Below are 55,874 nucleotides of genomic sequence, written 5' to 3' on the forward strand. Positions count from 1 at the left end.
GGTGTTTGCATGAGTCAATATCAAGGTGGACAAAGAGAGTGTTTATAGTAAGTGGATGAAGGGTGTGTGTCAACACGTTCTACGGTCTCTGTCATTGGTTCACACCGTGAGATCATTATGTACTCCCTCGTGGCGCCTTAGGTGTGTCCCCCTTCGGATGGGTTTTGTGCAGTTGGTCAAGATCAAGGTGAACTCCAGAAATGGATAAGGTTTCTTTAGGTTTTCCCCCAATCGGATTTTTTTCCCTTTCGGATTAGCTGCTTGGGGCGGATCTCTAGGGCCTAAAATGGCGGGTCACATTTACGAGAGATTGTTAAGTTAATGATCTCTTGACCAAATCAATGATGGCTAGTCGTTATAGGAGCAAGAGTTGTTCTGGTATTAATGGCTGATTGAGAATTTCTCATTTCATAGGAGGGATAATTGACCTCCCTTCAGTGGCTTTTATCCTAAACCTTTGAAGCGTCATTACAAAACTAGATGTCACACGGGGTTCATGTTAGTTTTGCTAAACCTTATTGGATGTTGTATGTCTTTTCAACAGGTATTTGCTTAAAACCTAACGTAGGTCAATGTGTTTTTGTTTTCAGCAACTCATTAGTATTTTCGTTTAGTGCCTTTAATATGACCGATTACATACAGTGGAAAGAGTCGCATCAAACGTTTTTCATGGTAAACGACCTCGAATTTGTCATGTTTAAGGAATGTCCTCAACTCCCAACCCTTGATGCATTGAGAAGTGTTCGTAGTGCATATGAGGTGTGGATGAAGGCTAATTCTTTGGCCCGACTTCACATTTTGGCTAGCATACCTGATGTTTTGGCCAAAAGGGTTGAGAACATGGTCATTGCACGTGAGATCATGGACTCGTTGCAAGATTTTTTTGAACGTCGGTTCTTACTTTTCAAGCACAAAGGGATGGATGACAAAACAAGTAGTATCAGTTCCCAAGTTAAACTCCAGGAAAAGGAAGCAATTGTTGTTGACTCTGTTGAGGTTCATGGAAGAGAAGTGTTCTCTAAAATGCAACTTGGAGCTTATTTAGGTTCTGATACAGATCCCACTACTTTCCAAAAGAGGAGGATGTCTAAAGACAGTAAATCTGATTTATTGATCTTGGAGACGTGTTTGGTAGAGAATGATGATTATGCCTGGATCCTAGATTCGGGTGCTACCAACCATGTCAGTTTCTCTTATCAAGGATTTAGTTCTTGGCAAACATTGCCACAGGGAGAGATGACTCTTCGAGTCGGTACTGGTGAGATTGTTTCAGTTGTTGTTGTAGGCAGGCTAAAGTTATTTCTGGACAAGAAACGTTATCTGTTACTGGATAATATTTTCGTAGTTCCTCATATCATGAGGAACTTAATCTCGATTTCCTATCTCATTGAACAAGGGTATATTATCTTCTTCTCTAAGAATAAAGTGTTTATTTTCAAGAATGGAATGGAGATTGATTTTGGTTCGATAGAAAGTAACTTATATGTGCTAAGGCCGTTAGTCATAAAATCCTTGTTTAACACTGAAATGTTCAGTACAGCAACTACAGCTAAAAGACCAAAGGTTTCTCCTAAGGAAAATGCCCATCTTTGGCATCTAAGGTTAGGTCACATCAACCTCAATAGGATTGAGCAATTGGTGAAAAGTGGACTTCTAAAGAGTTTAGAAGAAAACTCCTTTTCGGTGTGTGAATCATGCCTCGAAGGCAAGATGACCAAACAACCTTTTACTGGAAAAGGTTACAGAGCCAAGGAAGCCTTGAACTTGTACATTCTGATCTCTGTGGTCCAATGAGTGTTAGAGCTCGAGGTGGGTATGAATATTTCATCTCTTTTATAGATGATTATTCAAGGTACGAGTATCTCTACCCAATGCAACGTAAGTCTGAAGCCCTTGACAAGTTCAAAGAGTATAAGGCTGAAGTTGAAAACTTGTTAGGTAAGACGATAAAAACACTACGATCTGATCATGGTGGAGAGTATATGGACCTCCAATTCCCAACTATATGATAGAACATAGTATATGAACTCTCATCCCTAGGTACACCTCAGCAAAATGGTGTATCAGAAAGGATAAACAGAACCTTGTTGGACATGGTTCGGTCTATGATGAGTTATGCTCATCTTCCAGACTCGTTTTGGTGTTTTGTAGTGGAGACTGCATGCTATTTCCTAAACAACATTCCTTCGAAAAGTGTTTCTGAAACACCTTTTAAGTTGTCGAGAGGCCGTTAAGGTAGTTTATGCCACTTCAGGATTTGGGGGTGTCCGACACATGTGCTAATGACTAACTCGAAGAAGTTGGAACCGCGTTCGAAAGTTTGCCTCTTTGTAGGCTACCCCAAGGAAACGAGAGGTGGATACTTCTATAATCTGAGTGAAAAGAAAGTGTTTGTTTCTACAAATGATATCTTCTTGGGAAAAGACCACATGAGGGATCATAAGCCACGAAGTAATCTCGTTTTACATGAGATTTCTAGTGAGATTGAGACTACTAAGGATTCAACAAGAGTTTTTGAACAGACTGACAGATCAATAAGAGTTGTTGAGGTCGGTACATCTAGTCAACTAGCTCAAGAGTTGAGACTGCCTCGACATAGTGGGAGGGTTATGAACCCACTAAATCGCTACATGGGTTTCACTAAAGCCCAAAACGTCATTTCTAATGATGAGGTCGAGGATTCGTTGTCTTTTAAGAAAGCAATAGAAGATGTTGACAAAGATGAATGGATTAAAGTCATGAACCAGGAGATGGAGTCTATGTACTTCAATAACGTCTGGGAGCTTGTGGATCCGCCTAATGGGGTAAGACCTATTGAGTGTAAGTGGATCTATAAGTGAAAGAGAGGTGTAGATGGAAAGGTGCAAACCTTTAAGGCTCGACTCGTGGCAAAGGGTTATACCCAGGTTGAGGGAGTTGATTATGAGAAAACTTTCTCACCTGTTGTCATGCTCAAGTCTATCACGATACTTCTGTCCATAGCCACTTTTTATGATTATGAGATATGGAAAATGGACGTCAAGATTGCCTTTCTTAATGGTAATCTTGAGGAGACCATCTATATGACTCAACCAGATGGGTTCATAGTTCCAGATCAAGAGCAAAGAGTTTGCAAGCTTAATAGGTCCATTTATGGGCTGAAACAAGCATATAGATCATGGAACATTAGATTTGACACTGCGGTCAAGCCGTTTGGCTTTGATTAGAACGTTGATGAGCCTTTGTGTTTACAAGAAGATCATCAACAGCTTAGTAGCTTTCCTGGTACTGTATGAAATGAAAGATTTGGGTGAGGCACAGTATGTTCTAGGGATCCAGATTATTCGGGATCGTAAGAACAAGAGGTTAGCCTTGTCTCAGGCATCATACATCGATCAAATGTTGATCAGGTACAGGATGCAGAATTCCAAGAGGGGTTTGTTACCCTTCAGGCATGGAATCGTTTTGTGATAATGGGCAGAAATGCACGTTATTACAACGCAAAGACATAAAATCATGTAGGATTGCGACAGTAAAAATATGTAAAATCGTGTCCAAAAGTATTAAGTTAAGAACATTGCGATCACATGCATCCATCGCATTAAAGCAGCTAATTTACATATTTTGTGTAGGAAAATGCGTTGGCACAAGGCAGAATTGTGATCCAAGGAATTTAGCGTCCGGGCGCATTAAAAAATTGTGACCGCAAGGCTATGTGATCATATCCAAGGAATTCATAGAGACGGCGCATCAAGGTGAAAGCTTAATAAATCACGATGGGACAGAAAGCTGATGACGGTAGAATCCGGATTTAGTTGACAAGCCGTTAACAACAACACTGTAGCAAGTACACTCAACTTTTCGGTGACAATTAATCGGTGCATCGGATAGAGATTTAATGACATCCCATCAGTGCAATCATTTTAGAGAAAAGCCCTTCAACTTGAAGCTCTATAAACACCGAAGGTCACCTTTGTTGAAGGAGTTCCATTTTTCTATTCAGCAATTAGAATTTTGGAGTTCTTTCCCACCATATACATAGATAGCCATAGTCTATAATTTTATATACTTAGGGGTGGAGGCGAGTGAAAAGAAAAGATGTCGGAAGATCATTCTTGGTCAGCTCGAGAGAGTGTCAAGAAGCGTTGAGAACGGAGAGAGGGCCGACTCTTGCAAAAGCAAGAATATTCTTTTGGGCAGAGTAGAGAAAAACACAGTGTAAAAGCCTTGGGAAGCAAGACATTGCTACCAGGCTCCCTATCCTTACTTCCCATTGTCATTCTGTATCCTGATTTCATTTATAAAATGGAATTTTCATCTCTATATCTGTTCACTCTCTTTACATTACGCATGAGTAACTAAACTTTCGAATGTGTTGAGAAGCACTTAGCTAGCATGACCTAAGATCTTCATTTTATGCGTTCATCTTGTCTTATGTATGCGTCCATCACCCCTTTAGAGCTTCTCGAGAGAGAGTCTAAAGAAAGAACCTAGACTTGAGAGAGCTAGATTAGAATCTAAGCTTGAGAAAGTTAGATTAGAACCACATAAGAAAGAGATAGAGACTTAGAGATAAGTTCTGTTTGCTAACATGCATCGCATGCACCCTAGAAATAGGTTGTGGTAGTATGCAGTCACCTTGTTTATGTATGTGTCATTCATCATCGCATAGACAAGAATAGAGGCTTAGACGTAAGTCCTATAGACATCATCATATACATCGCATGCGTCCTAAAACTAGGAGCTATAGCATTTGCATTGAGAAATGACCTCCTGTTATATGTGTGTAGCATGATCGCATAACGTGAACGCAATCTTAGGAAGTGTTAGCTAAATCCCTTCTCAATCTGTTCCCCTGCATACTCATTGTAACTTTTGTTGTTATTAACTCTTTTCTCAATTCTGCCGCATAGAATCTATACCTTAAATAAATATACCAATCAACTCATTGTTTTATTTGTCACTGCAAAGGAATCTGAAATCACTGTTGCATACTGTCTCCATAGTCCCTGTGTTCGACCCTGGGGTTACCAGGCAACCTAGTAGGATTTATACTTGGATTTTGCTAGGAAAGCTTGCATGTACAACACATACACCACCATCGCAATATACACCATTATTTCATCATATTCACAACACATCATTTTGTCTAAGGATCAATGTCCTAAGACACCTCAAGAAGTTGAGGAGATGAGACGTATTCCCTATGTTTTAACTGTAGGAAGCTTAATGTATGCAATGTTGTGTACCAGACCCGACATTTGCTATGCAATAGGGATTGTCAGTCGGTATTAGTCCAATCTAGGATTTGATCACTGGACGGCGATCAAGACGATCCTCAAGTATTTCGGAGAATGAAGAACTACATGCTCATGTATGGAGATAAGGATCTAATCCTTATAGGATACACCAAATTTTGACTTTTAGACCGATAGAGATTCTCGCATATCGACATCGGGGTCAGTGTTCACTCTAAATGGAGGGGCTGTAATGTGGTGAAGCATCAAGAAAGAATGCATCGCAGACTCCACTATAGAAGTTGAATACGTAGCCATTTGTGAAGCAACTGAGGAGGCTATTTGGCTGAGGAAATTCCTTTCAGATTTGGAAGTTGTTCCAAATATAGATTTGCCTATCACTCTTTTTTGTGATAACAGCGAGGCTGTATATTGTACATATTTTTTATTGTATTGTACATTAGTCTACTAAGGCATTAGGACAAGTGTGAGATTATTGGAATTGGTGCACTAATTCTTCGACAGTCTCGTTGTTTGTAATATATACACATTGTTATGAATAAAATAAGAATTATTTCATTCTGGCATTTACTCATATCCAAAAAATAGAGCTCCATGGTTATTATATGTAAACTTAAGCATGTATATGAGATATACAAATGGATCATGCCTTAAGTGACAACCTAAATAGGTCTGTAGTATAAGAATTAAGGAGGGATTCTTGATCCTGGTGACACTACGGATACGGCATGCTTTGTAGGGGTTTGTAAGTGTTGTAAACTACTACAGATGATCGATCCTGACCATTCATGTGGAGACATGTGAGCAGGGGTGTCCTATACAAAGAGTTTGTATAAGACCGGACCACAAGATGATTCATCTTTGTATATAACGTCGTTGATATTGGAGACTTACATCTCACCTAAACAACCATAGGTGTCATGACCTCAATCCTGAGTGTTTTGGGAACTCCTTCCTTTGAGGACAGTCCTTTGATTAGTATGGGTAAGAGTAGCCAGATTGCCAACTCAACATGCCTACCTTTTTGAGGACTTGTCTGATTTGGGAGCTGAGAACTTAGTTACACAAGATGAAATTCACTCCTTTCCTAGAGTAGGGGTAAGTAGATAGATTACTCCCTTAAGGGCTGATTCTGGGGCTTGAACATAGTGGCCACAGCTTCTCTTTGGAAGAGAGGACTCAGTCATAGTAGGATGATGACTTATGTTCATAAGAGGAATTTGTGGTACATAAGAAGTTAGATGTAACTACAGGGGCATAACAGTTATTGGCTAAGTTGTACTTACGAGTGATCTGTGAAGGGTTGTCGCACTATTGATTGGATAAGTTGGACACATAATATATCTGGAGTAAGGAAAGTTCAGTTGTCGGTCTTTAGTGGAGATCCTGGCAGTTAATGGATGGTGGATCCCATGACTGAAGAGTTTAATCAGTTATTTACGTACCATTGGAGCTTCGAGCTACAGGTCCATAAGGTCCCCTTGGTAACTCAATGGATTCAAGTTGAGAATCAGTTCTTGGGGTTGATTTGAAATGTTCAAATTGACAAGAGGTAATTCGATTATATATGATATGATCGGTATGGTGTATGAGATACATCAAGTGGAGGATTAATGTAAATGAGATTTACATTAAATATCATGAAATAGAAAAAGAGTTATGGTTTATATGTTTCATGAGATGAAATATTAAAACTATAGGTTATAAATATAGTATGGTAAGTTGGTTATCATTTATATTTATAATAATATTAATTATTGGATAAATATCTCTTTTTCTCTAATAACCAATTAAGTGGGAGGTTATTAGTGGTTTCATGGTAACCATGAGATAAAAATAAAAATGTTTTCCTAATTTTAGAAGTTTTTGAAATGAGAATTCCATTCTCAGAAAGTTCTCACGAAAAAGTTAAGTAAATTCAATTTACTAAACGACAGCTTGAAGAGACTAGACGATCGTGGAGTGTTCCTATACGATAGACACTCAGCTGGACAATTAGCTAAATGATTGTATAGCTTTAGCTGGACAATTAGCTATACGATCGCATAGCTTTAGCTAGACAATCGCACAGCATTTGATAAACGATTGGGCATCGTCCTATGCGATAGGCTTTGACATCTCCCGCTTGCTCAATCGTTTACATGATTGTTCTCCTCCGGTCTTATCCTCTAACCAAGTCCATACAGAGCCCACACTCTAAATTCTCACACCGAGAATACCAAGGTAATTTTTTTGGTGGTGTCATACTCAATTCGACACAGTCGAGGTTCTGTTGAGGCCATTCGTGGTGTTCGGGTTGTTCGTGATCTTAGAGATCGCAATGTTCGAGTTTGTTGTGATCGTGATGTGTAGCGGTCGTAGTGTACGAGCGTTCATGTGTTGCCGTGTTGCTGTGATCGAGCATTCGTGATTGAAGGATCTTGAAGATGAGTCTTCAAAGGTATGTTGATTCCTTCCCTTGATCGTGTTGTAAAACATGCTGTAATTTCTGTTTTGCTTATAGCCTATTGTTTTCGTTTGTGACTGTAATTGTGTATGTTCATGTATGATTGAAATCCTCGTCCAGTTTTCTTCAAGTGGTATGCGTTGATAGTTAACAAATAGTGATTAATTCAGTTTTAAAGAGTTTAACCAATTAATTAATGGAATACACAAGCATGCAACGGAAGCAAACAAAATCAATAAGCACTCTAATTACATTTAATTTGAGTTCTAAAAGCATGCCTTTGCAAGAAAAACACAAGAGGGTTTCTTTTCACATACCTATGATGATTTATTCCAATTCCAAGCTACTCTTCACGTTAATCCAGCTCCAAATCGACCGTAAACCACCAAGAGATATTCTCTACTATTCTCAGCCTTGAATTTGAGTGGTGGAACTTGAGTGAATTTGTGAAGGTAAAATGTGGGTTTTAAGAGGAAGAAGTAGAAGTGCAGAAATCAGATTTTCCAACTCTAGTTCATACGTTTCTTCATCAAATCTAAGAGTTTTTATTGAATCTTAGCATGCAACCACCTTCAATTTGATTAATGGCCAGCAGCTACTTCCCAGTTCAAGTGAGAATTGTGTGATTGTGCATGAGAAGCACCTCATGCTTGAAGATGAAAGTGGGAAAACCCCACTTTCTCCATCTTTTCCAAAAATTCAAATTTTTAATCTCTTTTTAATTAATTCTAAATTAATTAAAACCTGATCAATTCACAATTTAATTAAATAAAAATCTAATTTTTCAAATTGAATTAAAATTGGAATTAATTTGAATTTTTAATTAATTAATTAATTAATTTAATATCAAATATTAAATTAATCACACACTTAATTTAAAACATGAATCCTATTCATGCAATTAATATTTAAATCAATATTTAAAAATTATAAACCCTCCAATTTCATTTAATTTCAATAAATTAAACATTAATTATATTGAATATAATTAAACAAACCTTAATTTGATTTTGAACTTATTCAAATTTAAACCCTAATTCAATTTGTACAATTCAAATTGATATCATTCCAAATTCACTCAATGTAATAATTCAAGGTGTTCATGTTTTACGAGCTAGTAGAGGGACCTTATAGATTTACAAATCATGAGCTCCAATGCTTAAGATTAGTTGGCTAAAACTCTTTAGATCGAATTAATCAGTATTCGTTAACTATCGAGTCACAACACTATAGCTCGATAGTTGCACTCTCCTCACTATAGATATATTTGTATTCATATGATATAATCATAACCAGTAAGTCGACCCTTAACAGGTTGTTTGTAATAACGGCTGGGTCAATATGTTGTTCTACTCGATCTTACCCCTGAAATGGGAGGCTTATTGAGCCGGTGATGTTGAGTCAACCCTCACCCATGCAAATCTAAGGATAATCCCGAATAGACGGGAGTTCATAGTTAGCTCAGGATTAAGATCAAGTTACCTAGATCATCTAAGTGAAATAGTTAGTCTTAAACAGTAAACAGCATTATATATTAAGAGTGACTTATTTCTTGGTCCAATCTTATGAAAACTCATTGCATAGTATGCCCCCACTCCTCATGTCAATACATGAATGAATCAAGATTACTTTGTTTGTAGCACCTTTACAACAACTTGTAATAGCTAAAGAGTAGACCGCATCCAATAGTGTTACCAGAATAAGGTACCCAACCTTAATCATATACTATAGACCGTTTTGGCTGTTTACTCGAACTTTGATCCATCTTTATGTCTCTACATAAAGGTCAAGTATTCATGTAATAGCCATGGATCTTAGTTTATTGGATTTAGACTTTACAAATGCAATTTAAAGATTCAATAACAAGTTTATTGAAGAAATGTTGAATAACATCTTTATTGATAATAGAATATGTTTAACTTTACAAACTGCGAATTTTAGAACACACAACCCAACATTAATTATAAATCGTTAGAGCTCCTGATCTGTAGGTCCATTAGGTTCCTCTACTAGCTCATAAATTGGATTAATAAATTGAGTATTATTGGATGAAATTTGTACTTAGAGTTATGAATTTGAAATGTTCAAATTCAATTTTAAGATTTTCAATTGATTGTATATGATACAATTAAAAAAATTTAATTTAGTCGAAATTAAACAAAATTGGAGAATCAATTAATATTTAAATTATGATTTAAATATTAATTATATGAAATTGAATCATATGGGTAGAATTGGCATTTTGTAAATTTAATATTAAGATATTAAATTAATAATATTTTAATTAAAATTGAAATTAGTTTTATTTAAATTAATTGTTTTGAATTAATTTTATAAAACTAAATTTTTAAATAAAATAGTTTTATTTAAATAAAAAAATCAATTTTAGATCAAATTGATTTGAGTTAGTGAAATTTTCCGATTTTGGAAAAATCCACTAACTACATTTGGGTGATTTATCACCCAAATCCCCTTCCACCCTCATTTAAAACACCAAGTAGAAGCTGCCCTACATACAGGCAACTCCTATGCATGAATTCAGTCTATAAATTGATGTTTCGTGCAGGGAGTTCAGTAGGATTCTGAGATTTTTCACCTGTTATGCTGCCAGCTTGAAAACCCTCTAAACCCACAAAATTTCATCCTCAATTCAGCTCAATTTTTCCACCACACATTCCATCTTGAGTTTAGTAGAGAAAATCTTGGTGGTGGTCTACTTGAAGATTCAAGCTCAAATTCGTGGAAATTCAGCTAAATCCGTGGAGAGATCTTCAAAGGTAATGTGTAGTTCAAGCCCTCTTATGAATTCCTCATCAGTAGCATGTTTAAAACTCAAATTAAGGGTTGTTAGAGTGTTTATTGATTCTGAATTCTTTCGTTGCATGTTATATAACTCCTTCATTCTGGACATGGCGTGGGATAGTGAACATCATTATTGTAAGTCTTAAGTTCCTCCACAAATTTCGCCTCAGTGATATCGACAATGGAAGGCTCAGGATGACTCTCCAATTTAAGTATGGGGGCTTGAATCTCAAAGTGAGACTCAATAGACTCCTGCGCACATGGAAAGGAACCATCAACAAGTTTATACATTTTAAAATCCAAATTCTTACCTTGACCTAAAATTTGAGGAACCAGCTACTCGACGAAATCATCGACGTAAGTCGATCCACTGCTCAACTCAGTACTCTCAGAAGATTGTTTCGCCCAAGACTTTTCAAATCTCCTAACTGATTCAGTAATCTGAGCAACAAGGTTTCTTAGATTCTGAAACTCAGTTCTAGCTTCGTGTCCGGAATAGAAGCTATCCTGTTGGAAACTCAACGATTCTTGATAATTGTAAGGGCGTTCCTGCACAAACTCACCAGAGCTATTAGAAAGTTCCTTAACTAAATCTTCTAAAGAAATACCTGTATTGGCGAAAGAATATTGCATCGATAATGGAGTTTGGTTGGGCATCTCCTAAGGAGGATAATATTCGCACTCAAAACAATGCCAAATTTGTATATACTTAGTAGCCAAAACTTGCACAATAGAGGTTAGTTCAGATATTTGACTTTTAAGCTCATTAAACTCACTTACCTCTTGTTCTCTTCGTTGTACCACATACTTCATACAAAGCACATAACAAATGTTCAAATCGTCTGCCATTTAGAAAACAAGTATACACAAAGAAAGAAACAAATATTTTTGGGTTTTAAGGTTAACAGTCAATTTCAACTAAAAGAGATTAATTGGCTTGCCTCCTCGACAACAGCACCATTTTTGTTCGGTCGAAAATTGATGTTGTTGATTTGACTCCAAACCGAAATAAAAGAACATTTATTAATCACCAAACTACTCCTATTACTACAAAAATGTAGCAACAGTGGTAAGTGTGGGGTCGAACCATGGGGAGGCGCAGAATTAATTCCCTCTAAAGCTAAATTTGACTGTGAAAGCTGTAAAAAGGGTTTTTGGTTTTGATTGATAGAAAACATGCAGGAAAATAAATTGTAAAGGATAAATATAAACAGGAATTGATTCATCTAGTTCTCAGATAAAGTTAAACATTCAGTCTGATTTCAATCATCATTTTCTGCCGATTGATTATGCAATCGAATTATGCATGCATAACTACTTACTCGATTCGATCTAACTAGCATCTACAGTGGTGGACAACTAGCATGAATCAAAATCAACTATTAATTAAGATCAGAAAGCCAATACCCTAATTAATCTACATGCTTCTAAATTCTATTGGTATTGGGTTCGATAGTGGCCATATGGAACTAAAAACACATGCATTACGATTTAGGACTCAATTATGTCAATTAACTTTCAAGAAAACCATATTCAATTAACCAATTTTATCTTTGAATCTAGAAATTAGCACATTCTAGGAATAGTCAAATGCCTAATTTATTATTGCTACTTAGGACCTTAGTGATAACTGGTAGAAATACAAGTTATTACAGCTCAAATTAGTAAAACAATGAGAGAAAGCGATGGTAAAATAGGCAATATCATGTCTGAAAGTGCCAAACTAAAAGAAATTATGATCACGAGTGCTCATCGCATAGAAGCAGTTAATTTACCTATTTTTTGCAGGTATAATGCGATGGCGCATATGAAATTTCCATCCAAAGGCACAATGCGATGGCGTATATGAAACTACGATCCAAGGGCACAATGCGACAGCTCGCTTAAAGTTGCGATCGTAAGTCATGCGATCGTGAGAAGTTTCGCAAAAAATGATCGCATAAAGACCTCGCATCAAAACAACAGCATAATAAATCATGATGGGACGTAAAGCTGATAACAGTCGATTCCGAATTCAGTTGACAAGCCATTAAAAGCCATACTGTAGCAAGTACATTTAACTTTCGGTGAATTTTAAACGGCGCAACAGAGTAGGGAAATTAATTTCACCCATCATTGCAATCATTAGTAAGAAAAGCTACTCACCTTGAAATCTATAAATACTGAATGCCATCAGAGAGAGGGGGACGGATGCACATACATATACATATACATAGAGGACGAAGAGAGCAAGGAGACGAGACGAAGCTGAGAGAAATCGCTCCCGGACAGATCGAGAGACTGTCGGAAAGCAATACAAAGGAGAGAAGACCGCGAGAGTAAAAATCCACAACTAGAACAGAGTTGAAGTGATAAAGAACAATGTAAAAGGCCACGAGAAGCAAGACATTACTTACCGGGCTTGTTATCTCTCAAATTCATTTGTTATTTTGTATTTAGTACTTTATTTGCAGAAAATGAAAACTTCATTTTGATCTATGTTCAATTTCTCCACACCATGCATGAGTAGCTAAATTTCTGAATGGGTTGAGAAATACTTAGCTAGCATGACTTAAGATATGCATTTTATGCTATCATCTTGTCTTATGTATGCATCATTCACCCTTTAGACGTACTTGAGAGAGTAGTCTAAAGATATAATCTAAGCTTAAGAGAGTCGGGTTAGATCGCATAAGCAAGAGTAGAAACTTGGAAATAAGTTCTATCTACTATTTACACATCGTATGCGTCCTAGAAATAGGAATGGTGGTATGAGGTCATCTTGTCTTATGTATGCGTCATTCATCATTTGGACATACTTGAGAGAGTAGTCTAAAGATAGAATCTAGGCTTGAGAGAGTCAGATTAGATCACATAAGCAAGAGTAGAAACTTAGACATAAGTTCTATCGGTTGTTTCGCATATACATCGCATGCATCTTAGAAATAGGAATTATGGAATTCTGCATTGAGAAATATAGTGTTGATATTTGTGTATAGTATGATCGCAAAACTTGTGCACAATCTTGGGAAATGTTAGCTAAACCCCTTCTCAACCCCTTCATCGTAAACTTATTGTAACTCTACGCTTTCATCACTTTGTGCTCAACTCCATCGCATAGGAAAATCTAAACCAAAACATCATCTACTTCTTTTTTTACCACAGCAATAGAATCAAAGAGTTTGTCGCATATCTATTTAGTAGTTCTTATGTTCGACCTTGGACTTACCAAGAACCTAAGAAGGCTTATACTTGGGCTTTGTTAGAAAAACTTGTATGACCATCGCATAACACACATCATTGCATACTCACACCATCGCATCACAATTTTTACGCATCACTTAGCAAGACATCTTATGCAAAAATAAATTTAACAAGATATTCATGCAAAATTTGAGACGAACTAAGAATCGATTAGCAAGCACGATTATGCATGAAAAGTCAACCTAAAAATCATGTGTTTGGAATTAAAATAGATTCAAAGAACACATAATTTAGAATTGCAATTATCAGTTAGGGCAGAAAACTCAAGAAATTAACAAAGAATCCTTGATCTAAGAAACTAAACGAAGTTTACCTCAGAAATTCATCGACAAATCCGAGAGATACAGTCCAATCCATGCTTACAATCCAAAATTAAACTAAAATCTAAACAAATGATGCTAAAAAATCAAGGGAAAAGAAGAAAACAAGGCCTCTCCTGAGCCTCCATGAATTTCAGCATATTTTTTACCTAAACTAAAGAGAGACTTTTATACAAATTGATTGCAGCATTGCAACGCTGCCTTGCAATTGGACTAGAGACGAAAGCGCGCACGCAGCTAGGTTAGCGTCAGACAATCCGTAGCGTTGCAACACTGATAGCAACGTTGCAATGCTACCCTGGACATCAACATTCTATCTTCAAGCATCAGGCGAGCGTTGGGGCTATGTATGGCATGAGCATTGCGACGCTGACCAGGAGCATCTTGGTCATTTTTACTCCCTTGAAGCCCGGTTGCTCAAATCAACTCCAATTTACTTTAAGTAACCCATTTAGCTCCAAATGCTAGGTTCTATCTCTTGATTGCTCGACACCTACAAAATAGGATAATTGACATATAAAATATACTAACGAGCCTGAGTTAAGCTAGGAATTAAATACTTACATGGTTATATCTTATTACAGCTTCGTTGTTCCTTTATAAAGAGTATTAAATTAATATGAATGAGATTCATATTTAAACTAAAGGTTATAAAAGAAATATACATTTGAATATGATTCGAATATTTATTTAATTAAATATAAGATATATAATTTAATTATTTTATTTATTTAATTAATTATTATTCCCTTTTACATAGAGGAGTGGGGGAGTGGAAGTTATTCTCTCGTGCGTCGAATACAGAGGGTTCTGTACATTGGGAGGTTACGTAATCTACAAAAAATTACTCTCCCTTATAAGTTCTCTCTCTCAACAATTTTACAAAAGAAAAAGTTTCTTTGTAAATTCCCTCTCCCTCTCAAATCCAAAATCTTTGGAAAAGAAGACTTCCATAAGTCGGTATCTTTCCTGAGTCAAAGCGAGAAAAACCTTTTGGAGGCGGTCTCGTGGAGGAAGAAGAGTTCGATTCATTGGAGCAGAAGAATTGCTGTGAAAGAGGATTTTATAAAGGTGATTATTCTCCTCTCATTCCTTTTCATGCCGTAACATCCCGAGTTTTGGATAAATTGAAGTTCTGGATAAATTAGGGTTAATTATCTTAAATTGTTGGGCTTTAACTTCCTTTAGTTTTTAGATTTTGAAGCCAACTTAAAACAATTCTGGAGATAATTAATTTTATGTGATTTTAAATTGATTTAAATATATGGAAGGATTTAATTTGTATCAAATTAATGGATTTTATACCCTTTAATTTTGGTTTTTGGAGCCTAAATTAAGGTAATTTGAGAAGTTAATTGATTTATTAATTTGATAAAATTTTTGGAGATTTTGAAGATATTGTGATAAAATATTTGCTTTACCTTTTTAAAATTCGAAAAAAAAATAAAAGAATTGAGTTATTTGAAATTAAAGTAGAGTGAAAAGAGGTAGAAAATCGGAGAAAAAGACAGCAGTTCGGCTTTTCAGTGATGGCTTCCACAAAATTGTTATTGTTGGAGTTTGAACCATTGAATCGTGCTAGTCAATCTGCCAAAGACATATAGGGTCTCGTTTTGAATTGTTAGATCATGTTTGGAACTCTGGTTTGTCCATAATTATTGCTGAATAGAATCTGTAAAACTGGAAACCCCTTTTTCTCTCTCGCTCTCGCAAACCCTCCTCATGCAAAACTCTCACTACCAACTGCTAGCCTAAAAAATTGGTGACATCCGACAACAACGCTCAGCGCCTGTCTATGGTTGCCACCACCTTTGCTAGTACCATTGTTGTCGGAATTCATATTTTGGGTAAGTTATTTGGTGTTTTATGGGTTTTCTCGGAAGATCTTGAATACCCATCAAATTTTGGTTTAAGTTTTGGCTTACCATATTGTTTTGATGTTGAAATTGAGGTTTAAAGACTCTCAAGGTGCTTTCCGACAAGATTAAAATTGTTCGGCATCCTATTTTATAAGATTTGGGGTCTTTGTTGAGAATTTTTAGATACCCACTAAGTATTGACTTAGCTTTTGTTTTAATTGTGATTTCTAGATGTTAGATTAGAAGGTCTAAAATTGTTGTCCATTAGAATTAAAGGTTGATTTTGGTGATATAGTTGTTGGATAATTGTGCCCTAAACGTTGGATTTAATTTTGGTTTATATTTTTTTATTTATTGAGGATTTAAGATTTTGAGAAATTTAATTTCTAGCTACTTGGACTTAATTCTGAAGGAACCAGTGGAGCAAAAACGGGGATCGGTCCCAAATCCCAATTTTTACAAAACGCACAATTTTATAGATCATTATACATTATGCATCAAAATAAATTCCAGCATGCTAAATGTAAAATAAAAAATAGAAAAGTGATAAGAATACCCTTACTTTTGAAGAACCCTTTTTCAAATGAATCATCTTCGATCTGGAACAATCACGATCAAAACGATTACCAAATGGCCACGAACTTGAAACCCCAATTTAGACACCATCAATTAGAGCCTTATGTATTTTATGGGATGAGAATCACAGGAATTTGTGGGTTCTATGATTTTTGGAGAGGGAATGAGAATTGAGAGAGGAGAAGGGAGATTGGAAAAAAAAAAATCTCAGAACAGATTCTGTATCATCTCTCCTCTGTCAAACAAACAAGAAGACTAAAACCTCTCAACCACCCACTCATGTACGTTGGTTGAGAGAGAATAGGGCAAGGAAGTTATTTCCCTCCCTTAATTTCAAAAAATTAAAATAAATAAATCAATTTTAATTTATATATATATACGTACGTATGTATGTATGTATGTACGTATGTATGTATATACGAATGTATGTACGAATGTATGTACGTATGGATGAATGTATGTATGTATGTATGTATGTATGTATGTATGTATGTATGTAATAACCAACTTTATATGTATGTATGTATGTATGTATGTATGTATGTATGTAATAACCAACTTATTATATGTATATATATGCGTATATAACTATATGTTGATATCATATATAACATATAACCTAAGGTTTAATATTGTATCATATACAATATAACCTATAGATTTAATTCTCTCAACGATATTTAATATAAATCTCATTTATATTAAATTTAATTATATGAATCCAATTCACAAATTTAATATTTGAGTCATATTCAAATATTTATTTTCTCTCAACTAAACTTTATAATGTATCAAATACATTATAGTAATTATATCATATATAATTAAATTAGATTAATTATATCACATATATTATTTCCATTAATTAATTTGAACAATTCAAATTAATCCAAAATTGATTCTCATTTAATCTCTGTTAAGCTATAGATGAGACCTCATGGACCTGTAACTTAAAGCTCTAATGGTACTTAAATAATTAATTAAACTCCTTTAATTATATTATTCAACGTTTGTTAACTGTCGGGCACTCACTAAAGACCGACAGCTGCACTCTTCCCACTACAGATATATTTCTATGACCATTGGATAAAACCAGTCAACAACGCAATGACCCTTCACAAATTACTCGTAAGTACAGCTAGGCTAAAATTACCGTTCCACCCCTATAGTTACATTTAACTACTTAAATACCATCGATCCTTCTAATGAACAATAAGTCATAGTCTAACTATGACCAAGCCCTTCTCAGGCTAGGAGAGGGTGTGGCGCTGAAGGAGTAATATAACATACAACGGAAGACTTCAGAATCAATAAGCACTTAAACTACGTTTAATTTGAGTTTTAAACATGCTACTCATATGACATTCATAAGAGGGTTTGAAACACATATTACCTTTGAAGAAACCAAGATTGAGCTTGAATCTTCAAGAAGACCATCACCAAGATCTTCTCCACTATGCTCAAGAAGGAATGTGTGGTGGAAACACTCAAATCAAGCTGAATTGAGGATGAACTAGCGAGGGTTGAGTAGGGTTTTCAGATTCTTCACTTCAGTAAGTAAACTTTGATCAATCAATAATTTTTCTGCATCGAGCTTCTATATATAGATAGAAATCATCAAACCAATAGGGTTGCATGGATGGCACCACCTACTCGGTGATTCTTGCAAAATTCAATTGGAATTTGGTGAGAATCCAATAAAATGTAGTTAGTGAATTTTTCCCAAAATTTGGAAAAACCCACTAAAATGATTTCAAAATCATTTCATTTTATTTTTAAATTAGTTTTATATAATTAATTCAAAATTAATTAATTTAAATAAAACTATTTTTAATTTTTAATTTTTAATTTTTTAATTAAACTTCTTAATTAAAAGAATATTAATTTAATATCATATTTAAATCATAATTTAAATATTAATTGATTTTCCAATTTCATTTCATTTCAATTAAATTAAAAAAATTTAATTGTATCATATACAATCAATTGAAAGCCCTAAAATTGAATTTGTACATTTCAAATTCATAACCCTAATTTCATACATCAATACTCAATTTATTATTCCAATTTAAAAGCCAGTAGAGGGACCTAATGGACTTACAGATCATGAGCTCCAACGATTTGTAATTAATTCATTAAACTTTTTAATCGAATTAATTACTATTCGTTAACTATCAAGGCACACTACTATAGCTCGATAGTTGCACTCTTCTCACTATAGATATATTTCTGTCCATGTAAACCATAATCAGTAAGTCGATTCTTCACAGGTCGTTCGCAATTACAACTGGGTCAAAATTATCGTTTTACCCCTGCAAATACATCTTGTTCCTCAAGTTTCCATTGATCCTCTAATGAACAATTGATTCATAATACTACTTATGAATCATGTCTCTCTCTATTATGAGAAGACAGGGTCCTGATTGTTCAAGACCTGGAATCAGCACTTAAGAGAACAACCTATCTGCTAACCCTAAAACAGGTATGACTGAATTCCATCTTGTAGGGCTATGTCCCCAGCTATCCATCCGGTCTTATCCCTAAAATGGAAGTTTTATTGAGTAGTGTTGTTGGACTACTCTCACCCATGCAAATCAATTGATAATCCTGAAAAAATAGGAGTTCATAGCTAGCTCAGGATTAAGATTGAGTTATCTTAGGTTACTTTAGTTTGAAATTGTCAGTTTTAACATTAAATGGTCGTTATAAAGAAAAGTGACTATTTCGTGGTCCAGTCTTTATGAAAACTCATTGCCTAGGATGCCTCTACTCACATGTCTCTACATGAATGATCTGTGGATTACATCATTTGTATTACCTATACAAAATGGGTCGCATCCAATAGTGTTACCAAGATGAGATACCCAATTTCATCCATGTACTTATAGACTATTTAGGCTTTATACTATTGACTTGATCCTATTTATGTCACCACATAAAGTTAAAGTATTCATACTATAACCATGGATATGTTTATTGGATTTTCATAATAGAATGCAATGTCAACAACTTTATAAGATACTCTATAATATTTATTGATAAATAGAATGTTTAACATAAAATTTACGAACTGCGAGTTCTATGACATTCCCAACAGGCGCCACATTGTTCAAGCCCCAGAATCAGCACTTAATAGAGCAATTTATCTACTTACTCCAATCTCGGAGAATGAGTGAATTTCATCTGGTGTAGCTGTGTTCCCAGCTCCCCAATCAGTTAAAACCCCAAAATGGTAGGCTTGTTGAGTTGAAGATCTTGCCATTCTTACTCATACAGATCAAATGACCACCTTCATAGGCAGAAGTTCACAACTCACTCAGGATTCAAGTTATGTCACCTTATGGTCATCCTGGTGAAATATAAGTCTCTATTATGAACGGCGTTCTATAATGAGACTAGTCATTTTGTGGTTGGTCTTATACAAACTCATTTGTATAGAATACTCTCACTCACATGTCTCCACGTGAATTATCAGGATCAGATCAATTGTAGCACTTTACAACAATTGTAATATCTACAAAGCGAGTCACACTCGTAGTGTCACTAGGATAAGGTATCCAGTCTTATCCATCTACTACAAACCATTATGATCCACCCTGTATGTCCTTACATACATGTTTAAGCTACAGAAGATAACCTTGGATGTTAGTTTATTAGTTTGTGGGTTTAATGCTACTAAATGTGAAATAAAACATCTTATATTTTATTAAATAAATAAAAAGTTTGCACAACACAACGAAAAACTACAGGATCCTACGAGATTTAGGGTACCAACCCCAACAAATTACTACCGAAATTGCCTTTGTGTCGGCCGATACCATTAGGATAATTTTAGAGAGAATATATGAGCATAAGATAATTATGCTTAAAGCATGTTATGTGAATGTGCATGGTCTAGAATTTTATGAAATATTTTATGAGGATGAATAAGCATGAACTAAGTTTTATATGATATGTTATAAGAATGTATGAGTAGGATGATATATTTCGATGATTGTGCAACTCTGATTTTATTGCATGATAATGATATTAGTGATAGCTGCCTCTACTCGTAATCGTGTACCCACCAGAAGTTAGTGATCTCCTTCAAGATTTTACTAGAGGTTTATGTTTCCTTCGAGATTCACCAGAGATTAGTGATCTCCTTCAGGGTTTTGCCAGAGGTTAGTGATCTCCTTCGAGATTTCACCAGAGGTTAGTGATCTCTTTTAGGTTTTCACCAGAGGTTAGTGATCTCCTTCAGAATTTCACCAAAGGTTTGTGTTTCCTTCGGAATTCACCAAAGGTTAGTGATCTCCTTCAGGATTTCACTAGAAGTTTGTGTTTCTTTCGGGAATCACCAAAGGTTTATGTTTCCTTCAGAAATAACCAGAGGTTTGTTTTTCCTTCAGGAATCACTAAAGGTTTGTATTTCCTTCGGGATTCACCAGAGATTTGTGACTTCATCAAGATTCACCAGAGGTTGTGATTTCCTTCGAGACTTCAATGGAGGTTAGTGGTCTCCTTCGAGATTTCACCAGAGGTTTGTAGGTATATCTCACCTACGGTAGAGCAGGTTCAATTATCCACTAAATGACCATCCAGGATTCGTAGAGGTTTTTGCATGTCTCACTAGAAAGTTCCATTTATTTGACATATATGCATAGCCTGATCCCAGTAGTGGGGTTACTTACTGAGTATTTTATACTCATTCTTTATTATGTTATGTTTTTAGGTAGGATAAAGACACACTAATGCATGATAAAAGGAATCCATGATCGTGCCATTAGGACTAGAGAGATGCTTCCGTTCATATTTTCATGTTTTGATGTTTTAAATTTCAGTCTTGATGTTTGAACTTAGAGTTCCATTGTTTGAAATTTTTATTTATAAAGCTTTGTGAAATTTATTTTTATTTCAGGGGACCCCGCCCAAAGATTTTCAATTATTTAGATTTTACAAAAGCTATTTATTCAATAAAATTCTTTTGATTTTAGTTAAAATTTATGAGAGGGTCGTTTTGAAATTTATGCATGCATATAGTGATGTCCTAGTATAAGTCCTTGAAAGTCGGGTTGTTACATATGCTTAATCTATTGAAATTATAGTATGCTTTATTATTTTGTAATTTAGATTTTTCCACCTTTTTTTACTATTTAATCCAAATATAAATCAAAGCACACGTGTTCACATGCTTCTACTGGAGATTTAATCCTTTCATCTATATCTTCAATAGTTTGATTTTTGAGAAATACAACATCTTGGCTTCTAACAAGCTCTTTTCAACCGGATCCCACAAATAGTAACCAAAACATATCATATTTATAGCCCAAAAATATGCATTATTTAGTATTATTGTCTAGTTTTAATGTCTCATCTTTTGGGATATGAACAAATGCTTTGCATCCAAAGATCTTCAAATAATCATAGGAAGGATACTTTATTATCCTTATCTTATGTGGCATTTCACCTTTCAAATGAACAGGAGAAAGAGTTATCAAATCCACTATAGGTTTCACAACTTTTTAAGGAGAACTTTTTTGTCTTTATTATTTCTTTTAGAAAATAATTAGGTGCATCCCACCCAATTGTTCAATCATTAATTGCCACATGCCAAATTCACTTTATTTCTTTTTTGAAATATTTTAATTTTTTTTGTTTGTGTGTGACGAGATTGAGATGCATAGAGATCAGTGCGCCTTGAGATGCACCAAGTACTGCTCTTTTTTTATGGTTCTTTTAGTTGATTCGAAAAGGATGGGAGGAAATTAGAAAAGTCTTCTTGTTACTGAAACGTTCATTGTTTTCAAGTGAATTGAAACTATATGTGTTTTGATTGTGCATGACTATCATATCCTACCCCTTTTTGAATTTCATTTTTCTATAGTAGTTTATCATCATAAAAATGGAGAGATTGTTGGCTTTTTGGCATTTAATCTCAAATTAATTAAATTTAATGAATTAATTAATTAATTAATTATTGTTTTAATGATAACAACCATACTTTTATTGACCATCAACTCTAGTGTTTTGAAGAGTTCATTGTGTAGAACTCGGAATAATTGTTCCAACGCATTTTAAATCGCTATCATAGTTCAAACGAAGAAGTTAAGGTAAAAAAGAAGTCGAAGGAAAATCTTTACAGTGGGATGACATGGCAGCTAACATGATGAGTCAACGGTCAAACTAATGATTTGACACTTGACACATGGACAATCCACGGTCAACATGACGATGTGGTAGATGATGTGGCATTTCTAATAGTCAAAAGTAATAACATGGCAGATGACGTGGATGATGACGTTAGTATTTATATTACCAAACTTGCATGAAATTAATTTTGTTATATTTTATAGCATGAAATAAATTGCAATTTTTATTCTTAAAATCAATGGCTCATGTCTTCTATTTAAATGGGTTGAATTTATCCTTGCATGTTTATATTATCAATCTTGTTATGAAAGTTAATTTGGATATTAAAGTTTATGTCAATTTCTTGATTATTTTGGTTGAAATTATTTGGATAAAATTATTGTTTAAATTAGTTGCTAGCAAATGTTGATTGATTTTCTTAATTAGACACACATTAGTAAAAAAATTTAATTAATTTGAATAAACCATATGCACCCTCTCTGGCTTGTCATACTAATCTTATAGATAAAAGTCTATCACTAATAGACTATAAATTAAAGATAACTCCAAAATTTTAAATTTGTCATATTTACAAATTGTTTAGGGAAAATATAAAATTTAGATCTTATATTAATTTAAACTCTAAACTAACAATTGTATTAATTTAAATTCTGAACTTTTGTATGTGTATCAATTTACACCCTCCATTACATTCCATTTTAGAAAATCTCGTATGAAATTTACAATTGTTAAACCTCTTAAATTTCATAAATGGGTCAATTTAGATTCTTAGACATCATTTCTTTTGAGAATTGTCCATGCATTTATTTTAACCATCCACTTTGTAAAACTGACATTTGAAGAAGTATACACGCATTTGAAAATTAATGCATGGATAATTTTTAAAGGTAATATTACTGAATAGGTTAAATTGATTGACATGTGAAAATTTAAAAGTTTAATTAACTCAAATTATAAGCTTCACACGATATTGGTCAAACAAATTTGGAGAAGGGTGTATAAATTGATACATTTATGAAAGTTCTAGGTTTAAATTAATTCAATTATTAATTTAGGATTTTAATTGATACAGACCCCAAAGTTTAGGGGTATAAGTTGATATTTGCTAAGTTATTTATTTATGTGACAAATTTACAAATATGACAACCATTTTGTCACAATACAATTTTGATTACTTTAACTTACATTTCGTTTCGTAATGATTTCATTTTTTTTTTTATCTTTTGTTGTTTAAATTTATTCTTATTTGATTCCAATTTGCCAATCATAATTTCATCTTTGTTAAATAAATACTTAAATTCATGATGAAATTCCATAAATATAAACAATTCTTTGAAAACAATTTTGTTTTCAAATTTGGCCTAATCTTAAAAAAATTAGTAGAAAGTAGAAAACAAAGTATTTAAATTTGTGGATAGTAATGGTTACCAACTTAATTTCCAAAGAAAAAAAACAAATTATTTCCAAATGTTGGATTAGTAATTTTGTTGAAAGAAAAATATATATATTTTTAAATAAACATATTTAGAAAATGAAATGACTAAGACTCTTTTTGTAACTATTTTGTTTTTTTATTTTTATTTTTTGAAAATTAAACCTATAAATCCCGACTTCCACCTCTAAATTTTATTCCTTTGTTATCTACTTTTTACCAATGGTTTAAAAAATCAAGCCAAATTTTGAAACTAAAAAAAAAAATAACTTTTAAAAATTTGTTTTGTTTTTAAAATTTGACAAAGAATTCAATCATTGTTCCTAAGAAACATGCAAATCATTGTAAAAAATAATTAAAAAAAATTTAATTTTCAAAAACTAAAAACCAACAAGAAAATGATTACCAAATAAAACTGAAATGCAACTAAACTTATGTTCAATAAACTAAATTTCGCCCTTTCTTTTTACTTTTAATTAAGATTTCAAAAATAATTAAAAATAAATAAATTAACTTGACATATTATTAATATAATTAAAAAAAAAGATGAATTAACTCAACATATTATTTATAAATCCAATTTCATTTTTTTTTCCTTTCATGTCAAATTTACTTGGGATAATTCAAATCATTATAAAGAGAATTAAATTAAAACATATTATAGAAAATTACCCCAATGTCCCCTTTTTTGCTAGACAGGTTTGTCAGTTGTATCAAATTAGACCTCCTATAAAAGGGAGGCTATTTTAGTTGTTCGGCACCTTTTGATCATTTCGAAATAAAACTCCAATGCTGAATTACATCACAAAATTCCACATTTGTCCTCGTTGCTTTTTGTTAACTCTTTCGTTTTCAACTAAATATGGGGATAAAATGGCTTATCCATTCATCATTTGAACTGTCCAATTACACACCACTTACAAATATCCATCCATGTTCTTCAATAATGGCTTTTAACATCAAACTTCCATCAGACATGCCATATGAAGTGACTTACAAAGATATTGCAAAAAGAAAAAGATTACTAGTTTTCTTTGTCATATATATATACACACACATACACATATACATAACAAAGCCAAAAGGGAAATGTCAAGCAACTTTCTCACATACTGAAAAGCTTCTTGGGTTGATGGTAATGCTCTTTGTGCAGTTATCAGTTTTATAGATCCCCACTAGTCTGTCTGCTAACTCAAACATATTGTTCCTCAAGCTGTAGAAATTATGAAACACAAAATCAATCATAAATAACATTGCCTGCCTAAATACTAACTTTGCACTTGGTGGGTTCATCAAACCTTATAATGATGAATTGAGCATCCTTGGTTCTATCCTTCACATAATGCCCAACAATTGATACGTTTTTGAAATCTACATCCACGATAACAATAGGTAAATGAAGCAAATTTTTTTCCGATAAATTATAAGCAGAAGAGAAGAAAACAGAATTATGCTCGGTGATTTTACCTAAAGCAGCATCAATTTCGTCCATCACATAAAGCGGAGTTGGCTTGTAGTGGTGAAGTGCGAAAACGAGAGCTAAAGAGCTTAGAGTCTGAAAGAAACAGTGATTCCATTAGAACTCAACATATGCATGTCATATATGCATGCATTCTGTCGTTTTCAGTGATTCCATTAGAATTCAACATATATGCCACATGATAAATACCAAGGAGTGATGAATGAGATAAGAAGTCTTGTTACTATGGTAGTTTAAAGGTACACAGAATGCATTTCTCAAGCCTTTGGAGGAAAAGAAAATGTATTCAAGATAATTAGAAAGGAGCCAACCTTTTCACCACCAGACAAGTTAGCAATATTCTTCCAGCTCTTTTTCGGCGGTCTGACACTGAAAACGACACCTTCAGAAAATGGATCCAAAGAGTCCACCAGCTCAAGTTCTGCATCACCTCCAAGTGTGATCATCTGTCAAAGAACATCAAGGGAATATATCAAAGCGTACTACTCAAAATACAATTAGCAACAAAGGACAATAAGAGGGATCTGGAAAAGAGAGGCCATCAGAAGGCTGATAACCATCAACCTTCAAGTGGAATTGCGATGCTCAATTTAGGAGAATCCAGTGGTTGCACAATCATTCAGTTTCATACAGTATTATGAAAGAGGGAAGCAAGAATGTAAAAGTGAATGACGAATGAAAGGAAAAAGAATGAGCTTAGATGAGAACCTGATACATTTCCTTTAACTTCAAAGATATAGCATTAAATCCGGACATAAACTCATCCAACCTAAATATGAACAAATAAAGCAAGAACTTAGGGGGAAAAAAAACAAAGTGTTGTTGGAGTGTTGATATACTTAAATTTACCTAATTTATCAACTTAAGCTTTTGAGTTCATTAGTGATTTAATAAGTGCAAATAATTGCAATACTTAGAAAAAAGAAGAAAATTTCAATTTACCTTTTTTTCCTCAGTTCATCATATTGCTTCTTCATGCCATCACGCTGCTGAGTGACTGTATTGAGATCCTCAACTCTTTCATTATACACCTCTACTTTTCTTCTATATCTGTCGAGAGATGGCATTTCAGGAAAAGAAGCAAGTGGAGATTCAATGCATAATAAAACTCAAAATGACTAGTCTTACTCAGTGATTGAATCAAGATTTGGATTCATTTCTTTTAGTTGTGCATCCAACAGCGTTACCATTTCAAGAGCCCTTTTCAGGTCACAACACTCATCAATGTCTTCTGCAAGAGTTGCCTGAAGCTTCTCGGGGTCAACAAGATCTTTGTGAATTCTGCCACAAGATATGCAATACAAATGCTTCATCCAAAAAAAAAACTTACTCCAAAATGTTCTTTATCTTTCAAAAGTTACTTACTGCTCCATATGTTTTGTTAAAGCAGTCTGCAAATCATCAAGCTTTGTCCTGCAACCCTTCTCCTTTAACTCTAATTCTTTGTACAACTTCTTCAAATCTTGTAGTTTGTACTCAGCATCAACCTATGTAACCAACACCCTTTCAATTTTGGTTCTCAATCTACGACGATAATAATAATTAAAAAAATAAAATAAAATAAAATACAGTCGTAGGCTTGTTGGGAGACACCTCTGATCCTCTGAGTTCATCCATAGTCTTCTTGACTTTATTATAGTTGGATTTGGATGTATCACAAACTTCTTCTTGCAGATGAATTAGCTGCACATGAAATGTACACAATTCTTCAGGAAAGAGCTCAAAAAATTGCATGGAAGTGGACAAGTAAACAATTAACCTTTTCGGTCTCTTTATAATTTTCTTGAACTGCAAATGCTTTAACTTCAATTTCTTTGAATTTTCCTTGCAAATTATTTTTCTCCTCCTCAAGTCGTTCCTTCTCCTTTTTTGAATCTTCAATAGCCTTTGTCAACTTCTTTATTGTTGCTTGGCTTGATTCTATTTGGACTTTAAAGCGATTGATATCTGTTCTGGTTTTGTTAATGTCCTACAAAGGACCAACATATGAATTTCTAACAAGTAATTCAATCATCTGAATATTGCCAAGTAATAGAAAGACTTACAGATTGAATCTTATTCACTTTGGACTTTTGAGCTTTCAATCTTTCACCACCAGCATTTTCGAGCTGACTTTGAAGTTCTAAAGCCTAAAATAGGGAGAGGCAATCAAACTGAAAATCATTGTCATGAAACCAATTTAAACAAATTGAAATGAATAGTTCATGCAACAAGCTTTGCAACACTAAAATATAAATATGTCAAACATGAGAGAGATAAATATATACAATAAATCAATTGACATTGCACTTGACCCTAAAGATATCGTAGTAACATATAAGCAATCTCAAGAAAATACAGACATGCTCCTCGCATACCTTTTCTGATAGCTTTTTGGAGCCTAACACAAGTCTATCGATCTCTTTCTCCTCTTCCAAGATAAAATTCCTCAGCTCCTGCAATCGCTTGAGCTCATCATCTTTTGGTTTCGATGCAGCCTCAAGGGAACCTAATTGCTTTTCAAGATAGCTATGTTGTGAAGTTAAACTGTCAATCTGTGTAGACCAATAAAAGCAAACAAATAGAACATGTTAAAACTACGTCAACTATCAAAAGACAGCTGAAAAGGCAATCAGTGAAACTACCTCCTGCTGCCTTTTGGCTAATAACATCTCTAACTCTTCAACTGCTTTCTCTGAAACTTGGTGACGTTGCACAGCATCAGCAATTCTTAGACGGATTTTGTTCAGGGCATCAACCATATCTGAGAGGTCTTTCTCAGCTTTTACAAATGCTTCTTTTGATACACTGGCAGATCGAATTGATGTACCCATCTTACCACCACGAGGCATACGTCCCCCGCCACTCATGGTTCCAGATTTTTCCAACAGGGCACCATCAAGAGTTACAACACGTCGAAAATCGTTATTGCCGCCATATGCAATTCGTGTTGCCTGAGTAAAATGAAGCAACATGAAACCTCACTCAAAGTCTGGAACTCAAATAAACTTTAAAGAGCAATATTATTGTAAGCGAAGAAGTTTATCCCACTTTAAATTCTTTCTTTGTTGCATAGAATGGTTTTAACCTTCATTTTTTTTCTTCTTCATAAGAACAGAATCAGATAGTTTATATTGTCTTTGTACAACTTTCCAACGTGAATACATTTTCTTTTATCAAAATAATAATAATAATAAGACGGCAAGGATACACTTATGTCAATCAAAGATCATTGCATGTAGAGCCACGTCAAAGAAATAACTAAATTATCCCAAGGTTGAAGCCAGAGAGATTATTGGGAATTTCAGCCATGAATTGGCTATCCAAAGTCCAAACTAGTTACAAAGGATACAAGAGGCAGACATTTTCTCAAAAGTCGGCAGCATACTGCAACATTTACAACATCCGTTGTACACTTACCAGCTCCAATAAAATTCTTTCTGAACATGTGCATCATCTTTGGCAGTTCAACATAAAGACATTAAAGAGTTTATAATGCACAATAAAGTACTAGAACCAACCTGCTCAAGATCCTTAGCAACAACTGTATTCCCCAATGCAGCAAAGAAGGCAAGCTTCATCCTATCATCTCGTACCTTAATTAAATCAAAGAGGCGAGGAACCCCCTCAGGAGTGGTAACCTTTGCCTTCAACTTTGACAAATGATCAACCTGCTTTTCCTGCATGATGAAATAAAAGATAAGTCATTCCAAATTTCAAATTGCATGCTTAGCTTATTAGGATGAGTACGACACAGTAGTTTGCAAGACATCAAAAGAATTTTCAAATTTATATAATGCCTCAAGAAGAATTGCAAATATATATTTCCTCAAGTATTGACCATTTATGAAGATTGCTGACCGAAAGTACCACATAATTGTTTATTCTCAGTTACATGTAGAAGCAAAAATATTTCATGAAATCCCCAAGATTATAATTGCAAAACAATTGAACTAATGGAATTTATGAAATAAAATAACAAGCAACACAAGAATCTTAATAGCCAAGGTTTCAATGTCAAATGGCTTATGATCTATAACATATGGACACTTTAATGTGCACATCATTGTGTCTGACGTGTGTCTTAACACTCCAATACTTGTTGGACACCTGTTGAACATTTGAGAAACACAATGGTCACATATCATATAGTAGTTGAACAAATTGAATACAAGTACAATACTTGTTAAGCACAATAAATATGTGTCGAACACTCATGTACACTTTGAGGATGAAGTATATATAAATGCATAAGCATTATTGACCTTAAATATCTTTTTCTGTTAAGATACTAATTCACTTAGAATATTAATAAGTTGGTTTGGGATCTTCAAATGTATCTTGAATATCTGGACATAAGCATCATAGACTAAAACAAACTTTTAGCTTGGGAACTCATTAACCGATGTATATTTGAGAAAAACTATGCATGCATAAATAGTTTTAACAAATGTTGCCATGCCAGGTCGTGTTCTGGAATTCTACTAATTAATGTGTCATCATAAACAGCCGTATCGTGTCCATACCTCATGTCTGTGCTGTGCTTCTTAACTTTCAATTGTGAACAAGCAAGAAAATTTAAAAGTACAGTTGTCTTGTGTCCATCAAAATACCAAGCACATAAATTCATTCCTCAAGTTGCAAAAAGAAATGACACCAATAATATCTTAGAAGAATAAAATTTCTGTATGTCAACATACTAAAAAAATATGATACCAATATCATGAAAGTTGCAACACCAAGATTTTCCCTTCGCAGTAATTCTACACAGGCTTGTGCAGCACCAGATGTTTCCACTACAATATAATCAAGTCCATGACAAGCCGTTGATATTGCAACATCATACTTTGCTGCAAACACAACACCAGTACACCAAAATTGTAAATATATGGAATGAAAAGACTAGATACAAGTTGTAGAGCAACCATATTCATGGCTTCATGTACAAATACTATTAGGAAACAGAAAGAATTGCGTTATATATAAATTTTCAAAGGCACATAATAACAAAAGGCTTGACAATAACATCTAAAGTAATTATACCCGTAACACTCCAAGTTGTTCTTAAAGTTAAATGTTGAAAACATGTAGTATTTTATTTTGAATTAAGATTTTATACGAAATCTAATTGTTTTAAGTCTAACTAATGAAAGAATATTTCTAAAATCTAAAACATTGAGATTAAAATTAGCTCATAAATCCTATTGGCAATTAAATAAGTACCAAATAAAGTAATAATTTTCTTAATAAAAGGAAAGGTTGTGAATAATAATAATAAATACTTAGAGACGGTGGAAAACGTGTGTGCGCATGCATGTGTGTGTGTGTGCGCGCGTCTGCATGTGTGCGTCGCATGTGTGTATGTGTGGCTGGGAGTGAATTTTGGTAAGTGGAGTAACTGGGAGAGCATCACTCTCTTTTGGAATTTCAACTTTCAAGTAAGCTACTTTTCTTCATTTTGTTTTACTTTTATTTGCTCCTTTCTTTTCAATTACGAAATTGGTTAATGATTAATCTAAATTTAACAACTTTCTTGTCACATAAGTTTTAAGACTTCACTTAATATATGTACATGTTTTTAGTAATTTGTAATTCAAGATTATTTGTGCACTAAATTATTAGCAACAATTATCAATAATTTAGCAACAAAGTTTCTTTTAACTTATAAAGTATTACTAAAAAATAAGGGAAGGAAAAATAAACACCAGGTTTACGTGGAAAACCCTAGGCCAGGGATACCATACTAGGAGAATTTTATTAATTTTTGTCACACTATAAAACACTCCAGACTCATATATAAATAGATCTGGCAGAAACCTAAATATAGTAGGAACATGTAAAAAAATTAAAACGCCCTTAGGGCAAATACTCCTTATTTCAACAAGTATAAACATTATATTAACCTATAACTTTAATATAGCTTGAATTTTAGTGTTACTGGTCGTGCCACTAAATTAGGGTTTTATGTTATTTTGATGTTTTTAAAGTGATCCCAGCTAAAACTTATTTTAAATATTTTAATAGAGCCATTCTTTGTAAGATTCGGGATGAGAGGAATTTTAGGATTTTTAAAGGAAAAGAAAGATCCCTTAGGGAGGTTCTTGAATCATCCATTTTCTTTGCTCTTTTTTTGTGTAAACATTTACAGCACCTCAATGGTTACAATTTAAATTTCCTTGTATCTCTTTGGATATCACATTCATCAATAAAATAGTTTCTTATAAAAGTTATTATATATATATATATAATATTAAAAAGAAACTTATTTTAAATATTTTTTAAAAGTAAAAAAAAAAAAAAAAATCGATACAAAATCAGTGTGAACGAGTCCGGTAAAAATCTAGGGGTGTGTTTGGGGCAAGAACTATCCTAAGACTACAATAACACCCTCTTGTTACAGTAAATACTATTTTGTATTTCCCAAATAGTTACAGTAAACACTATTTGAAAACCCCCATTTGCTACATTTTTTACTATTTGCTATAGCTTTTACTCTTTTACATTCATCGTTTTTTTATTCTGATGAAAAAGGAAGAAGAAAGGAACATAAAGTTTAACGTGGAAAACCCTAGAACAGGGAGAAAAAATCACGATAGTAGACTACTATTTTTTATTATTTTCTGATACACAAAATACAAGAAGACTGCTCAAATAAATAGACAAGTAGGAAACCCTAGGGTCAGGTTAAATTACAAATATGCCCCTAGGGCTAAAAATACTTATTTTCAACACTCCCCCTCAAGTTGGGGCGTAGATATCAATAAGACCCAACTTGCTAATACAATAATCAAAACTGTGTCTAAGCATCTCTTTCGTGAGGACATCCGCGACTTGTTGATTTGAAGGAATATAGGAAATGCATATGCTACCATTGTCCAATCTCTCCTTGATGAAGTGTCTATCAATCTCCACATGTTTTGTCTTGTCATGCTGAACAGGATTATTTGTAACACTTATTGTTGTTTTATTGTCACAGAAAAGCTTCATCGGGAGATTACTGTCTTGATAGAGATCCGACAAAACTTTCTTCAACCATATCTCTTCACATATCCTTAGACTCATGGCCCTGTATTTAGCTTCAGCGCTGTTTCTGGCTACAACCCCTTGTTTTTTACTCCTCCAAGTAACCAAATTACCCTAGACAAAGGTGTGGTTTCCAGACATCGATTTTCTATCAACAACAAAACCTATCCAATAAGAATTGGTGTAAGTTTCAATGCAGCATTTATCAGGCTTTCTGAACATCAAGCCCTTATCAGGAGTTGTCTTCAAATACCTTAAAATGTGTTCAATGGCAATCACATGTTCTTCGTAAGGAGCTTGCATGAATTGACTAACAATACTAACTGCATAGGATATATCAAATCTAGTATGGGATAAGTAAATCAATTTCCCAACGAGACGCTAATATATCTCTTTATTAACTGGAACTCTGTTATCCATATTACTAAACTTCGCATTGAATTCCACGGGGGTGTCAACAGGCTTACACCCAATCATACCTGTCTCTTAAAGCAAGGGTGTATTTCCATTGAGAAACTGAAATGCCTTCTTTTGATCGAGCAACTTCCATTCCAAGGAAATACCTTAATCTTCCAAGATCTTTAATCTCGAACTCGGCCATTTTCTCTTGAAGTCTTATAACCTTTGTGGCATCATCACCGGATAGAACTATGTCATCAACATAAACAATGAAGACCACAATCTTCCCTGATACGGACTTCTTTGTAAATAACGTGTGGTCTGAGTGCCCTTGATTATACCCTTGGGATTTTACAAAGGTAGTGAATCTATCAAACCAAGCCCTCGGAGATTGTTTCAACCCATACAACGATTTCCTCAATCTAAGACTCGGTGTGTGTTTAAACTAACTTTCGAAACTAGGAGGCGGACTCATGTAGACTTCCTTTTCTAACTCACCATTAAGAAACACATTGTTTACATCAAGTTGATGAAAAGGTCAATCTTTGTTTACAGCCACTGATAACAGAACTCGAACGGTATTAAGCTTGGCCACCAGAGAAAAGGTTTCTGAATAGTCTTTTCCAAAGGTCTAAGTAAAGCCTTTGGCAACCAGTCTAGCCTTATATCTGTCGATCGTTCCATCAGACTTGTATTTTATGGTGAAAACCCATTGCATCCAACCGTCTTGTGTCCTTCAGGGAGAAAAACCTGATTCTAAGCCCGTTCTTCTCAAGAGCCCTCATTTCTTCCATAACTGCACCTTTCCACTCAAGAATCTTCATTGCCACATGTATGCTACTTGGTATCATTACTGTATCCAGGCTTGTGCTGAGAGCCTTGAACTCGAGTGACAAGTTACTGTAAGACATGTAACTGTGCATAGGATACTTCGTACAGGATCTAGTGCCTTTCCTCAGGGTAATGGGAAGATCGAGAGAAGCGTCATGACTTTTCATCTCGTTTGACCTTCCACCACATTCGGTAGTCTACTCCAAAGCTTTATCTTCTAAGGGATTTTTCACACATTCATCCTCCCTTGTAACACTCTCACTTTCTAGAGTTGTTTCCTCAGCATTGTTATTTTCAACTGCATCTGCATCGTACATGGCATCCTTGGCACAACTGTTGACAATTTTTTTCATCTTTACTCATACTGCAAGTATCATTCTCAGCACAAGTACCAACATCATTAGAGGCAGGAATACAAGTAGCTGGAGCTGACACTAGGTCCAACTTATGGACCGAAGCCAGAAAAGCAACAGGTGGCACTGTTTACTTCCTGAGATTCTTCCTATAGTACGTTATCCACGAGACTTGATTGGTGGGGAGAACTGTATCGTTACTACTTAAGATAGGCTCAGGTTCAGGTGACAACTCTAATGGTATTAGAGATATGGACCAATTAGTCTCTTCACTAGAACTCTCCCCCTGAAGATGACTAATAGGGAACAACGGTTGATCCTCAAGAAAGGTAACATCCATGAAAACGAAATATTTTCGAGAAGGTGGGTGATAACATTTATACCCACGTTGATGGAGAGGATACCCAACAAACACATTTTTTAGCACGAGTAAACTTTGTGCGATTAGAACCGTGGGCATGAACAAAAACAACACACCCGAACACCTGGAGAGGCACATCAGGGATAAGGTGGGTGGTTGGATACGACTCTTTGAAACAGTCGAGGGTTGTGAAAGTTTAGGACACGAGAAGGCATGCGATTAATCAAATGAGTTGCAATAAAAATAGCATCCCCCATAAATAGGATGGAAGGAAGGTGGACAACATGAGGGAACATGCAACCTCCACCAAATGGCAATTCTTTCGTTCAGCCACTCCATTCTGCTGAGGAGGGTAAGCACAGGAACTTTGGTGGACAACTCCCTTAGATGTCAGGAAATTCCAAAAAGAATTGTTAAAAAACTCACGCCCGTTATCACTTCGCAAAGTTGCGATTTTCGTGTTGAATTGGGTTCCACAGTAGTATAGAACTACAGAAACATAGATGACACATCGGACTTATCTGTAAGAAGGAAAACCCAAGTAAGCCGAGTAAGGTCACGAACCAGCGTTTACCAATAACGGTGGTGATGGGTGAGGAACCCCAAACATCATTGTGGATAAGGGTGAAAGGTATGGATGGCTTGTAAGGCTGAGAGTGAAACGAGACACGGTGTTGTTTGGCCCGAATACACGCATCACAAAACAAAGAAGAAATATTAACATTACAAAACAGATGAGGGAATAAATATTTCATGTATTGAAAACTAAGATGCCTAAGGCCAAAATGTCATAACATAAAACCATTTTCAGAAGTAGAATAACACAAAGAAACGAAATTAGCCCTATAACAATTCTTAAAGAAAGTATCATCAGTCAAGAAATAGACTCCCTTATCGTATCGAGCAATGTCAATCGTCGTCCCCGAGCTCAGATCTTGAAACAAAAAAGAATCCAGTGAGAAAATAGCTTGCCAACCTAGATCTCTAGTAATTTTATTGTTGGACAATAAGTTATAAGAAATCTTTGGAACATGTAGCGCATCACGTAACATTAAACCCTCAAATGGTGAAAGGTGGCCCTTTCCTGCAACCGGAGCAAACAACTCATCTGCAATTCTAATCCTTTCATTACTAGCACTTGGACAGTATGAAATAAATTGATCAGATGAGCTGGTTAGATGGTCCGTAGCTCCCAAATCAATAATCCATGGTTTTTTACCATTGACACTAATAAGACCTAAGGATTGAATCGTACCTGACTAAGCAATGGCACTGACACCAACAACACTTGAATTATTCTGACCATCTACTGGAGGTTGAGTCTAAGGATTTCCACTCGTTGAATCACTCAAAGAGCGCGTCCAGGGTTTGACTTGTCATGTGCTGACGCCGTCTGCTATTTGAAGGTCTCCCATGCAACTTCCAACACTGATCCTTCGTATGCCACAATTTTTTGCAGTGTTCACAAACAAGAGGGGGTCTACTATTCTGCTTATCACTGTCATACCCAAAAGATTTCGTAGTAAAAGCAGCAGCATCTGTTGAGGAGATTACGGGGTTATTCATGGCACTTAATTTGTCTTCTTCTAGAAGAACCTCTGAACAAACCTCCATGAGGGAGGGTATGGGACGCTGTTCCAAAATCCGACTACGTACCGCATCGAACTTCGAATTCAACCCAGCTAGAAAGTCATATACTCGATTTGTTTCCTCAATCTTGAAATGTTGTACTCCCCTACAAGGACAATCCCAGACCATCTCACGACACAAGTCCATCTCCTGCCACAATAGGAATAATTTATTGAAGTAGGACGTCACATCCATTGATCCCTGTTTACATTCATGGACCTGTTTGCGTAACGTATACAACCAAGAGGCATTTTGTTTCTTTGAGTATAACTTCTGCACAGCATCCCAAATATCTCGAGCGGTTGCTGCATAAAGTAATGGCTTGCCAATTTGAGGTACCATGCTGTTAACTAGAACCGATCTCCTTTCCAGATGCGTTCTAGAGGGTCACCAGGTCTCGGTTTCAGTATCTTTCCCGTTAAGAACCCAAATTTATGACATCCCTCAAGAGCCATCTTTGATTGATTGTGACCATGAAAAATAGTTTTGGCCATTCAGCTTCTCTCCAATAATAACTCTGCAAAGTTTAGACAAAAAATTTGTTGTGGGTAAAGCAGTGAAAGAATTTACCAGATTCTCAGAATACATCGGTAGATTGGCTGAGAGATCTGGTTGAGCTAATTGTGGGCTTGTACCAAGAGCCGCTCTGAGAGCTGCAATCTGCTGTTGAAGATGGGCAAACTGACATTGTACCTCATTTGGAGAAAAACTAACAAGGCCTATATTGCCCTGATTCCCCGGAGACGGTTGCTGTCCAAGAAACTGGGAGGAAAACTCTCCAAGCTTAAAGCCCATTAACTGATTGATGTTGGCGCTGCCGCTTGAAGCCACCAGGATTAGACCATGAGCCACGCCACTACCGCTTGGCGCGGCTGTGAGACCTTGCTAACCAAAGAAGGGAATTTGGTTGGGTTGAGGAGAATTGTCGTTGATCGAACCGCTTAGGTTGAAGAGAACTGTCGCTGGATTGGTGCGCCTAGAACCGGCTCCGGTGTGCGAACTCGGTTGCAAGGGTCGAAGGAGGCCAGCAACGTGGTGGTCGGCCGCAACAACACCTGACAGGACCGAGCCGATCTGTTGACTGAAAGACCGCGGCTGGTGTGAGTGCAACTGGGCAACGAGGGTTGGATCGAAGCTGATCTGATGCTTCTGGTGGGTTTCGACTGGGCGATTAGAGCCGATCTGCTGGGCGGCTCCATCTTGGCTGGTCCTTGTTGCAACCGACTGAAGAAGGTAAGGAAATGCGGTCTGGAAATACTGTTCAATAGCCACCTGTATCATGGTAGCAACATCGACGCTAGTGGCTCCACTAATTCCTATAGAGGCTGTTGATGGACACTGTTGTTGATTCTTGTCAATGACGGCAAGGGTTTCGTTGCCATGCTCTGATACTATGATGAAAAAGGAAGAAGAAAGGAACACAAAGTTTAACATGGAAAACCCTAGAATAGGGAGAAAAAATCACGATAGTAGACTACTATTTTTTATTATTTTCTGATACACAGAATACAAGAAGACTGCTCAAATAAATAGACAAGTAGGAAATCCTAGGGTCAAGTTAAATTACAAATATGGCCCTAGGGCTAAAATACTTATTTTCAACATATTCTTTGTTAGAATATTTACTATTTCCTTCTCAAACTAAAATAATTTACACCACAAACACATACTATTATAACTCAAACTAAAATAATCCACACTTCAAACACAAACTATTATAATCCAACTATAATAACTCAGGACTATAATACCAACTCCTTACCCCAAATGCCCCCTAGGTTGTTAGGGTACCATATGCCCAAAATAGCATTATGATTTTTATAGCCAAACATGGAAAATTTTAAGATATGCAACGAGTTAATATCAAAAGAATAGTATCCCAAATATAGAAAACTCACCATCGATAGCACCTAAATCACCCATTCGCCCATATATACCCTCAATCTGATTGGTTTCCTTTGCCTTCAAAATTGCTTTTAGGACCGATCCCTGACTTTTCTCTGAATCCATAACAGACTTAAGTTCTGCAACCTTCTGCCTTGCAGCATGTTCTAGAGGAATAAGTGATTCTTGTTCCTTAATACACTCCTAAAAAGATGGTGAATCACTTTCATCATTTACCATAGCATAACTTCATAAAAGAAAATGATAGAGAATTTCTCTTAAAACACATACTTGTTCTTCTTCTCGAGCTTTCAAGGTTTCCAGTTTTCTCTTTTGAAGCTCATTTTTAATCTGTTCAATGTTTGAAGACTTTTCTTCTATGTTTTTCAGTATGTTAACCATCTGCTTGCGAGCATCATCAAAAGTTGCACGACCAACTTCATGCTGAAACAATCACCACAATTTCAGTCAAAAAGATAGAATTCTAACTCCACGTCTCCTAGAAAGGTATTACCATTGTCACGTTACAATAAAAAGGTATTATATTATCATATAGTAACCTTCTCTTTAATTTATAATAATTGTTTCCATTTTTCTTCTTCCACAAGCAAAAAAGATATTATCAATGATCCGGGAAAAAGGAACTTGCAGCCTTAATTATCATATAAAGTACCACACAAAAATGCCATATGAAAATCAACTTTAGTTTGAGACGATTTCTGCAAATGTGTAGACCTCACTGTGTAGTAGAAAAGGTTATTCTGGATGGTGGATATTCAATCATCACTGTGTAGTCCAAGAAATGCATTAGTGATATTTTTTACCTTCTCACTCAACAGTTTGCTCTCAGTACATGCGACTTCAAGTTTCCCTTTGTGCTCAGTCAGTTGCTTTTCCCAAGGTTCCAATTCAGAACGAACTGTTGCAAGCTCTGAGCGGTACCTCTCAGTTTCAACTAGATGCAAATGAAATAAAGAAAAAACAAATTACAAAAATAATGATTACAACTTTGGCACTAACAAATACTCAACCTCTATAAAGTTCTTCTAGCAACAGAAAAAATTAGAGACTTTGAGGCCAAGGTTAGAGACGATTAATAAACAATTATAAAAATAAGGTTTTAACAAACTCAGTCAATTGATCTAAAGTACAGCGAGCATGATTAAAAATACAAACACAAGATACTCCTCAACCATCATCCTCAAACATACATAAGAAAATTAAACTACCTTTTGAACTCTCTTGAATCTCGTCCAAGATCTTTTCCTCATCTGAAAGAAGTTTTTGAAATTCTGGAATACTCTCCTCAAGCTTTGGAATCAAGCTTGTTGATTCTTCACACTCCTTCCTTAAGTCATCAAATTTTATAGAATCCTGTAATAAAAGATAGGATAAGATTTAGAATAATTGTAATTGGTAGCATTTTTAGGGATGATAACTAAGTGTATAGCATCATTTTTAAAAAATTGCAAATATAACAAAGTCTATCAGTGATAGATTTCTATCGTTGATAAACTCTTACCAGCAATATGGCCTATCACTGATAGATACCTACCAACAATATGGCCTATCACTGATAGACTATCTAAATTTTTCCGTAATTGTAAATTTTTTACATTGTGTTATATCTACTAATACTTTGAGTCTGATTGCTATTTTTGCAACTGTCCCTAAGATTTAAAAATGTGCTTAATACAAATTGGACACTGTTCACACCTTTTCAAGCTTATCATCAAGTTTCTTAATCTTTTGCTTTATGTGTTTCAAATCCTCACGATATTTAACATCCTGACGTTCAAAGTCCTTAAATTTTTCTTTGCATCTTCGCAAGTCATTGTCAAGTTCCTGGATGCACAAGTACAAAATACGGGTATAAATTAGTCACATAATAGATTACAATTTTGAAATCAGGTCAAACAAAAAGAATTTAAATCTTTTAACAAAGTTGGAAGAATGCAAAACGAACCTCTTTTCTTTTCATATTTTTTTCATGCACAGCTTCAAGCTCCTTCAACTCCTTGCTAGTTTCACGAATCTTTTCCCTACAACAAGACATTTACATTGCATTAGCATACATCATGGACATAAGTCTAAACCAATATGGTTTTATTTTTATTTTTTTATGTTTTTTTTTTCTGATGATAAGAAACAAGGAAAAAAATAACTTACCCAACAAAAAGAACCTAGGGGCCGGGAGAAAATGGCTCCCCCTCCCCCAAGGAATTACTTAAAGAAAGCCTTCCAATTAAGAATAATGAAGGAAATAGGATAATCACAAAATAAATTGCTTTAGCTTTTACACCACCGAGCAACAGTGAGCTGTACAAATATGGTTTTATTTGGTGAATGAAAACTCAACAATTGGAAGCCATCAATTAATATCATTTATTCAAGCTCAAGATTCAATGTGATGAAATTACGACTAAACTTTACTTACTCAACTAAGTATAAGGGTAAAATCTAGATTTTTTACCAAGTTTAACAGAGTGGCGAAATAAAGGAAGGGCAAAAGTAGAAAGAGATAAAGAAAGAACCTCTCAGTTTTCTTATTTGCTTCTAAGGTGGACAGTTCAGCTTGCAGTTCAACTATTCTCTTTGTAGTATCCCCATGAGCTAGTTTAGAGGCTTTCTCTCGCCACTTTAAATGTGATAATTCTTTGAGCATGTAAGCTTCCGCTTCGTTCTTCACCCCCTGTTTTGTGTAGATGTAAAAACTTTTTTTTTTTTTTGAGAAATAAAAAACTATTTCATTTATATATCAGGAAATTGTTTCTAGTATATAAAAGGGTACTCTACCTCCAAGCCATCTCTTTCCTTCTCAGCTAACTTAACCATTTGCACCACACCAGAACGTTTCTCATTGAGGGATTCTAGCCTGAAAGACCAATCACAAACAATATATACAATGGTTAAAATCCATTTAGAATATATATATAGATAGATAGATAGATAGATAGATAGATATGTATGTATGTAAGTATGTATGTAGCTCATAATGGCAGTGACAAATATAAAAAGATTAAATCAATCCTTTGGGTCTTGGGTTTTTGAAAAGTTCAAAAATTAGTTGTTTCCACATCCATTTCACGTGACTTATGATCTTTAATTTTGAAGAATTTTAAATTTTTTAAAATAATAGTAATATCGCTTATACCATTAGATTTATAATTAAAGCAATATTTCATAGGAATACAATATTTAATAGGAACAGAATAATGAAAAAGAAATCACACTGTTGAAGCTATTTTTCTACCGGTAGTGAACAAAGATGCACGTTTCACACCCTCAACCCCAAGATAACAAACTCAAAAAAGTTATTCACCCAATATTGGGGAAAAATATAACTCAAACACAAATTATTTCTGTTCCTAACTCTATCCTTAAGGAATAAAGATTTTGATTTGAAATTTAATTGTTGAGTAAACTTTTCCTTTCTTTATATAGTTTTGAGAGTGGTTTGATGAATCAGATAAACTATATACTCATTAAGTGACCTTTGCTCTCCTATGTCTTTTTATATCACTAACATTTCGAGCACAAAAGTTTATGACTTATATTTAAAAACTTGAGCTGCAAAAGGCATTTTGTGCCTTCAACTTCCATTTCTTTTCTTACCCAAATATGCTCTAAGTGGTATTTTTTCTTAAATAGAAACAAAAATTTCATTGATATAATGAAAAGGGACCAATGCTCCAAAACATAACATCTTCAATTATAAGATAAATATAGGAGAGAATTGAGGAATACAGGCCAAAAAAAAATAAAAATAAAAACCTTTAACCAAGAAGCACAAAAGACTTAAATAGAGATCCCCAAAAGAAACTAAAAGACAAACCTGAACCAAAACAAACAAGACCAAGCAAATATGCTCTAACTGGTAGAACTAGTTTCTTCTCCATGAAACTAGATCTTAAGATCAATTATGTAAATATCTATTTCTGATGTTCCAAGAGCACCAACAGTAACTCTCACGGAATAATGGCAAACAGAAAACCAATAAGAAACTAATAAAATTGAGGAAAAAGACACTTACTGCTTGCTTGACTCATCAATCATTTCAACATATTTGATGGTTCCAATTATATCCTCGAGATATTCAAGAAAGCCCTCATCATGAGGTCCTTGAGCTTTTGGCTTCATCAGTGAAATCTGCTCAACTTCACCCTAATAAAACCAGAGATATATCATACTTCATAGAAATATTTCACTCAGATGCAACCAACGCTATTGAACTAACCTGAAGAATTAAAAAGCGATTGTTGTCCAAGTCAACTCCTTTACCCTTCAATTTTTTGGTAACTTCAGTGAAGTTACTTGCACGATTATTAATGTAATATTTAGAAGAGTTATCGCGGAAGGCAGCCCGCGTTATAACAAAGTCACTTCCTGGAACAGCTTCATATGCTCCATCATCCTGCTATGTTAGTCAACAACATACATCAAACTGAGTTATTGATTCCCAAAAAACAATACATTATGAAAGCATGCATGACATTGGTAGTAAAAATGAATTGTTGATCAAAAGTTACCAAATCAATTATTTCTTGGAAGTGAACTGAAACACTTGCGCTTTCTAAATTCTTGTGATTGGTGGAATTATGAATTAGCTCGGAGACTTTGTTGAGTCGCATCTGCACATCATTTTTTACTATTAGAAACAACAAGGAAAATCTAATAACTCATTTCCATTGTATTGATCATATCATTCTTATGTTGTGTACTATGCATCCATGTAAGAATGATAGTCATACATTATTATTCCCTCTCCTCTATATTATGTTCAATTTATAGCAATAATTCTCATTTCATTATATCTTCCCGTTTCACCTTCATCTTTCTCTCATTGCCTAAACTCTCATCTGATATCAAAAAATTCACTCTCGTCACCATGGCACTTGAAAAGGAGCTACCCTACAAACACCACTACATGCAAGACTACAACTACAACATGATAATTACATGATTTTCATACAGAATTTTGGTGGGATGTATAACCAAAACCTTGAGAGTACAACTACAACCACCTTAGTAAATCCACCTTCTATTCAACCCCTTGGGTAACCAATATCTCACCATGAAGTTGGTTAAAAGGAACAACATGATGTGGATGTCGATGAACTTGGTTGAGCTGCGAGGAAAATAACTAAAGAGTCTTGTTTTAGGAACCACAGCTCAACGTTTTTTCTGTCAAGGGAAACACAAGGCTAATGGTAAATCAAGTTTACGATGCCTTGGTCACCACAAACCACTCCTTCTATAGCTCCTTCAATACTTCAAGATAAATGTTGAGAACTCCTGAAAATCTCTTGAAGCATAAATTGCTCCAAATTGGCTCACGGACAGTGGAGGAAGTAAACACACAACAATTGATATTAGATTGCCAACTCAGATAGAAAGTTGAGTACAATGAAAATGAAACTCCAGCAATGGGTAATAGCCCTAAACTAAATGGTGCATATTGAATCTCCACTCTTTGTGGTTCAAAACATACACACCACTTACTTCTTTATCTAAGCAACATTTCACAAGCCTTACAAATCAAAAGGTAAACAAGAATTTCAAAGTTAAATAGTTAAAAATCCTCCCCTCAAAATTTTTGTACTAAACAAATGAACTACTATTTATCATGTCATCTTTGAGTTCAATGTAAAATCACTACTTTGTTAAGAACAAGGGGAACACGAATAATCATGTTCCATAAGGGAGTTAACAAAAATGGACCTGCATAACCTTCCCAGATGGCGAAACCAAGTCCACAAAAGGGGTGGCATTAATAAAAGCATGAGAGTTCCAGAAAATTTAACTTGAATTTATATTGTTAATCTACAAAGTTGTATTGTGAGCTCTAACTCTGAAACTCAGAGGGGAAAATATTCCCGAAGCAGAGAGTACGTTTAGAGGACCTACCTGTTTAGCTCGCTTTCCAAACACAAATAACATAGCATCGATTACATTACTTTTTCCACTGCCATTCGGTCCAACCACCGCAGAAAAACTCTGAAACCAGAAAATGTAAAAGAAAAAAAAAATCAAGTACAGAAGAAGTGCTATAATTCCACAATTGTGAGCAGGAAATGAAAAACCCTAGGTTTGAAATGGGTGAGGAACCTTATGGAAGGGTCCAACGCGTTGTTCCCCAGCATAGGACTTGAAGTTGCACAAAACCATTTCCTTAATGAAGAGCCTGGGAGGTCTGGAAGTTCCATTGAAAGAATCGGCACTTTCCGCCATCATCTCATCCACGGCTTCGCTGCTAACCATTTGAGAAAAGATTTGGTTGAACCGAATGTGAATCTGGAATGGAGGCGAATTGGTCTGGACCTGAGCAAGATCGTGAGTGAACGGAGGCAGGAGCTAGCTATATGGAAGTAGATCCTTACAACAAAACCTAGATTAGGCTAAGAAATTTGTGATTTAGGTAATTCAGAGCAGAGTTGATGAATGTTAGGTTGAGCAGAAGTGGAACTGAGTTGAATAATCAGAGGAGTTGAATGCGATTGTGAGGATTGTTGAGGAGCTTGAGGATAGAGGAACAAAACTTTTCCTCTACTGGTCTTTCATAAATAGGTTCAAATATCACAAATTCAGCGCGCGGGAAAACCGTAGAGGCTCCAACTTTCAAAACCAAGATGGGCCCTTCAATTCAGGCCCAAACAACAAACCCCATCCACGCATAACCTAGGTATGGGTTGGCTTGGCCCAAAGCCCAACTTTATTCCTTGGCCCAATACCTCACAGATCTCTTAAATTTTTTTATTTTTTTTTATTACTTCATTATGAGCTTTTGGCTATAATCTTGGACCAATTTAACATTTTCTCAATTATTTCAATATTTTATAAATTTGTAATTATTTTCTCATTGATTTAATTTTTCGAATTTGACTTTGGTTTTATTTTTAATCTATTTTGGTTGAAATGCATTTAATATAAGATAATTCAAATTTATATTTTCGTAATTGTAGAATTTGTTTATTTTCTTTCCTATGTTTACATGAAAAATAGCTCACCTCACCATTTTTTTCATCTTTATTTTTGACATATACAATAACTTATGGAAATTTTGGTGATGAATATTAGTATGGATAAGTGTTGTAACTTAATATTTTGTGTATACATGAGTATATATAGGTTGTATATGGTAGAGATATTGTATTATTCAATTAGTATGATATGCATTATAGGTTTTGGTTTATATTTGGTTACTGAGAAAATTGATGTAAGAACAGAACAAATGGGACAAAAATAAGAGTAATTGTATTAAGAAAAAAATAAGGGTATCGATATAATTATTTTAAAATATGTTATTTCCAATGCAATATAACTTCAAAATTGATCACTATACTTACAGTAGCTCATTATTAATTTTTTTTTTAAAAAAAAGGTTAAGAGTATTAATAAAAATTTTAAAAGTTCAAGGTAATTTTGAAATCGGTGTCCGCATACTAGCGACAATAGTATTTTTTAAAAAAGAAGAGAGAAAAAGAGAGACTTTTTTTAAGTTAGGTATATCATTGAAACTTTTAAGATATTTTTAAAATAGAGTACTGATGGTTAGGATTTTTTTAACCTTTTTTTGTTGAGAGGAAAATAATTTTTTTTAGTAAAACTGTGAGGGTAGAGGATCAAAGCTCTAGTCTTTAGGGAGAGAGCTCATGTCAATTACCGTTAAGCTATTCACCTTGACAAAGGAAAATAAGATAAAGAAACTAAAAATTTACAAAAAAAAAAATGTAAAAGAAAAAACTCACTCTGTAACTTGTAAACAAGTAAGAAATAAAGTCATGTTTAGCATTTGTTGTTATTTACTAGTATTATGTAACTGTAATGAAATGTGAGCCTCGCTACGAACCCATAATCAAACAAACAAAACCTGATTGCAGAGAAGAAAGTCATCAATCTGATTATGTTTGATTATTACGTGGGACCCACACCATATTTTTATTAACTTTCCATCATTTTACCCATTTTATCTAGAACCATATCCATATTCATAACAGTATCATTATCGATAATCAGTATCAATATGAATAATTAGTATCAGTATCGATATCGATATCAGTAAGGGGCTGTTTGAGGCGCTGAGATGATATAAGATATAGGGAGTTATGATGTCTGAAGAGTTATGATGTCTGAGGAGTTCTAATCGAGTATGATAGAGCATGTTCAAGCATTGAGATGATATATGATACACAGAAGAAAAATGACGGTGAAATACAAAACACGTTCCGAAAATGGGCTCATAAATAATTAAAATCGGTGAGATAGGATAATGAACCTCACTGAGATAATGTAGGGTGTGGGGACATACCATTTCATGTTGGTCCCCAAGTAGCCCCTAATAATATTAGTATCAAATAATATCATCTTATTAAATAAAATAATGTAGATTTTGTTTAAAATTTGCTATTTCAATGTATTTATATGAAGATTGTGTGTTATTATTATTATTATTATTATTTTGAGTGAGAGAGAAGAAAGAGAGAGAGAGGATTTTTTTTTCTAAATTAAAATTTGGATTACTGTTTTATTTTTTAAACTTATGTGTTTTTTAATTTTAATTTGAATGTTCATCTTTTAAAATATAAAAATGTGAATTAAGTAGATAAAAATGATAAAGGTGTTTCAATTCCAATAACATATTATTTAGTTACCATATTTTAGTTAGTTAGAAATATAAAAGGGCATTATGGTAATCATCTATGTTTCATTATGTTTCTCTACGAAAGTAAACAACAACAATAAATTTTTTATTACGATTGCATCCGTTTATAGTAAACACAATCAAATGAATCTTTTTCACTTTGCAACTGAGACCCAATACGATTGATACATGAATGTAAACTCATAATAATTGCGACAATTTTTATTACAGATTAGTAAATATGGCCTAAGTATGAAAACTTAATTTTGAAGTAAAAATGTAAAATCTTACTAGAAATTCCGAATAGTAGAGAGTGATAGCAATGCTTAGGAAAGATGGAGAGAAACTAACATGAAAGAAGTTGAGAGAAGATGAGAGCAAAGTGAAAACATTATGGCCTGTTTGGTAGAGAATCTAAAAACATAAATTTGAAAACAATGTGTATTTCATGTTTTCAGATTTATGCTTGGTAGAAGATTTAGAAATTAAATAGACAATCATTTAAATTGTATATGATACTATATTTATAAATCATAAAACTAGTTGTAGTTACCCACGAAATATTAGTTGATAGTAAACTATTATTAATTCATTTATGAACATGTTTTATGTTTGTTGTTATTATTTTGATATAGAATACACTAAATAGTGCATATTTTAGTTTTTTAAAAAAAGTTAATTGAGTTTTATCGAAGGTTGTCAAAGGCAAAGCCCAAAACTCACAAAATACAGGGCAAGGGCATAGGGAAGTGTGTGTTGAGATTGATGTCCTAAATCTAGTGTATCTCTGATTTGTAGTTTTGTTAACACAAATTGTTTATCTAATAAAATCAGAAGTATTTTATTTGATATTAAGACAACATTAATTCAATCCAATAAACTAAGATCCAAGGTTATATAATGTCACTTGAACAATATGTAGTTGACATATAGGATTAAAGGAACCCGGTTAAGGTCCTTGAGCAGAAGTAGATCGTCCCAATTTTCTAGTTTTCACATAACTTAAATTTTACGGTGGAAGAACAAAAATTATGCATTTAAAACAGAATTTACAGCATGCTAAAAAACAAAATACATAAGAATAGATGGGTTTGAAACCCCCACCTTTGAAGACAAATCTTCAATAGAATTCCCTCGAACAATAGGCAATACCATAATGGCTAATTCGGTATTCTCTGGGATGAAAACCTAGAAGTTGTGGGATTTGGCTATTTTGATAGAAGGATTTTTTTTTTTTAGAGAGAGGTGGGGAAGGAGAGGGCAAAATCTCAAAACTCTTATGATCCAAAAGTTGGGTTTTTTTTTATTTTGGTGAAAAACACGAGAGAGAAGATGACTGCCCCAAAACCACCCCATTAACGTGATGGAGAGAAAAGAGGGGAGAGAGTTAGAACTCCCTCCCATAATTACTTTTAAAAAAATAATAAATTAAAATAAATTTATTTATTTATTTTAATAAACTATTTAATATATATTTATATAATAACTACCTTATCATATATAATATATATTAAACTATATGTTATATCAAATATAACATATAACCTATAGTTTCTATATTGTATCAAGTACAATATAATCTATAGTTTCAATTTTCTCTTGCTAATGGCTTTTAATATAAATCACATTTATATTCAATTTTAACTATATGAATCCAATTCGTATAATTAATATTTGAATCATATTCAAATATTAATTTTCTCTCGAATATACTTTATATATAATGTATCAAATACATTGTAGTAATTATATCATATATAATTAAAATTAAATTAATTATATCATATATAATTAATTCCTCAGTTAATTTGAACAATTCAAATTAATCAAAAAATATGATTCTCATTCTTGAGCTACCTAGGGGACCTCATGGACCTGTAGCTTAAAGCTCCAACGAGAACAATTAATTAAACTCCTTTAATTAATTACTCACCATCTGTTAATTATCGGACACTCCACTAAAGACCGACAGTTGCACTCTTCGCACTACAGATATATTTCTGTGTCCATTAGATATAACTAGTCAATGGTACGATGATCCTTCACAAATTGCTCGTAAGAATAGTTGGACCAAAATTACCATTTTGCCCCTATAGTTACATCTAACTCCTTAAGTACCACTGATCCCCCCAATGAATAATAAATCATAGTCCAACTATGACCAAACCCCTCTCGGGCTAGGAGAGGGTGAGGCACCACATTGTTTAAGCCCCAGAATCAGTTCTTAAGGGAGCAATTTATCTACTTATCCCGACATTGGGGAATGAGTGAATTCTTTCTTGTGTAGCTGTGTTCCCAAATCCTCAATCAAACGAATTCCCAAAATGGTAGGTTTATTGAGTCGACGATTTGACCACTCTCACCCATACAAATCAAAGGACCACCTTTATAGGCAGAAGTTCACAACTCACTTAGGATTCAAATCATGTTACCTATGATCATCCTGGTGAAATGTAAGTCTTTATTATGAACGATGTTATATAATGAGACTAAATATTTAGTGGTTCGATCTTATAAAAACTCTTTTGTATAAAATATTCCCTCTCACATATCTCCACATGAATGATCGGGATCAGATTATTTGTAGCACTTACAACGATTGTAACATCTACAAAGCGGGTCATACTCGTAGTGCCACTAGGATAAGGTATCCAACCTTATCCGTCTACCACATACCGTTTAGGTTATCACTTAAACATGAACCACCTGTATATCTCTACATACATGTTTAAGCTAAGTTACAAGATAAATTTGGATCTTAGTTTATTGGTTTTTGTGGTTAATGCAACTAAAATTGAAATAAAACATCATATATTTTATTTAATAAATAAAATGTTTGTACAGTACAATTACAAACTATAGGACCCTACGAGATTTAGGACATCAACCCCAACATGGTTTACATTCAAGTAATAATCTAAAAGGTTCGCAGTAAATGGATGAAGGTTAGATGTCTTATCCTAGTAACACTGTGGATACAACCTACTTTGTAATTGTTACATGAGATGTAAGTGTTACAAACAATATGAACCATATTGTTCATGTAAAGACATGTGAATGAGGGTATCCTGTATAAAGGAGTTTATACATAGACCGAGGACCATGAAATGAATAGACTCTCTATATAACACCATTACTAGAAGAGACTTACATATAACTAAGATAACCATAGGAGACTTGATCTTAATCTTGAATGAGTTGTAAACTCATGTTTATGATGGAATGATCTGTATGGGTGAGAGTGGCCATGATAGCCGACTCAATAAACCTACCATTTTGAGATTAGTCTGATTAGGGAGCTGGGAACACAGCTACACAAGATGGAATTCACTCATTCTCGTTCCTTGAAAAAGTAGATAAATTGCTCCCTTAATAGCTGGTTTCGAGTCTTGAACAATGAGGCCTCAACCTCTCACTGGCCTGAGAGGTGTTAGCTTATATTTGGACTATAAATTGTTTGTTCATTAGAGGAATTAGCAGTACTTAAGGAGTTAGATGTAACTGCAGAAGTAAAACGGTAATTTGACCCAACTATAATTATGAGCATTTGTGAAGGGTCGTCGTTTTGTTGATTGATTATATCCATGAACACAAAAATATACCTATAGTGCGAAGAGTGCAGCTATCGGTCTTTAGTGAAGTGATCGGTAGTTAATGAATATTGATTAATTGGACTAAAAGAGTTTAATTAATTAATCTCATATCATTAAAGCTTCTAATATGTAGGTCCATAAGGTCCCCTTGTAAGCTCACTAATGGATAATAATGAGGAATGATTTAAATTGTTCAAATCAAATGAGGAAATTTTATTATGATATTAATATATAATGGTTAGTTATAGTTATGATCTATAATCCAAATTATGTAAGAGAGATATATATGAATAAGATTCAAATATTAGATTTGTATGAATTGGATTCATAAAGAGATGTATACACATAAATACGTGATATTTATATGTTAGTTAACTCCACATTAAATATGATTTAATCTAGTATTTAATTGATTAATTAATGGTTAATTAATTAATTAAGAAATAATGGAGATTGGAAGATAGTATAAATATATGATGCCACACCCCGCCCCAGACCACCTTTTTAGCCTAGAGAAAGGCGTGACTGCAGCAGTTACCAACACTTGGGCTAACACTTACTGCCTAATAACTCTTGCGGAATAACTCTGATACCAATTATAATTCATATGCAACGGGACGTTTTTAGGCCTACAATTTATTAACTTAGAAACAACATATGTTTAAAGTCATTACAGCACTAGATTTACAAGTCCCAAAACCCACAAACTCTAGTCCCTATATGAACAATAGTAACATGTGTACAATATTAACAGTAACCACCTAGCAAACAGTTACAAGTCTTTTGGTCCTTTAGTGGCAGAGCAGATATAGAGCTATCTTCAGAGGATTTGACCGCTACCTGTGGGGGGTAAAAACAAAACATTTGAAAACGGGGTGAGCTTACGCCCCGTGAGTGACCGAGAAAACATAGTAAATTCTCATGCATAATTTCATAAGATAGTTTTATCTAAAATATAATTTAATGTAGTATAAACAATTTCCAAGTGTAATGTATATAAAACTATTTAAAACATAAAACAGTAAAAGCATTTCTCAAATCAAGTACTTTATAACGAGTAAAATAAATCCCAACACCAACTACTAGTCCAGAGAGAACCCTTTTGCTCAATCTCCGACTTTATTCACCTGTGGCCACATTAGGTACTACTGCTCAGATACCTTCTCCTTGTACTTTAGTATTGAGCTACTAGGATACCTTCTCCAACGTACTTCAGTATCCTGTTGGCTTGGTACCTTCTCAAACGTACTTCAGTACCAATAGATACCTTCTCCTTGTACTTCAGCTAGTTGGGTGGATGCCTTCTCCATATACTTCGGCATCGCATTTTACCAAAACTATTTATAAACAACTTTTCTCTTTAAAGCATGTACAGTATAACACATATACAACATGGCTTTAAAGATGGTAACGCATGCTGGATAAAATCAATACATGTACATATGTAAGTAGTTTTTCAACAATATGCATGCATTCAAATCACAATTCAAACTTGCTTGGAAACCACTTTATAAAACTAGTAGGCATGAGAATTATTTTCGCAAATATGCTTTCTGTAAATATTGTAATCCAAAATAGCTTAAAAACATTTTAGTTTGAAAACATTTTAGCCACTCACCTCGATTTCTTAGGAGCTTTTCACTCTAGTAGCTCCTCGGGCTCCTTTTCACCCCTAGAATCTAGATTCAACTTACAACTTAGATTACTCATAGTTCTAAACCTTATTTTGAAATACTTCCTTCTATAAAATTATTCTAAAATTTCTCAGGAATCTTATCTTAAACTTTCAGCTCAGAATTTCTCGTGGTTTGGCCGGAATCTCAAAATCTTCAAGACTGGCCTAGACTGATCTAACAGTCTGACCCTTTTGTATTCTTCTCAACCTCCAGCCCAGTTCCTTTGAGCTTTTTCCTCCGGCAGCCCTACTCTGAAAACTAGACTTCCAGAGCTTTCAGATGGCTTTAGAATCACTCCAAACGCATAAGTAGATTGGAAGATCTTCTCATCTAAATTTGATACGTTCTTCTCAACCCTCACTGTTCTCCCTTTCCTTTACGAAATTTATGATTTTGTGATTTGAAAATGAAATCCCAAAGCTCTATTTATAGGCATTCAAATCTCTCGTGGTGTTGACAACACCTACTTGGCTGCATGGCCAAATGTTATTTCTCCCCTTATCAACGCAAGCTTGCATCACCTTGTCCTAAGGTGTTTTCTTCATATGCGTCCACCAAATTTCCTTAGCCCTTAAGAATTTTTCTTATGAAGACACTTAATTTTGGTTGACGTTTGCCCTTGCGTCTTCAACATTTTTTTGTATTCAATTTAAGGTTTTTCAATGTATAAATCCAAGAACACGACCAATTTAACACATTAATACTTGCCGACCTGTTCAATGCATAGGCGAGGCCCTTCGATCGCGTGGGCGTGACGTTCGAATGCAGCACCGAACAAGGCGTGGCTGACGCACAGGCTGCTCTCGCACTCTCCACTCTCGCTGGTGTCACTCTCTCCATTCTCAGTTGTGTCGCTCTCTCCCACTTTTTTGCTCTCTCCAATATCGGTGGTGTCGCTCTCTCCAACTTTCTTGCTCATAATCTCGCTCTCTCCTACTTTCTCGTTGGTCTTACTCTCTCCCATTTTCTCTCCAATCTCGTTCAAAATCTCGCTCTCTCTACTCTCGCACTCTCCCACTTTCTCGCTGGTCTTGTTCTTTCCAATCTCGCTCTCCCCCATTTTCTTGCTCAAAATCTTGCTCTTAATGATCTCGCTGGTCTCGATCTCAATGATCTCGCTCTCAACGATCTCGCTGATCTCACTCTTCAACGATCTCCCTCTTAGCTATTGCGAACATTGTTCGTCTCCATGCAATTTCTACACGATTGTGTCACTAGTCACTTGCCTTCTAGTGCTTTGTGCACAACATGCATTTCACATAAATTTTCCTTACTTAGCCAATTTTTCCTAAATTTCCCAAACTCAATGTCCATATTTTTCTTTTCAAATCCCCATTCCTTCTTCACCATTCCACACTAACTTTCTCATCAACCTACTTATTATACAAATTCCATTATAATTTTACCAATTAAAGCTTAACTTAAATTATTCAAGGAAAATCTACTTAACACATAGAAATTTCCTTCCCCTTAACTTAGGATTTAACTTTCATTTAGGTAATGCCTTTTATCACTTGCTTAAGTAAGGAAAATAGAAATCCGGGTTTCACATATGATGTTTATGATAATTAATTAAATTTATATATTAAATAGGATTTAATATGTGGTCATTTAGTTAATGTGCTAATTAATTAAATAAGGGTTATTTAGTTAATTAGTACTAAGGGTATAAAGGGAAATTCTTGGAGAAGAGTTTAACTCTTCTCCATATAAATATATCTTTATAGCCCATTTAGGGAAAAAAAGGGATTATTATTACACAAATCCTAGCCTCCAAGCCTCCACCTTCTCTCTAACCTCTCTCTAGAATTTCTCTTCCTTTTTCCTCCTAAAAGTTCTTGAAGACCACTCTTCCAAGTTCTTTGGAATCCTAGGGAATAACAAGGTAACTTTGTTGGTGATGTCCTTTTTCTTGGAGAAGTTCGAGGTCATCGATAACGGTGGAGGAAGAAAGCTAGAGCATAGCAAGGTAACTTTGTTGGTGATTTAAATAGCAAGGTAGAACGTCACAACACTTGTAACTATCTACAAAGCGGGCCATATCCGTAGTGTTATCAGGATAAGGTTTCCCTCCTATATCCATATACTATAGACCATTTTGGTTATCACTTAAGGCATGATCCACTTGTATGTCTCCACACACATGCTTAAGTTACAATGACAACCAAGGATCTTAGTTTATTAGTTTGTGGTAAATGCAAATAAAACATCTCATGTTTCATAGACAATAGTGAAGAAAATATCTCATATTATTACATCACAAGCGTTTGTTCAATATAGGTGTTTACAAACTACAGGACCCTACGAGAGTTTAGGGCATCATCCTCAACACCTTTACCTTGTATAGATGATCTTTTTTTACCAGTTAAAGGGAGAAACAGTGTTCTCTAAGATAGACTTGAGGTCAGGATACCATCAGTTGAAGGTAAAAGAAGCGAATGTTCCAAAGACTGCTTTTTTACCAATTAAAGGGAGCAACAGTGTTCTCTAAGATAGACTTGAAGTCAGGATATCATCAGTTGAAGGTAAAGGAAGCGGATGTTCCAAAGACTGCTTTCAGAACTAGATATAGACACTATGAGTTTTTAGTAATGTCATTTGGTTTGACGAATACCCCTGCAATATTCATGGATCTTATAAACAGGATATTACATCCCTATCTGGATCAGTTTGTAATAGTCTTTATTGACGAAATTTTGGTGTACTCAGGAAGCAGAGAGAAGCATGTAGAACATCTGAGATTAGGGCTTTAGATGTTACAAGAAAAGAAATTGTATGCTATGTTTAGTAAATGTGATTTATGATTAGATAAGTTGTATTTCTGGGGCATGTACTATCTATAATGGGAGTTACTGTAGATCCCCAGAAGATGGAAGCAATCATGAACTTGGAATGACCTACTAAGGTATCTGAGGCACATAATTTCTTGGGTTTAGCAGGTTACTACAAGTTATTTGTGGAAGGCTTTTCCAGGATAGCCGTTCCACTAACTAGCCTGACCAGGAAAGATATGAAGTTTGAGTGGTCTTCTGAGTGTGAGCATAGTTTACAAAAGTTGAAACGAAGATTAGTATCAGCTCATTTACTTCCACTTCCTAATCCAGGTAAAGAGTTTGAGATTTATTGTGATGTGTCCCAACAGGGACTAGGATGTGTTTTAATGCAGAAAGGTAGAGTGATAGCCTACGCTTCTAGACAATTAAAGAAACATGCATGTAATTAATCTACTCATGATCTGGAGTTAGCAGCAGTAGAACTAGCTCTAAAGCTATAGAGGCATTATTTGTTTGGTGAGCGTTGCCACATATTCACTGATCACAAAGGTTTGAAGTATATCTTTGATCAGAAATAGTTGAACTTAAGATAGAGAAGATGGTTAGAGTTGATCAAGGATTATGATTGTACTATTGAGTCTTATTTAGGGAAAGCAAATGTAGTGGCAGATGCCTTAAGCAGGAAATCAGGAACAACAGGAGCTACTCTTTTTTCAGTACGAGGTTTGATGTTGCAAGAGTTGAGATATGCTAATGCTAATCTAGCAGTTGATCAGGCAGAAGGTTTGTTAGCCTCATTTCAGATACGACCTACCTTATTGATGATATTTTATGGGAACAATTAAGAGATTCTAATCTCCAAAAGATAGCTGAGGAGGTAGGTAATAGTTAGAGGATAGATTATGAGTTAAGAAAATATGGAGTTTTACTCAAGGAAGGTAGGGTATGTGTGCCCAATGCCTTAACTTTGAAACAAACCATTATGGAGAAAGCACATAGTTCAGCTTATGTCATGCATCCAGACAATACTAAGATGTATAGAACATTAAAGAAGTCGTACTGGTGGTCAAGCATGAAAAGAGAAATAACAGAATTTGTTGATAAGTATTTGATATGCCAGCAGGTTAAACCCGAATGATAGAGGCTGACAAAATTGCTTAACACACTCTCAGTGCCAAAGTGGAAATGGGAGCATATTACGATG

General features: G+C 34.6%; 1 protein-coding gene and 1 long non-coding RNA gene across 4 annotated transcripts; one reads left to right on the forward strand and one right to left on the reverse strand.

The window, feature by feature from the left end:
• The first annotated feature begins 14,872 nt into the window (after positions 1-14,872).
• LOC120068967 lies at positions 14,873-22,290 on the forward strand. The gene is made up of 3 exons (XR_005479409.1): positions 14,873-15,119; positions 20,517-20,768; positions 20,875-22,290. It is a non-coding gene; the product is annotated as an uncharacterized LOC120068967 (long non-coding RNA).
• A 2,606-nt stretch (positions 22,291-24,896) lies between these two features.
• LOC120068968 (structural maintenance of chromosomes protein 4) lies at positions 24,897-44,534 on the reverse strand. Of its 3 annotated transcripts, none has more exons than XM_039020607.1 (28): positions 44,095-44,534; positions 43,894-43,983; positions 42,516-42,617; positions 42,224-42,400; positions 42,020-42,150; positions 40,783-40,861; positions 40,521-40,678; positions 39,953-40,028; positions 39,703-39,831; positions 39,216-39,360; positions 38,811-38,941; positions 38,278-38,430; positions 38,001-38,190; positions 30,223-30,356; positions 29,028-29,186; positions 28,152-28,460; positions 27,885-28,061; positions 27,573-27,656; positions 27,287-27,496; positions 27,121-27,210; positions 26,893-27,014; positions 26,656-26,808; positions 26,470-26,577; positions 26,236-26,296; positions 25,839-25,973; positions 25,515-25,602; positions 25,346-25,418; positions 24,897-25,260 (listed from the first exon to the last, which is right to left on the reverse strand). In XM_039020607.1, the coding sequence occupies exons 1-28, from the start codon at positions 44,245-44,247 to the stop codon at positions 25,140-25,142; spliced, it is 3,738 nt and encodes a 1,245-aa protein (XP_038876535.1). In that variant the 5' UTR covers positions 44,248-44,534; the 3' UTR covers positions 24,897-25,139. The 3 variants fall into 3 exon arrangements, with proteins under 3 accessions (XP_038876535.1, XP_038876534.1, XP_038876536.1); XM_039020606.1 differs by having other exon boundaries at positions 42,224-42,403; XM_039020608.1 differs by lacking the exons at positions 24,897-25,260; positions 25,346-25,418; positions 25,515-25,602; positions 26,236-26,296 and having other exon boundaries at positions 25,840-25,973; positions 42,224-42,403.
• Positions 44,535-55,874: the final 11,340 nt, after the last annotated feature.

The sequence above is a fragment of the Benincasa hispida genome, unplaced genomic scaffold, assembly GCF_009727055.1.
Source record: "Benincasa hispida cultivar B227 unplaced genomic scaffold, ASM972705v1 Contig159, whole genome shotgun sequence".
Classification (NCBI taxonomy): Eukaryota; Viridiplantae; Streptophyta; class Magnoliopsida; order Cucurbitales; family Cucurbitaceae; genus Benincasa; species Benincasa hispida.

Excerpts from the sequence above, each read along its gene's own strand:
- LOC120068968 (XM_039020606.1), bottom strand. The coding sequence starts at position 44,247 with ATGGTTAGCAGCGAAGCCGTGGATGAGATGATGGCGGAAAGTGCCGAT. Across the intron at positions 42,151-42,223 it reads ATCGCTTTTTAATTCTTCAG|GGTGAAGTTGAGCAGATTTC; the intron begins GTTAGTTCAATA and ends TGGTTTTATTAG. Across the intron at positions 25,974-26,235 it reads AGTTAAAGGAAATGTATCAG|ATGATCACACTTGGAGGTGA; the intron begins GTTCTCATCTAA and ends GTTCTTTGACAG.